Raw genomic sequence first — 64,958 nt, 5'->3', positions numbered from 1 at the left:
GAAACCCCATCTCTACTAAAAATACAAAAATTAGCCAGGCGTGGTGGCAGGTGACTATAATCCCAGATACTCGGGAGGCTGAGATAGGAGAACTGCTTGAACCCAGGAGGTAGAGGTTGCAGTGAGTAGAGATCATGCCACTGCACTCCAGCCTGAGCAACAGACTAAGACTCCATCTCAAAAAAAAAAAAAAAGACTGGGCGCAGTGGCTCGTGCCTGTAATCCCAGCATTTTGGGAGGCCAAGGCGGGTGGATCACTTGAGGTTAGGAGTTCAAGATCAGCCTGGACAACATGGTGAAGCACCATCTCTACTAAAAATCCAAAAAATTAGCCAGGCATGGTGGTGCTCGCCTATAATCCCAGTTACTTGGGAGGCTGAGGCAGGATAATCATTTGAACCCCAAAGGCGGAGGTTGCAGTAAGCCAAAATCGTGCCACTGCACTCTAGCCCTGGTGACAGAGCGAGATTCTGTCTCAAAAAAAAAAAAAAAAAAAAAAAAATTAGTTGGGCATGGTGGTGCGCACCTATAGTCCCAGCTACTGGGGAGGCTGTGCCAAGAGAATTGCCTGAACTCGGGAGGTGGAGGTTGCAGTGAGCCGAGGTTGCACCACCACACTCCAGCCTGGGTGACAGAATGAGACTCAAAAAAAACAAAAAACAAAAAAAAACAAGGCCTCCAGATTTTTTTCTATGTTTGTGACAGAATTTCTCAACCTCTGGACTGACATTTGAGGTTGGATAATTCTTTGATGTGGGGAGATGTCCTGTGCATGGATGGATGGGCAGCATCTCCCTATTATATAATAGTTGCAGCCCCCAAGCCCCACCCCACCCCCAAAGTTATGACACTGCCAAATGTCATCTAGGGAGAAATTCCACCCTCTCTCAAAGCCCTCATGTTCATGAAATAGGAACCATTGGGTCAAGCTGTGGGTAAACTGCCCCCACCCCCTGACCGCCACCCTTCTCACAAGGGGAGATGGAAGAGAAAGAGGTGAATTGGTGGGAAGAGGACTGGGGCCTGTGAACAGAGTAATGACACAGTTCCTTGCTGCCATTATTGCCATCTTCATTTTGGAAGAAATCCATCGGCCCCACGGTATCCTTCTCCAGGGCATTTGACTCAGGAGGCTGGCTAGCCATTCTGACTGAAAGAACATAAATTGGCAGCTCTCCCTGTCATCACCAAGACCCAGGAGAACTGCCGAGTGCCAGAAGCTGCTATATATAGTTTACAACTGCTTGAAAAGTGCTAGAGGTATCTCCCGTCCACCCGGCAGCAAGTTCCATCAGGTCCATCAGCAAAACATGCCGGCACCTGGTTCCCCAACTCCCCTCTGCCACTCCAACCTGCACCCCCACCTCCCTGGATCACTGCTGGAGTCTGGTAACTGGCCTCCCTGTATCCACATTAACCTATTTCTCCCACAGCAGAGGAAACTGTCTGTTTAAAAGCCAAGTTAGATTTTATTTTTTCCTTGCCTAAAACCAAACGGCAACTGGAATAAAATCCAAGCCTCAAGCGCTGACTCTGAGCACATCGTGTCCCCTGCGCTTCCCCACCTGTCATGCCTTGCTATCACTAATCTCTATTCCTCGTCTCTATTCCTGAGCATCTTTCCACCCAGGCCACTTGTGGCTGGCTCACTTCCATTATTCAGGGCTTAAAAAAAATGCCCCCTCTTTTGAGAAGCCTTCCCTGACCACTCTTACTAAGGGACTCCCTGCCATCTCTTTCGCCACCACCTCCCCATTGCAAGTCCTCATTTTATTTGCATCGTGGTACTTAGCATGCTACAAACTTCCCGCCTGCCTGATGTCTTCAGCTTCCCTGACTAGGAGGAAGGTCTGGGGAGCTTCTTGGATGCTTGTCTGCTCTTCCACTGATCAGCCTAGAAGCCTGGATGCCCTAAAACAAGCCCTTGCCAAGTGATTATTAATGAAAACTTAGGCCGGGCGCGGTGGCTCAAGCCTGTAATCCCAGCACTTTGGGAGGCCGAGACGGGCGGATCACGAGGTCAGGAGATCGAGACCATCCTGGCTAACACGGTGAAACCCCGTCTCTACTAAAAAAAATACAAAAAACTAGCCGGGCGAGGTGGCGGGCGCCTGTAGTCCCAGCTACTCGGGAGGCTGAGGCAGGAGAATGGCGTAAACCCGGGAGGTGGAGCTTGCAGTGAGCTGAGATCCGGCCACTGCACTCCAGCCCGGGCGACAGAGCAAGACTCCATCTCAAAAAAAAAAAAAAAAAAACAAGAAAACTTAATGAAGGCTTAGAAGGTGAGTCCTAGATCTGAAACCTTAGCACCTACAGGATCCTTCAATTGGGCATCAATTTGGTCTTGTAAAAGACTCTGTAAGTTCTAAGTTTTCTGTAAAATAACGGCCTCCGACCATGTCATTACAGGGCTGAGGGAGGCAGGGGGAACTCGCAGTCTGGAGCTGATCCCAGTGCATCAGAGTAAACTGCAGCTATGGGTAGAGAGGATGCTGGTGAGGTCCCCTAACTCAGGACAGACGCTGGAGGGGTGGGCAGGGCATTGGCACTAAATAAGAGCAAGGCCAGCTCTCAGCCCAGCTGCCAGTTTCCTGAGCCATTTAAGGCACAAAATTTCCCCTGACGCCTTGCAAATCCTTCTGGCAAGAGAGGGGTTAATAATTCTAGCAGCTGCTATGTGCACAGCACCCACCAGCAACTGGCCAGATGCTGCAAGCTCTGTAGCCACCACCATCTCATCTGCTGTCCCAACATCCTCACAGGGGGATGACTAAGATCCTCAGTTTAGACAGGAGGCAATTGGCTCAGAAAAGTGAAGAAACTTGCCTGAGGTCACACAGCCAGGAAGTGACTGAGTCCCACCTCAACCAGCCAGCCCAGCTGCCTGGAGAGGCCGATGAGCTCTCAACCTCATCCCTCAAACTCAGCCTTGTCTGACTTGGGAATGTTCAAGATCCTAAGTCCCTTTGCATCTGTAAGCTTTTGCATTTGCACCTAAAATGGGACTCACATTTCCTATGATGCTCAAATTTCATTTATTCTTGCAACTGTTTTACTAATTACTTAACAACCGCTATCTGCCAAGTAGTGCTCCAGGCCAGGGGCCAGAAAACTTGATCCGCCACCTGTCTGTGGATGAGACTGTGCGAGTTATTTTCACAGCACACTCTACAGAGATTCAAATATCCCCCCATCCCCACCAAAAATGTTTTTAACCTGTGATCTCACCATGGGGCAGGTTTTTTATTGTCTCATTAACCAGTAGTAACTCAGGGCAGGGGTTAGCAAACCTCATTTGGCCCATCACCTGTTTTTGCACAGCTCGCAAGCTGAGAATGGTTTTTACTCTTGTTTTGTCCTTTTTTTAAAAGTCAGGGTCTCACTTTGTTGCTCAGGCTGGAGTGCAGTGGCATGATCATAGTTTACTCCAGCCTCACACTCCTCAGCTCAAGTGATCCTTCCTCCTCAGCCTCCAAAGTAGCTGAGACTATAGGCATGCACCACTATATCCAGCTTATTTTGTTTATTTTTTTGTAGATGAGGTCTTACTATGTTGCCCAGGCTGGTCTCGACCTCCTGGGTTCAAGTGATCGTCCTACTTTGGCCTCTCAAAGTGCTGGGATTTAAAGGTGTGATACATTTTTTAATGGGTGAAAAAACATTGAAAGAATATTTTATGACAAGTGAAAATTATGTGAAATTTACATTCTTAGCATCTGTGGATAAAGTTTTACTGGACATGGTCATGCCATTTTTTTGTACATGGTCTGAGGTTGCACTAGACCACCTGGCCTCTAAAGGCTGCATGTGTGTGTGTGTGTGTGTGTGTGTGTGTGTGTGTGTGTGTGTATGTATATATATATATTTTTGTTGTTGTTGTTGTTGTTGTTGTTGTTGTTGAGACAGACTCTCACTCTGTCACCCAGGCTGGAGTACAATGGTGCGACCTCAGCTTACTGCAACCTCCACCTCCTGGGTTCAAGAAATTCTCCTGCCTCAGCCTCCTGAGTAGCTGGGGTTACTGGTGCCTGCCACCATACCTGGCTAATTTTTATATTTTTAGTAGAGACAGGGTTTCACCATGTTGGCCAGGATGGTCTCAAACTTCTTACCTCCAGTGATCCGCCTGCCTCGGCCTCCCAAAGTGTTGGGATTACAGGCATGAGACACCATCCCCAGCTACATATATACATTTTTCAGACAGCTTTGTCACCCAGGCTAAAGTTCAGTGGTGTGATCACAGTTCACTGTAACCTCCTCATTCCAATCCTCCCACTTCAGCCTCCAAAGTAGCTAGGACTACAGGCATACACCACCGCACTCAACTAATTTTTTTTTTTTTTTTTTTTGGAGAGATGGGGTCTCATCATGTTGCCCAGGCTGGTCTTGAACTCCTAGGCTTAAGCATTCCTTCTGCCTCGGCCTCCCAAAGTGCTGGAATTACAAGCGTGAGCCACCACACCCGCCCCAAAGTCTCAAATATTTACCATCTGGCCCTTTACAAGAATAGCTTGCCACCCTTGATTCTGGATCTTGTTGACATGCTGGTGACACAGGGCACCCCACATGGAGCTTACACTCTAGTCCAGGAACAGCCCTTGCAAACATCAAAAACTGAGGCAGACCATTCCAGATTCCGGTCTCTGCAGTGAAGATAGGAGAGAGTGACTTGGGAGCTGCTGTAGCCTGCAGGGTCTCTGAGGGGGTGTGTTCAGCTCAGAGCTGTGTGAGGAGTTAGGCACAGGGACTTCCAGAAGGAATCTTTGAGGCAGGGGGACAACAGATGCAAGATTCGGAGATAGGACCAGGCGTGATTCCACAATCGGCAGCAAGATGCACGGCTGGCATGGAATGGACAGGGGACCACTTGTAAGTAGGCCAGGTAAGGCGACTGGAACTTTCTTCCAAGCAGAATGAGACACGATTGCATAGTGCTAGGCAGTGGTGTGACAAATCCTGGTTCCATTTCAACAGGATCCCTCAGGCTGCCTGATGGGAAAGGCCGCATACACTCAGGGGATATGGCCAGACGGGAGATGCCAGTGACGTAGAGGAAGACGATGAGTGTGTGTGGGGAGCAGGAGACAGCTGCACTCAGTGTGGTCTGGTTGTGGGGCCAGCAGCACAGGCTGATGCCTCCAATCCAGGCTCTCCAGAGGTCCAAATGAGGGAGCCACAGACTGATGGCGACTGAAAGCCACACACAGAGGCCACCTGATATTCAAGTGTGCTGGGCCCTTTCGCCTTCTCCATCTCACTCTCATGAGCCCCCCAAGGACCAGCAGGTGGTCCTCGCAGACCCGAGTGATAGAAAATGGCAGACCTGCCTAAGTTTCCAAGGGTGCCAAGGGCGATGCAGATTGTGACCCACCTCTCCATCAACCAAGGAGCAATTCTTATCGTTGCCTAAAACAAATCCTTCTGCTTTTATTCGACTCCTTTTGTTTTCTTCCTCAGATGCCACACCGTCTCCCCTTTCTGCCCTCTTATTATTTGATCCTCTCAATAATTTTGCAAGGGGCCAGGTGCGGTAATGCCAGCACTTTGGGAGGCCAAGGCAGACGGATCACTGAGGTCGGGAGTTTGAGACTGGCCTGACCAACATGGTGAAATCCCCTTCTCTACTAAAAATACAAAATTAGCTGGGCATGGTGGCAGGTGCCTGTAGTCCCAGCTACTCAGGAGGCTGAGGCATGAGAATCACTTGAACCCAGAAGATGGAGATTGCAGTGAGCTGAGATCGCACCACTGAACTTCCGAGATTGCGCCACTACACCCTAGCCTGGGTGACAGAGAGAGATTCTGTCTCAAAACAAACAAACAAAAAAAACTTTGCAAGGTAGGTAGGTACCACGTTATTTATAAACTCAGAAAAAAAAATAAGCAGAGATAAATGTGCAGCAGTGAGAGGTGCAGACTCACCTAGTCATGAAGCTGTCAAGTGACAGAGCCAGGACTTAACCCCAAGCTGGGTTTTCTTTGATGCCAAAGTGAAAGTTGATTCTCATCAACCTCAACCTGGCAAGGGGTGAGAAGAGAAGGAACAAGAAAAAGGGAGAGGCTGGTTCCCAAGATCCAGTACCACATCAAAATCCCCAACGTAACAAGATGATTTTCAGACCGTGGGGAAAGACGGTAACCCTTTTAATTTTAATTCCTTTTCTATTTCCCCATCCACAACCCAAGCTCCCTGGGTGGAAAAAAAAGGCGGGAGATAAAAATGCCAACCACAGAACATTTGACTCAGACATCCCACTCTGAGGTATTTCCCCAGAAGAGAGGAAAGAATGCCGGGCATGGTGGCTTACTCCTGTAATCCCAGTGCTTTGGGAGGCTGAGTCAGAAGGATCACTTGAGACCAGGAGTTCAAGACCAGCCTGGGCAACATAGCGAGACCCAGTCTCTATACAAATAAAAATAAAAAATTAGCCAGGCATGGTGGTGCGCACCTGTAGTCCCAGCTACTTGGGAGCTGAGGTGGGAGGATTGCTTGAGCCCAGGAGGGAGAGGATGCAGTGAGCCATGATCACATCACTGCATTCCAGCCTGGGTGGCAAAGGGAAACCCTGTCTCAAAAAGAAAAAAAAAAAGGCTGGGAGTGGTGGCTCACACCTGTAATCCCAGCACTTTGGGAGGCTAAGGCAGGCGGATCACTTGAGGTCAGGAGTTCAAGGCCAGCCTGGTCAACCTGGTGAAACCCCATCTCTAAGAAAAATACAAAACTTAGCCAGGTGTGGTGGTGGGAACCTGTAATCCCAGCTACTCAGGAGGTTGAGGCAGGAGAATCACTTGGACCTAGGAGGTGGAGGTTGCAGTGAGCCAAGATGGCACCACTGCACTCCAGCCTGGGCGACAGAGCGAGACTCCTTAAAAAAAAAAAAAAAAAAAAAAAGGGCCAGTCACGGCGGTTCACGCCTGTAATTCCAGCACTTTGGGAAGCCGAGGCAAGTGGATCACCTGAGGTCAGGAGTTTCAGAACAGCCTGGCCAACATGGTGAAACCCCGTCTCTACTAAAAATACAGAAATTAGCCAGGTGTGGTGGTGCGTGCCTGTAATCCCAGCTACTCAGGAGGCTGAGGCAGGAGACTCGCTGAGGCGGAAGTTGCAGTGAGCCAAGATGCTGCCATTGCACTCCAGCCTGGGCAACAGAGCAAGACTCTGTCTCAAAAAAAGAAAAAAAAAAGGCCGGGCAAAGTGGCTCATGCCTGTAATCCCAGCACTTTGGGAGGCCGAGGCAGGTAGATCACGAGGTCGGGAGATCAAGACCATCCTGGCTAACACAGTGAAACCCCGTCTCTACTAAAAAAAAAAAAAAAAAAATACAAAAAATTAGCTGGGTGTGGTGGCAGGCACCCGTAGTCCCAGCTACTCGAGAGGTTGAGGCGGGAGAATGGCGTGAACCCAGGAGGCAGAGTGTGCAGTGAGCCAAGACCGCGCCATTGCACTCCAGCCTGGGCGGCAGAGCGAGACTCCATCTCAAAAAAAAAAAAGAAGAAGAGGAAGAAGAAGAAGAAGAAGGAGGAGGAGGAGGAGGAGGAGGAGGAGGAGGAGGAGGAGGAGGAGGAGAAAGCACATGTCTACACAGAGATGCACACAGGAATTCTCAGCAGCTGTATTTGTAAAAGACAACAACTGGAGAACTGGAGACAACCCAAATGTCCCTCAACTGGGGATTAGATAAACAAATTGTGGCATAGCTGCATAGCTGTACAACGGGGTAGTGCTTGCCAATAAAAAGAACAAACTTCAGATACAAGCAACAACATGGAGATCTCAACTGCATTGTGCTGAATGAAAGCAGCCAGACAAATAAAAATAATGCATTGTCTCTTTTTCTGTATGCTTCTATTTATGTACAATTCTACGAAGGCAAATGAATCTGGAGTGGCAGGAAGCAGGTCAGTAGTTGGCTGGGGGCAGAGTTGTGAGGAGGGGTGGAAGGAAGGATGATAAAAGAACACAAGGGAACTATATTTCGGGGCAACGGGGGTGTCCATTATGTTGACTATGGTGATGGTTTCACAAAACACTAAATTGTGGTGGATGTGATTGCTCACACCTGTAATGCCAGCACTTGGGGAGGCCGGGGCAGGAACATTCCTTGAGCTCAAGAGTTTGAAACCAACCTGGGCAACACAGGGAGACACCACCTCTACAAAAAATCACTTAGTGGGTGTAACAGTGCACACCTGTAGTTCCAGGTGCTCAGGAGGCTGAGGCAGGAAGATTACTTGAGCCCAAGAGGTCAAGGCTGCAGTGAGCTGTGATCACATCACAAAATGCCAGCCTGGATGCCACAGTGAGACTCTGTCTCAAAACAAAACAAGACAAAAACACAAAATTGTGTATTTATTCTTGTTTTACCAGTCTCTTTTTTTCTTTTTTCTTTTCTGTTTTTGACAGTCTTGCTGTTGTCGCCCAGGAGTACAGTGGCACAATCTCGGCTGACTGTGCAACCTCCACCTCCTGGTTCAAGTGATTCTCCTGCCTCAGCTTCTTAAGTAGCTAAGATTACAGGTGTGTGCCACCATGCCCGACTAATTTGTTGGGCTTTTTTGTTTGTTTGTTTTTTGAGACAGAATCCCGCTCTGTTACCCAGGCTGGAGTACAGTGGCACAATCTCTGGTCACTGCAACCTCTGCCTCCCAGGTTCAAGCAGCTCTTCTGCCTCAGCCTCCTGAGTAGCTAGGATTACAGGAGCGCGTCACCACACCCAGCTAATTTTTGTATTTGTAGTAGAGATGGGGTTTCACCATGTTGGTCAGGCTGGTCTCAAATTCCTGACCTCACGATTTGCCCACCTTAGCCTCCCAAAGTGCTGAGATTACAAGCATGAGCCACCATGCCAGACCAGACCAGCTAATTTTTTTGTATTTTTAGTAGAGATGGGTTTCACCATGTTGGCCAGGCTGGTCTCGAACTCTTGACCTCAGGTGATCCACCTACCTTGGCCTCTCAAAGTGCTGGGATTACAGGCATCATGGCACCAGACCTCTTTTTCCTTTTATTTATTTTTAATTTTTATTTAGAGATAGTCTTGCTCTGTTGCCCAGGCTGGAATATAGGGCAGTGATCATAACTCACTGTAGCCTCCAACTCTTGGGCTCAAGTGATCCTCCCACCTCAGCCTCCTGAGTAGCTGGTGCTATAGTAGTCATGCCCCACTACACCCAGCTCATTTTTTTTTCTTTTTTTCTTTTTTCTTTTTTTTTTGAGACAGGGTCTCGCTTTGTCACCCAGGCTGGAGTCCAGGGGCACCATCTCGGCTCACTGCAACCTTCGCCTCCTGGGTTCAAGCAATCTTCCTGCCTCAGCCTCCTGAGTAGCTGGGATTACAGGTGCTCACCACCATGCCCAGCTAATTTTTGTATTTTTGGTAGAGACGGGGTTTTGCCATGTGGCTTGGGCTGGTCTTGAACTCCTGGCTCAAGTGATCCACCTGCCTCAGCCTCCCAAAGTGCTGTGATTACAGGCGTGAGCAACCGTACCCACACGGCTAATTTTTGAAAATATTTTTCTTAGGGATGGGTCTTGTGTAGGAAGAGTGGATGGAAGAGCAAGGAATTGACAATGGGCCAACTAGATGGAAGAACGCCCATAGAGGGTACAGCAGTCAGTTAAGCACCTGATAAACAAAACTATCTACTATATGTCATGTTTACAGTGGATATCACATACATGACATCTATCACTGTATGCATACACAGTACATCACATGTGTCACTATATGACCTATATAGTACATATCACTGTATGTCACTATAGATCATGTTTACAACATACTTCACTATTTAAAGTGGCACAATGCCTAGCAGATAGTAAACTCTCAATAAATAAAACCTATTATTACTGGGTTTTTTGGGGCTTTCTTTGAGACACAGTCTCACTCTTTTGCTCAGGCTGGAGGGCAGTGGTGTGATTTTGGCTCACTGCAACCTCCACCTTCCGGGTTCAAGCGATTCTCCTGCCTCAGCCTCCCAAGTAGCTGGGACTACAGGCACCTGCCACCACGCCTGGCTAACTTTTTGTATTTTAGTAGAGACGGGATTTCTCCTCGTTGCCCTGGCTGGTCTCAAATTCCCGAGCTCAGGCAATGTGCCCGCCTCCACCTCCCAACGTGCTATAATTACAGGTGTGAGCCACCGCAACTGGCCATTACTGACTTTTTTAAAACTCCTAAAATGACTTTTAAAAATACATTAAGTAAAAAAGCACGGTGGGCCGGGCGCGGTGGCTCAAGCCTGTAATCCCAGCACTTTGGGAGGCCGAGACGGGTGGATCACGAGGTCAGGAGATCGAGACCATCCTGGCTAACATGGTGAAACACCGTCTCTACTAAAAAAATACAAAAAACTAGCCGGGCGAGGTGGCGGGTGCCTGTAGTCCCAGCTACTCGGGAGGCTGAGGCAGGAGAATGGCGTAAACCTGGGAGGCGGAGCTTGCAGTGAGCTGAGATCCGGCCACTGCACTCCAGCCCGGGCGACAGAGCGAGACTCCGTCTCAAAAAAAAAAAAAAAAAAAAAAAAAGCACGGTGTAGGCTGAGTGCGCAGTGGTTCATGCCTTTAATCCCAGCACTTTGGAAGGCCATGAGCTCAGGAGTTCAAGAACAGCCCGGGCAACATGGAGAAACCCCATCTCTACAAAACATAAAATAGTTAGCTGGGCATGGTGGCACCTGCCTGTAGTCCCAGCTTCTCGGGAGGCTGAGGTCAGAGGATGGTTTAAGCCTGGCAGCAGAGGTTGCAGTGACCAGAGACTGCACCACTGCATGCCAGCCTGGGTGACAGAGTGAGAGACCCTGTCCCCTCCAAAAAACAGCATAGTGTAAAATATATACCATATGCTACCATTTGTGGAAAAAGAAAAAAAAAGAAAAAATACGTATGTTGTTATATTTTCATAAAATGTCTCTGAGAGGAGACACAAGGAACCAGAAACAGTGGTTGCCTCTGGAGAATGGAGCTAGGATGCTGGAGCAGTGGCTAGAGGGACTTTTCACTGGTTCCTTGTGAATGTGGAGCCCTGAGAACATAATACCCAGAATTTTTAATTTTTATTTCATTTATTTATTTTAGAGACAGGGTCAATCTCAGTCACACAAGCTGGAACGCAGGGGCACGATCACAACTCACTGTAGCGTCAACTCCTGGGCTCAAGCCATCCTCCCACCTCAGCCACTGAAGTAGCTGGGGCTACAGGCAGGTGCCACCATGCCCAGCTAATTTTTTATTTCTTGTAGAGATGGGGTCTTGTTATGTTGCCCAGGTTGGTCTTGACCTCCTAGGCTCAAGCGAGGAGGCCTGAACTCCACCTCAGCTTCCCAACTGAGATTACAGGTGTGAGCCACCATGTCCAGTCAATAATACCTACAATTTTGTTTTTCTTTTCTTTTTTTTTTTTTTTTTTGAGATGGAGTCTCGCTCTGTCGCCCAGGCTGGAGTGCAGTGGTGCGATCTCTGCTCACAGCAAGCTCTGCCTCCCGGATTCATGCCATTCTCCTACCTCAGCCTCCGGAGTAGCTGGGATTACAGGCGCCCGCCACTATGCCCCGCTGATTTTTTGCATTTTTAGTAGAGACGGGGTTTCACCGTGTCAGCCAGGATGGTCTCGACCTACTGACCTCGTCATGATCCGCCCGCCTTGGCCTCCCAAAGTGCTGGGATTACAGGCCTGAGCCACTGTACCCGGCCCTACAATTTTTTTTTTCAAAAAAACAAAACTCTTGACACATAGTAAATTCTCTGTTGATGGAAGCTATTATGGTATGATGATGATAACGATGATTATCATTACTGTTCTATCAAATCCTCATCTTCCTTAAGGAAGCAGTTTCCTTGGGGACCACTAGCCACAAGTAGTGTGAGTCCTGAGGTGCAGCCGGACCTACTCTAGCAGCTGATCCCCACGTCACAAGGGCCACAGGCATCCCATCGCATCGAATACGGAGGGGAAGACTTGTCCCTGGGAGAGAACTAGCAAAGACAGCACAGGAAGATGGTAAGAAATAGCTCTCATTCCTTCCCTGTGGCAGCCAGAGGTACCAGAACATGGAATACCCACTTCCTTCTTTTTTTTTTTTTTTTTTTTGAGACGGAGTCTCGCTCTGTCGCCCAGGCTGGAGTGCAGTGGCCAGATCTCAGCTCACTGCAAGCTCCGCCTCCCGGGTTCACGCCATTCTCCTGCCTCAGCCTCCTGGAGTAGCTGGGACTACAGGCGCCCGCCACCTCGCCCGGCTAGTTTTTGTATTTTTTTAGTAGAGACCGGGTTTCACCGTGTTAGCCATGATGGTCTCGATCTCCTGACCTCGTGATCCGCCCGTCTTGGCCTCCCAAAGTGCTGGGATTACAAGCTTGAGCCACCGCGCCCGGCCCCCACTTCCTTCTTTTCGCATCACTTTCTACAAAAAGTTTTAAAAACCTAATGGAGTTGGGTGCAGTACCTCATGCCTGTAATCTCAACATTTTGGGAGGTCAAGGTGGGAGGATGATTTGAGCCCAGGAGGTGAAGACCAGCCTGGGAAACCTAGTGAGATCTCATCTATAAAAAATAAGCAAAATTAGCCCAGATGTAGCGGTATATGCCTGTAGTCCCAGCTACTCAGGAGGATGAGGCAGGACGATCACTTGTGCCCAGGAGGTCGAGGCTGCAGTGAGCCAAGATTGCACCATGGCACTCCAGTCTCAGCGACAAGCAAGCACCTGTCAGCAAGACCCTGTCTCAAGAAACCAAAACCAACATCGGCTCCATGTCACTGACCTAGGCAGGATTTAACATATGGGATCTTCTAACACGGTCTCATAACTGCCTCAAAGGTGTTAGGTCCAGGTGTCACACAGCCTCAATTCCCTCTTGCCTTCCTGGGTACTAGCATGCCTTGGACAGGGTAAGTGAAACTGTAGCTGTTCCAACAGGAGGGCTGCGGTAACCCCTGAGGTTTAGATGTATAATCTTCATAGGTCAATGGGAACTTGACTAAAAAGCACACACAGTAGGTTCAGGCAGACCTTTGTATCAGTCAAGGCTCAGCTCAGATGTCACCTCTTCCATGAAGCTGCCATGACTGCACCTGCCTGAAATGAGCTGGCCCAGTCACTACCTGTTTTATTTTCTTCCAAGCGCTACTGCTCTCTAAAATACTCTTTGGGGGCCGGGCAAAGTGGCTCATGTCTGTAATCCCAGCACTTTGGGAGGCCAAGGCGGGTGGATCACCTGACGTACAGAGTTCGAGACCCAGCCTGGCCAACATGGTGAAACTCCGTCTCTACCAAAAATACAAAAAATTAGCTGGGCGTGGTGGCAGACGCCTTTAATCTCAGCTACTCGGGAAGCTGAGGCAGGAGAATCACTTGAACCCGGGAGGCAGAGGTTGCAGTGAGCAGAGATCAGCCATTACACGCTAGCTTGGGCAACAGAGACCCCGTCTCAATAAATAAAATAAAATAACATGCTCTTTGTTTATTATCTGGCTCCACCACTAGACCGAGCTCCCTGCCAGCAGGGCCAGACTCTACCCAGTTCACATCTATGCCCCCCATGCTTAGAACAGAGCCCAGCATCGAGGAGGTATTCAATAAACATTTGTTGAATACGTGGAAACACAACCAGCAAGACTTCACCCCTCCTTGCCCCTCCAAAGAAGTACAGAGAAAGGAAGGTGTGCTCAGTGCTTGAGAGAAATGAACGGAGCTGGAATTACACACATACAACCCAGTCTATTCAGCACCCAGCGGCTGAGTGCTCCTTTCAAAACACAAGATTCAGAAGTTTCTGTGGCCCAAACCCTACTGGCTTCCCCAGGTCCCTGGCAGTAAGATCCGGAGTCTGGGTGCTCCCCACATCTGCTGTTCACCCTACCCTCCCCACTCCAGTCACAGAGTCCTCTGCTCTCCCATGAAAATATCCAGCACACCCCACCCCAGGGCCTTTGCACATGCTGCTCCCGCTCTGGGATTCCCTCCTCAAGGATCTGCACACCATGCCCTCCCACGTTCTGGCTTTGGCTCAAGTGTGTGTGTGTGTGTGTGTGGTGTGTTCCCACCTGGAATGTTTATTTTTACTTTCTCCAAAAGAGGAACACATTCCAGTAACCAAGGAACAGAGGGACTCACTGAAAGACCTGGAGATCCTAAGTTTGGAAAAGATGGAAGATTTGAAGGAAGCAGGATAGAAGCCTAAAAATACATGAAAGGGCAGGGTGCGGGGGTTAAGGCCTGTAATAATCCCAGCACTCTGGGAGGCCGAGGTGAAATTCCTTCCGATGGGTCAGCCCCAGATCCACACATAGCCCTGAGCCCTGAAGAGGCTCTGGAAAAGGAACTGCCCACAGACCCCACCCCATAGCCCCAGCTCAGCCATATGATTCAATGTGGGTGTTTACTGGGCATTGAGCCAGTTAGTGCATGCAGAGACCCTAAAGCACCATCAGACATGGTCCCGGCCCTCATGAGCTGAGGGTCTACCGAAGAAGCCAGGCTGTTTTTGAGATAGGGTCTCGCTCTGTTACCCAGGCTGGAGTACAGTGGCACCGTCACAGCTCACTGCAGCCTCAGCCTCCTAGGCTCAAGGGATCCTTTCACCTCAGCCTCCTAAGTGGCTAGAGCTACAGGCAAGCACCACCAAGCCTAATGTTTTTTATTTTTATTTTTTTGTAGAGACAGTCTCCCCATCTTCCCCAGGCTGGCCTTGAACCACAGAGTGTCCCAACTCCTTGGTGTCCGGTGGGTGCCGTAGGAGCCCAAGAGTAGCAGGACATCCCCTGGAGAAGATGCTGGGGACACAGAGCAAGTTACACCCCTCTCCAGAATGGATTTGACTCAATAGCATTTTTTTTTTTTTGAGACAGAGTCTCGCTCTGTCGCCCAGGCTGGAGTGCAGTGGCGCAATCTCGGCTCACTGCAAGCTCTGCCTCCCGGGTTTACGCCATTCTCCTGCCTCAGCCTCCCGAGTAGCTGGGACTACAGGCGCCCGCCATCTCGCCCGGCTAGTTTTTTGTATTTTTTAATAGAGACGGGGTTTCACCGTGTAGGCCAGGATGGTCTCGATCTCCTGACCTCGTGATCCACCCGTCTCGGCCTCCCAAAGTGCTGGGATTACAGGCTTGAGCCACTGCGCCCGGCCTCAATAGCATTTTTAAACTAGAAGATGGAGGGCAGTGGTCCCTAAACTCAGCTCCCGGTCAAGATCACCAAGTCTGTCTTTAATAAAATACAGATTCCTAGATCCTAAACCGAGTTCCTGATTCAGTAAGTCAAAGGCCACACAAGGGCATCAATATTAATCCTTCCACACACTTCTGACGACCCGACAGGTCTAGCAGTCACTGTTTAGAGGGGACACCTTGAAGAACCCATTTAAAAGAAACAAGCAGACTGGGCGTGGTGGCTCACACCTGTAATCCCAGAACTTTGGGAGGCAGAGGCAGGTGGAACACTTGAGCCCAGGAGTTCAAAACCAGCCTGAGCAATATGGAGAAATGCTACCTGTACACAAAATTTTAAAATTAACCAGGCATGGTGGTGCGCACTTGTGGTCCCAGCTACTTGGGAGGCTGAAGTGGGAGGATCCCTTCAGCCTGGGAGGTTGAGGCTATAGTGAGCTAGGATTATACTTTTGTACTCCAGCCGGGGTGACAGAGCAAGACCCTGTCTCATTAAAAAAACAGATACAGATTTATTGATTTATTGTTTATACAGATTTATTGTCTCACAGCTCTACAGACTAGAAATCCAAAATCCAAATCTCAGCAGGGCTGTGTTCCTTCTAAAATCTGGAGGAGAGAATCCTTCCTTGCTTCTTCCAGCTTCTGGTGGTAGCCGGCAATCCTTAATGTTCCCTAGTTTTTAGCTGCATCCCTCCAATCTCCACCTCCCCTGTCACACAGCATTATCCCATCTGTGTCGTCTCTTCTTCTGTTTTTTTTTTTTTTGAGTTGGAGTCTCTGTCGCCCACTCTGTCGCCCAGGCTAGAGTGCAGTGGCCTAATCTCAGCTCACTGCAAGCTCCGCCTCCCGGATTCACGCCATTCTCCTGCCTCAGTCTCCCAAGCAGCTGGGACTACAGGCGTCCGCCACCTCTCCCAGCTAATTTTTTGTATTTTTAGTAGAGACGGGGTTTCACCGCATTAGCCACGATGGTCTCGATCTCCTGACCTCATGATTCCCGCGTGCCTCAGCCTCCCAAAGTGCTGGGATTACAGGAGTGAGCCACCGTGCCCAGCTTTTTCTTTCTTTTTTTTTTTTTTTTTGAGTTGGAATTTCACTCTTGTTGCCCAGGCTGGAGTGCAATAGCACAATCTTGGCACAACCTCCACCTCCTGAGTTCAAGCAATTCTCCCGCCTCAACCTCCTGAGTAGCTGGGATTACAGGCATGTGCCACCATGCCTAGCTAATTTTGTATTTTTAGTAGAGACAGTGTTTCTCCACGTTGGTCAGGCTGTCTCGAACTCCCAACCTCAGGTGATCCGCCCACCTCGGCCTCCCAAAGTGCTGGGATTAAAGGCGTGAGCCACCACGCCCAGCATCTTCTGATGGAGTTTCACTCTATCACCCAGGCTGGAGTGCAATGGCATGATCTCAGCTCACTGCAACCTCCACCTCCCAGGTTCAAGCGATTCTCCCACCTCAGCCTCCCAAGTAGCTAGGATTAGGCACTCACCACCATGCCCAGCTAATTTTTTATTTTGAGTAGAGACAGGGTTTCACCATGTTAGCCGGGCTGGTGTTGTTGAACTCCTGACCTCAGGTAATCTGCCCACCTCGGCCTCCCAAATTGCTGGGATTACAGGCATGAGCCAACACACCCAGCCTCTTATTCTCTTCTTATATGAACATGTCTTATTGGATTAAGGCCTACCCTACTCTAGCATGACCTTGGCTTAAATTACCTGCACCAACCCTATTTCCAAATAAGGTCACATCTGAGGTACTGGGAATTAGAACTTGGACACATCTTTCGGGGGCAGCATTCAACCCACAACAACTACGAAGCCCCAAATGCTTTCCAGCCTCAGCAAAGGCCAGACACGCCAAGGTGTCCTCTTCAACTCACCCACATTCACATTCTCTTTGTCAAGCCTGAAGGCCAAGATCTTCCTGGAAAATGTTGAGAAGCCATAGTAACACTACATGTGTCTTAAAATACACACACAACACAGATTTGATCTCGTAAACATTCCTTGGACAGGCCCCTGGAATTATGCCTTTCAATTCTATTTGGTTTCCGTGCTTTTCTCCTACCCATTTCCCCCATCTAGATGTTATCCAAAAGAAGCCAGGAAATTACAGCGTTTATGTCTGTGCCAAAAATAATTGAGCGTTCCACGCAACTATGGGCTCTAACGTAAGAGTTACTTTTTGTAAAGCCTAAGGTCAGTTTGTTTCTGCAGAAGATCATGTTCCATGCTACTAGTGGACAGAGACTTTCAAGGTATGATCTGCCTTGCATCAATATGGACCGTGCGCATGATAGCAGTCTGTATTGGCACACCTGGGAGGGGTGAGGTTTTGATGACGCCAGGCATCATCAAGCCTCCCAGGGTCGTGACCTGCAGATTTCAGAAAAGCGACTGAGGACTACTGTCAACTGGAAGAGAAACCCAGGGTATACTGAGATCTGAAAAAGGTAAGTCAACAATTACCATTATCAGCTGGACGCAGTGGCTCACGTCTGTAATCCCGACACTTTGGGAGGCGAAAAAAGGGCAGATCATCTGAGGTCAGGAGTTCAAAACCAGCCTCACCAACATGGTAAAACCCTGTCTCTACTAAAAATACAAAAATTAGCTGGGCATGGTGGCGGGTGCCTGTAATCCCAGCTACTTGGGAGGCTGAGGCAGAAGAACTGCTTGAACCCAGGAGGCAGAGGTTGCAGTGAGCCGAGACTGCGCCACTGCACTCCAGCCTGGGCAACGGGGGTGAAACTCCGCCTCGGGGGAAAAAAAAAATTACCATTGTCATCCAAGGGCAAGATCTACTCCTGGGAAGAGTAGTATCCACGCGTTGCAACATCAGAATGCCAAAAGCAAACCCTTTATCTCCAACCAGAGGGAAAACCCGTACTGCCCACTGAGCTCAGCTGGCTAGGGAGGACTCTGCTTAGCATCCCGACTTCACTCCATCACCTGTCAAACACAAGCAAAAGAATCTCAGGGCTGTTCTTCCCCTTTGTGGCATCAGCAGCTGTTTCCAAGTTCTTCACCTGCTTGTTAAGGAAGGCAAATTAAACTGCCACTCCATGACACCCCCTACCAACTTGCAAAAGGAAAAGACTGGAAAACACTCAGAAGTCCTCGGAAGTAACAGCAACCTCCTTAGTAATGCACAGCAGCCAACGTTTCCCCAGGGAATCTCGACGGGCTCCAGAAACCCAACCGCTGCCATGTCATCAGAGAAGTTTCTCTTTGGTTCTCACCTACCCATGACCCTACCTTGTTTTGTTTTTTAACATTCAAATATAGGAACCTTAGGTCTCAGAGCTTACCCTGACACTAGACCCCCAAAAAGAAAAGAATGACGGCCATTGTATGGAATCATTTCAGTGAAAAACAGACCAGTCATCCCTCTTCTAACCCACAACTTAAATTGTGCACACGTGGAAGGTAAAACCACCGAGAACTGCTATTGAAAACACTCTCTCTGCCCTTTCAGGAAATCTATAGGTGGCCCTATCTGCAGGGCCCGGGACACCTTCCAAGTGCCAGGTACCGGGATGGCCAAGTACCCAGTCAACAAATGGGCAATCCCACTGACAGAGTCTCTCACATAAGTGGAATTCTAGGCAGCATGTACCTTCAGACAACTGATGGAGTTTCTTTCAGTGCAACCAGGGGAAAAAAGGAAGCGTATCTTCATTTCTTTTTTTTGTTGTTGTTGTTGTTGAGACAGAGTCTCGCTCTGTCACCCAGGCTGGAGTGCAGTGGCCGGATCTCAGCTCACTGCAAGCTCCGCCTCCCGGGTTCCCGCCATTCTCCTGCCTCAGCCTCCCGGGTAGCTGGGACTACAGGCACCCGCCACCTCGCCCGGCTAGATTTTTGTATTTTTTTAGTAGAGACGGGGTTTCACCGTGTTAGCCAGGATGGTCTCGATCTCCTGACCTCGTGATCCGCCCGTCTCGGCATCCCAAAGTGCTGGGATTACAGGCTTGAGCCACCGCGCCCGGCCGCGTATCTTCATTTCTTCTGCCAGAGGGCCAAGACGTCAGTGATACCGTGCGCCTCCACAGCCCGTGTGCCACACCAGCACAGGGAAGAGGGAAAAGGGAAGGTGATCCTCACTTACATGGGGCTTGAAACAAAACCCACCCTGGGCCATGAGAAGCAAGGGTCCACCAACCTAATGCCAAAGGGCACTGTACCCTTCTTTCACAAGTAAGCAAGAGTTTCCAGGAAAATCTGCAAGGGAGCTAATGTTTCAGTAGGATCCTCTTGAGGGGGCCTGGTTTTGAGCCACAGCGTCAGCTCAGGTGTTGGGAAGAAAAACTCATTATCGTGCATCAGACCCAAGAGCTCAGTGGCAGCGCCCAGACTTCCAGTGGGGATGCGGAGAAAGAACCAGGCAAGTAAGAAGCCCGGCTTATGATTCACTTCAATCCCTCGTTGACTTTGGGGCATTTCCAGAACACCGTCTGCATTGCAATTTGGCACAGCTCCTAAAAGCCAGACTCTGGTCCAAAAGCAAGTCAAGATGCTGATAACAGAATAGCCCTTTTTCCTTCAGCCCTTTACCCTCACAACTTCCTCTTAACACTCAACATTTCAAGCCTTGATTGAGAAATAACTGCCAACCTAAGGTCTTTTTTCCCTGCTCCAAAGCAAAGCAATTGTGATCTTGTCATATCAACCAGATAAATCCAACTTAATGGGAATGTTTGGTGGCCAAGAATGAGGTGCCAAGAGCAAAGTATTGGGTTGTCAGAGTTTAAGTTACTTAAAAACATCCAATGCCAACATTAAGTCAGGAATCGCTGGGCATTTGGTAGAGAATTATGAATTAAGGATTATAAAACTGGCATTGAAGCAATGGCCTTATCCAATGGGGAAAATCCTATGGCTCCCAGTTCCCTTTGAAGCCAGGTCACACATGGCAAACTCTAAACACATCACTTCCTGGAGGAGATGCCAGGCCGCTTCAACTCGAGATCAAGTACCCGCAGTGTGCATCACAAACACCCAGCAAGCACATTACCCCTGCCAGACTCCTCTGCTCCCAGAGTAGCAGCACAAAGACCCAATCTCTGGTTTACCCTGCAGGCAGACGAAATGAAGAGGATGTCCTGGGTGGATGAGCACGATCTCATTTCCAAAGAGAACTTAGATGAATGGAAAACACTGACATGCTACACTTCCGCTGCTTGCATTCGACTGAATGCCAAGTCCTCCTAAGAAACACCTGCCTAGCCGGGCGTGGTGGCTCACACCTGTAATCCCAGCACTTTGGGAGGCCAAGGGGAGTGGATCACCTGAGGTCAGGAGTTCGAGATCACCCTGGCCAACATGGTGAAACCCTGTCTCTACTTAAAATACAAAAATTAGCCAGGCGTGGTGGTACGCACCTGTAATCCCAGCTACTCAGGAGGCTGAGGCAGGAGAATCACTTGAACCGGGGAGGCAGAAGTTGCAGTGAGCCGAGAACGTGCCATTGCACTCTAGCATGGGGGAGAAGAGCGAGACTTCATCTTAAAAAAAAAAAAAACACAAACACCTACCCAAAGAACACCCATAATCATTTCACTTCCATTCTTGACCAGCGTACAGTATACTAAGTACGGTATGTCAGTGTACCTGTTCTCAATAGAGTAACCTTCCATGAGACATTGTTCCCAAAACACTAACCCCTCTTAGAGTCAATAAACTGTCCCTCAGACATTTCCCAACACTTCCGGGGTGGGGAAGATGATTCTATCCACCTGCAGTTGAGAGACACTGATGAGAGCGTCTAAGACCTGGGGTAGCTGAACAGTCTCACTAGAGAGAGAAAATGAAACTTCAGGTTCCTCCCCAACAGCACACAAAACTTGCCTGCTCAGGGTATTAACTAAGCCACAGTCAAGCCATAAATCAGCTCTGCCCTAATTCCATTCACCCGAAAGACTAAAAAAAAAAAAAACCTATAGCCAGACTTTCCGATTCTAACAAGAATACTTTTATTATACACTTATCATACACACAACAATTATTTGGGGAACATTTACAGGCAGAGAGTTCAATTCCAAATCTCCATTTCACCCACACACACTGTACTGCACACTCACCTTAGGGTTCAACCCAACAGGAACGAGACAAGTTATTGCTTTCTGAACAGAGAGCTTCAATTAAATAGAATCTTCCAAGCCAAGAACAGAGCCAGCATCCTCTTAATTCTTAATACCCTGTATATATATGAATAAAACCTTATGATGTGTTATAGATTACCCCATCACCATTAAAAGTTAATATTAAAATTGGATCCCATGTCTCAAAAAAGTTGTAAGAAGTGCACCAGTATTTACAGACCCCATTAAATTATGCATAAATAAAATCTGTACACTCAACGCACTGTTTCTTAAAATACAGAACCTCCACGGGGACTTGGGGGTGACAAGCAGCAGCAAATTGCTTCATGCCTACCCTTTTCAAGTTTACTCGAAACATCTGAAATAAATATGCAAATAAAGCTTCAGTACCTTAAAGGAACATGTCATTTCAAAGAGTCTTCCATTTGAAGAGTTAACTTTCAAAGTTAAAAAAAAAAAAGGGAGGAAAAAAATCATCAGCAGGCTTCGTTTTCTACAAGTTTCCTAAAACCAGAAGGCCTCCTTTGAACACAGGGTTTAGAGTGTGTCAAATACCACCTATTAACTAGTTGCTAAGCAGATACAACCTTTGCCTCCTACCGGAGGACTTGATCTCTGAAGAAGCTAGATACACACTTTTCTTTTTTTCAAGGTAAATATTTAGCGGACACAAAAACCAGCCATTACCTTAACACTGAAAAAAAAAAAGGAATTGTTCATCTGTTGATCTAGAACACATCAATGTGACATTTCAATGGCTAAGTGTGTGGGTCTGTTAGCCCAGGGAATGTATTTAAAAGATTCTAAAACTCGTAGCACCACTTTCAGAGAAGGAAAGAATGGGGTTCAAAAAAAATAATAATAAAAGCTAACGAATAAAGAGCCAGTACTTGTCACCTTCTGATAATAGGTCCAAAGTTAGGAGACAGCTCAGCGCTAGAGAAACAACTAAGGAATCCAGGAGCGGGTGATCGCTGCGATCCAGAACCAGTGAAGACCCCTTAAAGAGTAAGGTAGGTAAGAAACTCTTCCCCCAGGCCAAGAGGGGTTCCCAGTCTGTGCGGTGGAGAAGGATTTTTGCAGTCCTGTTCCTTCCCGACTCTCCGAACCTTTCTTCGTCCCAATTTTATTTCCTGTGCTTCTCCATTTTCTCCAGGGTTTTGTTAGAATCAGCTGGACTCTGGTCTCCGGGGTTCATGTAGGATTTCTCTATGACAATCAGAGCTTCTTTGATGTAGTTCTGCAGGGCAGACACCGCGGCACAGATGGCCTGGCTGCCAAAACCGTGGGTAATCAGGCTGAAATGAGACAAGCAGTTCTGTATGTTCGTCTCCAAGACTGGGGCGAGCCTGCTTGTCCCGTGGGGTGTCCGGTCTTGGCTGAGAAGTTCTGTGAATTCTTTACACAGTTGCCTGTGAAGACAGTCAGTTGACTCCGTGAGTTCCATCTAGCTCCTTACAGGTCAAGAGCATAGAACCAACTACCCTGAGGATGACGCCTGGGAGGCAAGCAGAACCGCCCCAACCAAGGAAGGAGATTTTAATACTAATAGCCAACAGCGGCGCTTAGCACCTATTCTGCGCCAGGCTCTGAGTTAAGCTGTTTTAAAGCACTATCTTGTTTAATCCTCACGCAATTAGAAAAGATAATAGGATTAACTTAACCCCAGTTAACTGGCCAAGGTCACCAGGACTGGTAAAAGTAGTGGGGCCTGGATTCCAACCCAGAGCTTAAAGGACAGTTTACCTTGGTACAAGTTGGTTCCAATAAACAAATTCCCTGAGGAACCCGGAGAAGGAAGCATCCCCCTGAAACTCTCACTCCTGACACAGCTTGGTTCACTGCGCGCTCTTTTACCCCATTTCCTGGCTTGACTAGTTCTGCTTCATTTACCATGATTTTAAAATCAACTTACTGTTGGTTTCTATGAGAAAATCCACAGCTGCATTAAGTCGTTTTTGAGACAGTTAATTTGCCCACATCTCCTACAAACCCACCCTGATCTTTACATTTGAAAGACAAAAGTCTGGCTATCAGGAGGTAGAAGGCACACAATCTCTCTTTACTGGTTGTGACAAAACAAATCGGGTTTTCAACACATTTTTGTAAGTATGCAAACACAATAATGAAAGGGCAGCTCAACTATTTTGAGCTGAATAACTAAGCAGCTCAAAAGTACTCATGGCTGAGTCATGCACTCTTCTAAATCAGACAAAAAGTTAATGTATTTGACTTTGTAAAAGAAGCTTCCTTGCCATTTTCTTTTGCTCCGCCCTATTTTATTTCAAGAATATTTCTTTGTTGAGCCATCGGGACTATGGAGGGGGAATCTTCTCAACCTCAAGGTCTGGAGCATTGAGTCATCATCAAATTCAAGTTCAGAAACTTACTGGGCCGCCAATAGCATGTTCTTCCTAGCTGCCATCTCATTTCGTCCTCCGAGATGAGGTCTGGTTAAATATTCTGCCACTGGTTTACTAGGAAATTCGGCTTCACAGACGTAGGCGAAGTCCCTAGCCAAATGAACAGCTTCACCTAGAATAATCAGCAACAGGTTTTAAGGTGGCTGTGGTCACTGACACCAAACTGCCCTTTTCCTCTTTTTTTTTTTTTTTTTTTTTTGAGATGGAGTCTCGCTCTGTTGCCTAGGCTAGAGTGCAGTGGCCCAATCTCAGCTCACTGCAACCTCCACCTCCGGGACTCAAGCAATTCTCGTGCCTCAGCCCCCCGAATAGCTGGGATTACAGGCATGCACCACCATACCCAGCTACTTTTTGTATTTTTAGTAGATACAGAGTTTTGCCACATTGGCCAGGCTGGTCTTGAACTCCTGGGTCTCAACCTAATGGCTCATGCCAGGGATTACAGACATGAGCCACCGCACCAGGCCCCCATTTTCTCTCTTTCTAGTATTCACTGTGTACCAGTCACACGTTGCATGCAAGAATGAAATCACAGCCAGGCGCGGTGGCTCAAGCCTGCAATCCCAGCACTTTGGGAGGCCGAGACGGGTGGATCACGAGGTCAGGAGATCGAGACCATCCTGGCTAATGTGGTGAAACCCCGTCTCTACTAAAAAATACAAAAAAACCAGCCGGGCGAGGTGGTGGGCACCTGTAATCCCAGCTACTCGGGAGGCTGAAGCAGGAGAATGGCGTAAACCCAGGAGGCGGAACTTGCAGTGAGCTGAGATCCGGTCACTGCACTCCAGCCTGGGCGACAGAGCGAGACTCTGTCTCAAAAAAAAAAAAAAAAGAATGAAATCATATACAGGGCAGACAACTCAGCTGGTAGGTAGAACTTTCTAGGGATTCTCAGTAGGTGCCTCTATCCCAGGAATAGAGGGTGTAGATCCCACAATGTGAGCAGAAAAGACTTTGACACTTTTAACTGCACAGTCAAGTCAGCCCTCTGTATCCATGGGTTCCAAATCTATATTCATCCAACTTCAGATTGAAAATATTCAGAGGGGAAATAATGAATGGTTGTGTCTGTACTAAACACAGACTTCTGCCATTATTCCCTGAGCAATACAATGTAACAACTATTTACATAGCATTTACATAGTATTAGGTATATATAAGTAATTGATGTAGAGATGATTTAAACTATAAGGAGGGATGTGCGTAGGTTATATAACAAATATAACATTTTGAACATCTTCAGGTTTTGGTATGGGATCTGGAACCACAGCCCCATGGATACTGATATGAGTCAACTTGAAAAATGTTTACCAGTCCTCTGCTCAACAGATAATCAAACATACCCATGTTTTCTCTTTACATTAAGTAGTATCATTTTGGGGAAGTAGAAACATTTAAGGGCTATAAACATGTTTGACAAAAGCAAACTAGTCACTTCTCTGTAAAACGGCGACGTCTGACACCTTACTGTTTTTTTTTTTTTTAACAGCGCCTTCTTACTGAAGCGGCAGATCTCTCGAGTGTTTCTTTTAAAAAGGATGGGAGGGGTGTGTTTCCTAAAAACCAACTTGGAGCACCCTTTTCCCTGTCCGAGTCAGTGGAAGAACTGAGGGAGACAACCAAGGGAGTGATCTCCCACCCAAGAGGTACCTTCCCTGGCTCCAGGGTGCAGGACTGGTGAGTTTTTCAAAAACCCAGATGGTGGAGGGGCCCCTTGGGTTGACTGAAGCAGCCTTCAAGAGCCATTGTTCTGGAACACACTTTCTTATTCAATCACCCTGCCTGGCTCGCAAGAAACCCCAGCAGAACCGCCGATTCTACAGGCAGGACAGCTGTTCTCAGGCAGGCAGCTCCTTTCTCCTCTTGCCCTGACCTCCAAAGGCACTCGTAAAAGGTAGAGCAGGGACTCTGCCAAGTCTCTTTGAGCACCACAGTCACGCCATCAGAGCAAGGAAAGAAAGTAAGTCTTCAAAAGAGGGTACTGCCACGGGGAGCCCATTTCTCCTTGGCTTCCCCTGCCCATAGTGAGAGCCCTAAGCCTCTCTCAGCGTCCAACTCTTCCTGGGACCAGTAACAACGTGCTTTGTTTTGTTTTTAAAAAATTATTTTACTTTCCCTTCAGCTTCTTTTAAAGGTTGTGTTGCATTCTTGGCTACTGTCCAGGTTGGGGTAAAAGGGCCCCCCATTCAAGAAACTGAAATGCTATGTCCTACTATCTTAGCACTGGCGAGAAGAACTTGTGCATGGGCCAGGGGTTCGATTAGTTTCTTTGGATGGGAGGAAAGAAAAGAATTGTGAATCGGGCCCAGTCATATTGTATACAAGAGGTTCTCTTCACTGACCACAATCCTCAGCTACAAAATAACCCACAGCTACAAAAACCAGAAGCAGTACTTCTGCTCACCAGTAAGTAACTAGCTTTTATTCAAGGCGTACCAAATGATCAGCTGTTATCTTTCAAAAAAAAACTGGTTCATTTAACAGGAAATGCTGACACCCCTAGAGTGTGGTTTCTTAGGTTAGGAAAACCAGTTTCTTTCCAACATTGATTCTCTGGGGAATACAGAAGGGCCTACCTGAGCAGCCAGATACTTAAATGTTAACTTATTCGATAAGATTAACTGTGATTCATTGCAGTAAATGGAGAGGACAATTCCAGTTGCTTTCATCTGTACTTGCAACCAAGTTTTAAGAGTTGTTTTCTAGTTTTTCTGCAAGAAGTATTAAAGACACGGGCACAAATTAAAAACATCACAAACCAAAAACAAAACCCCACTGACCTTCTACTAAGGATGTCAGGAGAGTCACGTGAGCAGCTTTCCGTCTCCCAGCAGGAAGATTCAGCCCAATCTTGTCCAACTTCTCCCGCAAGGACCGGCCTCCATTTTTTGACTTGGCTCTAAGAAAAAAAAATTGACTGGTTACTCTCAAAAAAAAAAAAAAAAAAAAAAAACCACACACACACTTTAAAAATTCTAAACTCCTAAAGTGCTGCTGTCAAAGCTGAAATCCATCAAAGACTATCTACATCATGTGTACCATAATGAAAAGTGATAGCAGGGTCCTCTTTTAATTAGTCCCGTAAGATACAAAATCGGTCTTTCCTAGCATCAAACTTTGCAGCACAGAATATTTCAAATTTTATGGGAGCAGATAAATTTTCACTTGTGAAACTACAACAGCCCCACAAAAACTCCCTGGGGAACAAACCCGGGGGTGCTCCCCACCTCCCCTCAATACAGATGCTATCACTTCATACATGGGATCAAATTCTAACCAAATGAGAATTTGTGAGCGCTGTTTTAGCACTTCCTCCCACATTTGGCACTCTCTAAAAGAGAAGAAATGTACTAAAAACTCTAACCTGATTAGAATTCAGTGTTAGGCATAAAGTCACATAAACGTTAAAAATACCTCCTGGGCCTCCGATACACTCACCTTCAACTACCCAACCACCATGCCCAGAATTGTTTCCCAAGTACCTTCTGAGAACACCTCCCAGTAATGAGGCATTTAAGCATTCAGGTGGGGACAGTCGCCTCTGTACTTCAGCCACTGTCACTTTGTATTTAGACGTAGAGCTGAGGAGGGACAGTCTTCCAGGGACTGAGCAGAAGACCTCGCTGGGGTTCATTACGGCCCCCACCAGCTCCTTCTGACACGGGAGGCTCAGAGGGTTCTTGGTCATGGAAATGGGACCTGTGAATGAAGGTCAGAGCTGGCAGTCACAAGAGCTCTCTCTGAGCAAAAGAGACCTTTTCAAAAGCACTAAGAAAAGCGGAAAGTGATCTTCAGACAGGCATCACTGCACACTCCACGATCAACTGCAGGCCGACTTTTTTTTAGACACAGTCTCACTCTGTGGCCCAGGCTGGAGTGCAGTGGTCTGATGTCTGCTCACTGCAGCCTCAGCCTGCGGGCTCAAGTGATTCTCCAGCAGGCGCCCACCACTACATCCAGCTAATTTTTTGTATTTTTAGTAGAGATGGGGTTTCATCATTTTAGCTAGGCTGGTCTCAAACTTCTGACCTCAAGTGATCTGCCTGCCTTGGCCTCCCCAAAATTACAGGCGTCAGCCACTGCACCTGGCCATGGCTGACTTTTTAAAAAAGTTCCCTACTTCAGAGACAAATCTAATCTGAAATTCACAAGTTAACACCTTGGGAAGTTAATTAGTGAAGATCCCAAGCTTGGAGGGTTTCTTTCTTTCTTTTTTTTTTCCTAGCAGCTGCTGAAAACTATTTAATTAGAACATTTGTTTTCAGAAGACTGCTTCAATACTAAATAAACGGTGAGTTTTTTCCCCACCCAAGAACAACCAAACTCATAGGACACATTAAGATTCTTTGCCAAAATTTTTCAGTGCAATTGATCACAGTAAATTTAATCATCCAAACTAATACGTTCTAAGTTTACTGAAAATTTTTAGTCTTTTCTGAGTTTTTCTTCAAAATCAATTTTTCCTCCATCTTCAATCTATTTAGGCAGTTCGAGTAACAGACTGTAGCTACCTTCAATTTAGGCCTACTCTATTTCCCAAAATGGTAATCCTGTCAGTTAAGTAACTTAATTTCATAAACCACTCACTCACCAAGTAATCCAGTTTTCCAAATCCCCTCCTCCCCCATCCTGCAAAACCCTCCCTCTGACAGATCATTCCAAGCTCTCCTTTTAGAGGTATTCATTTGGTAGGCCAAATTGCTTAAAAACTTTTCTTGCAGGTCAGATTTAAGGAGGTTTTACATACACGTGTTTGAAATCAAAAATAAAATCGCAACTTATTCAACAATTAAAATTGGTTACAGAACCAACCACTCAACGAAGGTGTGATGTGACTTGCTTGTTGTTGTTTTTCAAATTAAATCAGTGTTCACTCGCTCTGGAAGACTTTCTCTCACATTGTGAAACACCCAGTGGAACTCAAGGAGTAACATTTTTCCAAGAAAAAAAAACTAGGCAGTAACAAATCCGGAGATTAAGAGACAGCGCCTAGAAGGTCGGAGGGAAATCCCCTTCTCTCACCCCTAAAATCTAGCTTCCACGAATCCCCTTCAGTCCCTTCTACCACAAATGTCCCACGTTAATACCCCCAACCTTGCCAGTCAACTTCACAAGCCCAGATCGTGTAACCAGAGGAACACGATGCCACCTTGCTAGTTACCTTTGCGAATGACTGTCTGATCGTGCAGCAGCAGGTGCTGGTCGTCGACATTCTGGGGGAGAGAGAACAAAATTCCCTTAGGTTTGGGGGAGCCTAGAGGGGTGCAGGATGGGGGCAGAAGGCCTTAGGGCGAACAGGTCCGGACAGGAGCCGCGGCGCCGCTCACCTGCACCTCGTCCATCTGGTGAGCCATGTCGTGGAGTCCCAGGTTCTCGGCCAGGCCCGCGGCATCCAGGGCATGTGCGTGGGGCAGCAGCAGGTCGGAGCGGCGGTAGGCATCCCTGCGGGCGCTCACCGCACCCGCCTCCAGCCCGGAGAGGTGGGGCAGCAGGCTAGCCGGGCGCCCGTGGTGCGAGGGCAGCCCCGCTCCCTCCTGGCTCTGGCGGCCGGGCCAGGCCTGCTGCTGGCTGCCTGTGGGCGCCGGCTGGTGCAGGGGGTTGATGGCAGCGGCATACGCTTCCCCCAGATGCGAGTAGGGGTCGGCAGACTGGGAGTAGGCCAGCTGCTGGTAGGGAGGGGGAAAGTAGGGTGGCGGCTGATATTCGGCGACTCCAGTGTGGGAGAGGGGTGGCGCGGGGCTGTAGAGGTGCTGCCCGGCGGAGGAGAGGTGGGGGACTCGCGGATTCCCATTGCTGCTCCCGTCGTGGCGATCCTGGAGGAGAAAAAAAAAAAAGAGACCCCGCTAGTGCGAAACCCCGCTAGTGCGAACTGGCCGGCGTCGCCGGGCTGCGCGGAGGGCCCCAGGGAACCAACCCCACCCGACCCCGCGGGGCTTGCCCAGGGTCGGAAGGTACCCGGGGGCAATGTGCCCCGAGGATTTCGTTGTAAGCAAAGAGTGCGCGGAGGGAGGAGAGTCTGGTGAAAGACCTGGGGGAACGAGTTCTCAAAGCCCGGCGGCGAAGGTCTGGGCGCTGCTCCGAAGCCCGAGGCCCTCGGAGGCGCCAAGTCCGAACCCTGCGTCTTGGGCCAGAAAAGGACAGGGCCGGAGCCCGGGGCGAAAAAGCCGGAGCCTGGGGCGAAGGAGCTGGACGCCCGGTGCAGAGCGATCTCGTGGAGCCCGCCCATGGCGCAGGGACTGCTGGAGGTGGCAGCGCGGCAGGCGCGGACTGAGCGCGCGGCGCGGGACATGCGCACCTCTCCCGCCCCCGGGACCCTCCCTTCCACGCCCTCGGGACAAAGACCTCCGGGCCGGCGGCGCTCGCAAAGCAGGGCCCGCCACCCTGCCCCGCCCCAGGGAGTGAAGAGGGAGCGCGCGCACAGAGCGTCCCTCCATGCTGGCCGGGCTCAGCCGAGGGGAGTAGTAAGTGGGGGTGCCCTGCACGGCCAAGTTCTCGCACATCGGGGCGCAGAGGAGGCATGAAGGACCCTGGAAACTGGGCAGCCTTGTCCGCGCACTTCCCTCGTCCCTGGGCGGCCCCACTTAGTTTCAAAAGGATGCCGGACCCCATCTGCCCAGGGGTCACGGGGCGCCGGGAACCTGGAGGAACATGGCGCTGTCGCCTCCTGGCGGAAGCGCCCGGGCTTGCGGGCAGGGGCAGCCTCTCCAGGGCCCGGAGGCGCAATGAGCTCCCGCGAGTCCGTGGCCCGAGCTCCGCGCTCCCAGCGCGCCGCAGCTCGCCTAGCGCTGCCTGAGTCTTCTTCCTCTTCCCGCTCGCCGCCTCCCTCCCTCCCACTCTCCGAAACTCTAGCTCAACCTGTCCGACAGGCTGGAGCACTCGCGAGCGCTTACGGCCCCATCTGGCCTCGGGCACCCCCCCACACACACACTCCCCAGCCCCCACTTCTCTTGAAAGCCAAACTTCTGTTGTTTTCGTGCTTCCCCGAAGAGGTAGCGGGGCAGGTGACAAGCCGGCCTTGGAGGAGTGTCCGCCAAGGTGTCGCTGGCAGGTAGCCTCCTCTGACCCCTTGGGACGGAGACTTCGTGCGTAAAAGCCACGTCTGAGGGTTGCAGACGGGACACTTTTCCGAGAAAACGGGAAGCAGGGCTGTTTGCCGCTTAGGAAAGCGCCCGGTAAGCTGTGTGGGTGGGATTTGCCATTCTCTTTCCAGGCCTCGTTCCCGAGGGCAAGCCATTTAGGAAAAGGCCCTATACAGGAAAGGGACCCTGCAGAAATGGACTAAGGGGTGTCCGGAGAAGTGAATCCCGTCCCACCGAGAGGCCAGGGCTCCTGTGCCCTCGTCCCCGACCTCGGTCCAGTGGCCCCTGCCTCCCGGACTGTCCTCGGCGGGGCGGGGCTGCACCCCGGAGCCCCAGCTCACCTCGCAGTCCTCTTCGTACTTGACATTATCGGTTATTTTCCACAACATGGCGTCCGGCGTCCCCCAAAACAATCGCCAGTTAAATCCAGGCTCCCCCCAACCCCCAAGCGGTAAATCCAAAATCGGGGTCACGGTGACCAGGCGTCTGCCGACGCCCCCGCCTCGCGCGGGCCTTCCTGTACGGGTCACTGGACGAGCATCGGCGGCTCTGCGAGCGTAGATGCTGCCGCCGCGGGTGTAAAGGCCGCTGCCGTGGACCGGGAAAGCCGCGCCCGAACTGTGTGCCCTGGCGATAGCCGGGGGACCGGTGCGCCTTAATGAGAAAGAAATTATCATAACTCCTCCCCGGGGGCCGGCGCGGAGGCCCAGGCGCCGGGCGGGGCGGCCCCCAGCCAGTCCCAGTCTAGCTCCGCCCCGCACCCGGGCCCGGCGCCGCGCCGAGCCCCACGCTGTGAGGGACTAAGAGCGGAGTCAGTGGGCGGTGCCTCGTTGACAGCCGAAGACCTGCGAGGCCTGGGTCCCCCGACGCGCCTTCCTTCTGTCACCTCCACCGTAAGCACACCTGAGATTGGCAGGGCTGGAGGAAGGGATCCAAATACTGAAACCCACCCCTCTTTCGCCTAAACGGCCTTCACTCGGTCCTCCAAAAGACGGATGTCACCTGGAGTTAAGAATCTGCGCATTCGGGGAGCGACTCAACAACCGGGGTCTCCTCATCTCCTAAAAACACATCCCATCCCACCTACTTCCCACTGAGGCTTAAGGTCTGAGCTGGGATCATGCAACTGGAGCCCCAATCCACCAGAGACGCCCAGTTCCCTCCGTGGGCACAGCGCGGTCCTGGGCTTGGGACGGGAGGAGAGAGGAAAGGACTCCTGGGGAGTCTGCCCCAAGGGCCGCAGAGGCAGCAGACTGTCCTACCCGCCCAGGAGTTGCGGAGAGCGGCGTCTCGCCGCTGTCGCCCGAAGCGCATCTCCCGCGGCTGGCTGAGGCGGGGGGGGGGGGGGGGGGGGGGGGCGGAGGGGAACCCGCGCGCACTGGACCAGCCCAGCGGCCCTGCCCTGCCCTGCCCTGCGGAAGGCCGGCTCGGCAGCTACCTCCGGCGGGCCGGTCACTCAGAAGCCTCTACTCACCCTGGGAAAGAAGCGCGGGGCAGGAATAAAACCCGAGCGCTACGAGTAAGGTAGGGGTGAGGAGGTGCAGAAGTAGGGAGCGAGCGTGCAGAGAGCCCTCGACTGGAGAGGCAGACACCCAGGTCCCACATGTTGAGGCAGAAAACGAAACTTCCTTCCACACAAACGCTGCTTCCCTCTCCCCTTCGGTACTTGCCACCCAAACTTGAAAGCAAAGTGCAATATTAATTTTTAAAATTTAAACTAACGAAATTCTTTGGCTCAGTTATTACGCAGCAATTGACTTTCATTGTAAGGGGAACATCGCTAATTCTCGAGGTCGTTTTGTTGGGACGCCCCAACTGGCTCCCTGGGCTGGATTTAAACATTCTGAGGGGATTCGAGGAGAAGACTATTTCTATTTGATACTGAATACTTAATTCTGCAATAATCAATGCCTATCAGGACGGTGCCCGCACCTGGAGTAGACTTGACTCTCCCATCCACAGAATGGTGGCATCCACTGCCTCACTGTTCCTTCTCAGGTTCGCTTGACTTTCAGCATTTATTTAGACCCAGGTGGGCCTAAAAGAAAATAATAATAATAACAGGCGTCGTCCAAGGGAAACTTTCCCCCGGCCTTAGACAGCAGCCAAATCCGAGTGATTTTCCGACCAGATGCGAGAACAAAATCTGGAAGTTGAAACCACTGAGGCTTTTCGGCCAAGCATGTCTGCGGGGCTTTGCACTAAGGAGAACAGTGCATAAAAGACACACAGGACCCTGACACTTCGGTCCCAAAACAGGCGTCTGGGGGTAAAATAAGTTACCGCAGAAGCACCGCTCCTGGTATTAGCGGCGGGGGAGGGGGACACCTGCCAGAAGCAGAAATTAGACCTAGGCCCGCAGGCACTCCAGAGCCCAGGTTCGGGAACATGGGGTCCTAGACTCGCCAGAGGAAGGGTGCTGCGCCTCGTTCGGGTGCCTGAACTCCCTGACGGGTGCCGCTGGGCGGTCCGACATTCTGGGCCTTCTAGCCTTCGGTTTTATTCCCTGACCCGGCCTGCGGTGCAGCTTGAACAAGTTGTCTCGTCTGTGCTGGCAACTTTACCTCCAGCACGCTGGGGCCCGGAATGGGCAAGGTGCGCATCCCCCATCCCAAGGCCCTGGCTCTCCTTTCCCGCAGCAACACTAGCCAAAGCCGCCCGGAGGAACGGAGATGCCTCCCCGCCTGGGCGCGTCTACGCAGGAGGAGAAGGGAGTCGATGGGCACTGAGGGCTTGCGCAGCGCTGTTCTCTGAGCCCAAAGGACCCAGAGGATCCGGAACCGCTTGGCAAAGGCCATTCTTTCCCAAGGAGCTTCCCTGGACCCCGGCGCTGCCCCCTTTGCAATGGGTAAGCGCTCGAACTGGAGCGCAACCTACGAGCCCTCTTTAAGGAAGGCGGCTAGAACAAATCCTGTCTTCTTGGCACGGGAGACCCTTCCCGAATACGCACACTCTCGGCTTCTGGGCCGGCACCCAGGCACGCGCGCGCCCTTGTGAGGAAGCCTCAACCCTTCCTTGACTTCAACTTTCCTGCTCAGCAGACAGCCGGGAAACGAAGCCTCCAGCATCCAAGACAGCCTCCCTCCAACGTCCCCGCCCCTTGCCCACGTGAAGACGCGGACTGCGTGGCCGCGCTCTAGACAGCCGGCGCCCGCGGAAGCGGACCCTTCTGGAGCCGGGAGGCCTCGCAGCCGCCTGGAAAAGAGGCTGGAAGGTTGTCGGGAGTTCCCCTCTACCGCCCCCTAGGGAGCCTAAACTCACATACTCCCTGGAAGCCCTGGACCCACGCCCCTATGAAACCACAGACCAGGCCTCTGCAACAACAGGAGCGCCCCAACAGCGCGCCACTTCCAAAGAGGCGCGAGCTGGTGCCTTTGGAAACAGGGCTCCGGACCCCAGGCCTGAGTCATCCGCCGCCCCTGTCCCCACCCCAGACCGAAGAAGGCAGCCAGGCGGGTAGAGCAAGATTCGGGCAGATCTGCGACTCCTCTTCCCGCCCCAGGGAGGGGCGCCCGAGCAGAAGATGGAGGCCCCCGAGCGCTTTCGCAGACTCCGCGCCACGCGCCAGGCGTTTGTCCCGCCTCTCGGTAAAACGTGAGCGCCGGTAGGGACCTCAGGAAGTGGCAAACCCGTCAGGATCAAGCAGGGTGGAAAGGCCGGGGCCTGCGGCAAACCCAGGAGGAGTGGGCATTCACGCCCGCCACGCTCCCTTCGCGGCACTGGCAGCCACTGGACCGACACTGGCATCAAAGGGCACCCTGGGCACCCTGAACTATGTCCAGTAAGGGCACGCCCTGGGGCACCACAGACATCAAGTCACAGCCACTCCAAAATAATTACAAAAATGATCATCGTAAAGAACAGACTGCTTTAATGGGGCGCGAAGCGGCCGCCGCATCCAGACGCCTCTGGTCTCGGTCCGACCAGACTCAGTTCACTGCTCGCTTCTTTGCGCTCCGCGTCAGGCCGCGTGCTCTTCCTTTAGAACCTTTTGAGCCTTTACCTCTTCCTCGCAAACAACTCCTTTTTTCAAACAGGCAAAGTGAGGCGAGGAGTTGAGGGGCCCACAGGTTCCCAAGCTTTCGAGGAGGGCCTGGGTCCACGTCAGTCCCGGCCCGCCAAACGAGACTTGGTGGGCACAGTCTCTAACCTGACAACCACCTGTCCCATTTCACAGCAGGCAAAAGTGAATTTTTAGTCGCCCAACTACCTGAAAGCCGCAAAGGTGCCTAGGGTTGAAGGCCACCTTCCTAGCGGTTCTAGGGAGCCCGTTAGAGACATGCCTGACTCCCCACCCTGCCCAGCCTCGGGGGACCCCCGCCCGCCTGAGGCCTCGCACGCTTGGCCGCGGGATGGTAGACTCCTGTCACCTCTCCACTAACATCCCGGAGCCCAACCGTACGCACCCTAACCGCTCGGAGCGCAGGCCCGAGGACTAAGGCGGGAGCCTCGTGTCCCCTGAGGCCTTCTCCGCTCCGTGTCCTGGGTCACCACACACTTCCAGGCCAACTAAGCCCGGCGGCTTTAACTCAGATCTTGGTCGCCGCCAGGCGTGGAGCAGGCCACTGTTGCCAGACGCTGCGCGGACCCGTCCTCCTGCACCAGTACTGGGCGACAGGCAGCCCGGGCAGCACCCAGGAGCGACCCTGCACGCCCCCAGGCGCCCGTCCCACCCAGCGCCACCCCTCGCCCTTCGCAGCGAGTCCTCCCGCAGCCTCTCCTCTCTGCCAGCCTCCGGGGCCGCATCTGCCCTCCACCCAGACACCTCTTTTCTCACCCGTAGGAACTGGAAGCTCATGGTGCCAGCTCTCCAACCCTCGGTGAGTTGAGGATTTTAAGAGTAGGAGCGACGTAGAAAACGTGTTCCCCAAGGGCCGAGTCGTGTGCGGTAAACACACGCTTCCAGCGTTTATTTAATTAACGGGAGGGGGAGGGGAAGGGGGGAAATTCACAGCCAAAACGAGCTATCGCGATTGGAAGACAGGCAGGAAAGGTCCCTGTTACTCCTCCCCTGCCCTCCTCCCCTGGGAAACTATAAACTCTACATTTGAAAAGGGTATACCCTAGGGTTTTAAATTATCTTTACATATGTATACGACAAGCGGTACGTAGGATTCCTTCAGTCAGAAATTATTTTAAATGTAGCCTACGTCTTACTGGCAAGAGAATATTTTTTTACTTAGTTAGCTTCTAAGACCAGAACTATTAACATTTCTGGGAATTCTCAGCCCTCATGTCACATCACAGGTTTCCGGGTTCAGCTAAAATTGAACCAGGGGTAGTGAATTCTTGGAGTAGGGGAAGAAAGGGAGTGGGGTTTGGGGTCTTCCTTAAGTGCCAGAGAGATTTGTTTGCACATTACATGCTAATTTGCCTTAAGGAAAGGGGCAAAGTACATAGAAGGAAGGAAAGAAGGAAGGAAGGTAGGAAGGAAGGAGGGAAGGAAGGAGGGAGGGAGGGAGGAAGGAAGGAAGGAAGGAAGGAAGGAAGGAAGGAAGGAAGGAAGGAAGGAAAGAAAGAAAGAAAAAGCAAAAACTAAGAGCCCAGTAAAACAGAAGAAGAAGACTGTAAACACAGAACTAAATGCTGATGGTTGACTGCACCATCAGTTTAAACATCCCGGGGCCCACTGTGATGACCCAGGCCAGGCTGGAGAAACCAGACTTGTACAGAAGCTGCTTCTCATCATCTGAGTTCTTGCTGGTTTTCACACAAAACCTGCTCAGGCAACCCAAACAGCTTCCTTCCAAGAGAGGTGAGTTGAAAACTTACCAAAGATTCCTCTACATATGCCTTAGAAGAAACAAAAAAACAGCAGCAGGCAAGCAGATTTCCACCCACCTGCTGGTAACCCCTCCCAGAGTTTCCCAGAGCCCCAGTAGCCTTCAAAGGCAGTGTTTTAAATGCACAAAGAGGCTGGGCGCATGGCTCACGCCTGTAACCCTAACACTTTGGGAGGCCGCGGCAGGCGGATTATCTAAGGTCGGGAGTTCAAGACCAGCCTGGCCAACTGGTGAAATGTCTCTACTCTCTCTACTAAAAACACAAAAAATTAGTCGGGTGCAATGGCTTGCACCTGTAATCCCAGCTACTCTGCAGTGGCACGTGCCTGTAATCCCAGCTACTCGGGAGGCTGAGGCAGGAGAATCCCTTGAACCTAGGAGGCAGAGGTTGCAATGAGCCAAGATCATGCCTTTGCACTCCAGCCTGGGCGATAGAGCTAGACTTGGTCTCAAAAAACAACAAAAAAAAAGGAATGGAATGTGCATTCTTACACTGCACAAAACAAAAAGTGACTTCCAGCAACAATTTCATGGAAAGGGGTTTAAACATTCACCTCTGGCTACTTCTTAGGCCAAAAAATAGGCAGAATACAAAAATGCAGGGAAAATAAGTCTTCATTGGAGGCGTGACTAGGATTTTGATCACTAATAGTCTAACAGCGACACATGCCATACTGTGTGTCCCTGCTACAGGAGTAACTGAAAGGACACCCAGGCAGGAGGATGGGGTGGGGGGAGGGGAGGTGTAGAGAGAAAGCCAACTTTTTACTTATTTATTGTTGGGTTTGGGTTTTTGTTTTTTCTTATTGCGGGGGTTGCAATTAATATATCCTGTTATAATTATTTCTCAAAATAAGCACAGTGATCACTGTTAACATCCTGATTTCATTTACAAATTAAATTTTTGGCCGGGCGCGGTGGCTCAAGCCTGTAATCCCAGCACTTTGGGAGGCCGAGACGGGCGGATCACGAGGTCAGGAGATCGAGACCATCCTGGCTAACACGGTGAAACCCTGTCTCTACTAAAAAATACAAAAAACTAGCCAAGCGAGGTGGCGGGCGCCTATAGTCCCAGCTACTCGGGAGGCTGAGGCAGGAGAATGGCGTGAACCCGGGAGACGGAGCTTGCAGTGAGCTGAGATCCGGCCACTGCACTCCAGCCCGGGCGACAGAGCAAGACTCCGTCTCAAAAAAAAAAAAAAAAAATTAAATTTTTGCTGTTGTTATAGTTACATGCGATACAATCACAGCAGCAGCTCCTGGGTTCAAGCAGTTCTCCACCCTCAGCCTCCTGAGTAGCTGGGACTATAGGAGCCCGCCGCCACAACCGGCTAGTTTTTGTGTTGTTAGTAGAGATGGGGTTTCACCATGTTGGCCAGGCTAGTCTTAAACTCCTGACCTCAAGGTGATTCACCCACCTTGGCTTCCCAAAGTGCTGGGATTACAGGCATGAGCCACCGCGCCTGGCCAATATCTACTTTTATAATTTAAAAAAAACAAAGGATGCCATAACCATTGTTAATGCCCAAATCTATTACTTGTCTTCAGAAACTGGAGCACCTTGTCCTGTCATGATACATGAGGATGAAAAATTGGCCCTTGGACAAGGTTGCAACCTCCCCAGGGTCCCTTTCCTCTAGACAACACCCACTGGCAGTGTCTGCAGGTAAGCTGGAGCAACACCCTTTTGGGACAGTTCTTTCTCCTTTGTCCACTTTTTTAAGTCCCACGAGCCAGACTGTAGTATCTTAATTTTCTCTCCCTCATCTTCCTCACGTGGCACACAAACGTGGGCTTCCCTAGACCCAGTGCCAAGCTCCTGAGTCCTGCATGTAAGAACTCATTTCAGTGGAGCTGCAGGCCCAACAACAACAGCAACGTGACAAAGGCCAAAATGTCACCATGGCAACCCAGAGATCCGGAGGGGAACTCTAGCCAGCAAAAATCAGCACCAAATTAAAACCAGAACCTCAAAAAAAGAAAAAATATTATTCTTTAGATCTACTCTGTATACTCTGTAGTATAAAATAAATATCAGTCTCCAAGCCCTTTTCGGTACCAGGCACACCAATCAAAAATTTTTAGAGACCTAATATATATATATATATATGTATATATTTATTTTCCCCTCCACTGAATAAAATCTTTTTTAAATTGTTTTTATTTTTTAGATGGAGTTTCACTCTTGTTGCCCAGGCTGAAGTGTGGTGGCCCTATCTTGTCTCACTGCATCCTTCGCCTCCCAGGTTCAAGTGATTCTCCTGCCTTAGCCTCCTGAGTAGCTGGAACTACAGGCGTGTGTCACCACACTTGGCTAATTTTTTGTATTTTTAGTAGAGGCGGGATTTCACTGTGTTAGCCAGGATGGTCTCAATCTCTTGACCTTGTGATCTGCCCATCTCAACCTTCCAAAGTGCTGGGATCACAGGCGTGAGCCAACATTTCCTTTCCTTAAGAAACTTAGATATGCGGCTGGGCGTGGTGGCTCACACCTGTAATCCCAGCACTTTGGGAGGCCAAGGCAGGCAGATCACGAGGTCAGGAGATCGAGACCATCCTGGCTAACACGGTGAAACCCCATTTCTACTAAAAATACAAAAAAATTAGCTGGGTGTGGTGGCAGGTGCCTGTAGTCCCAGCTATTCGGGAGGCTGAGGCAGGAGAATGGCTTGAAACTGGGAGGCGGAGTTTGCAGTGAGCCAAGATCTTGCCACTGCAATCCAGCCTGGGCGACAGAGTAAGACTCTCTCAAAAAAAAAAAAAAGGGAAACTTAGATATGCTTGGCTGTGCGCGGTGGTTCATGCCTGTAATCCCAGCACTTTGGGAGGCTGAGGTGGGCCGATCACAAGGTCAAGAGATCAAGACCATCCTGGTCAACATGGTGAAACCCCATCTCTACTAAAAATACAAAAATTAGCCAGGCGTGGTGGTGGGCACCTGTAGTCCTAGCTACTTGGGAGGCTGAGGCAGAATTGCTTGAACCCAGGAGGCAGAGATTGCAGTGAGCTGAGATCACGCCACTGCACTCTAGCCTAGCGACAGAGCGAGAATCCGTCTCCAAAAAAAAAAAAAAAAGAAAGAAACTTAGATATGCTCAAAGGAGATTCATACTTCCCTACCCTAATTTATCCTATGAGACAATAATGCACTTTCATTTTGGTTAAAGATGTCCTACTACTGAGTAAACAGATCTGTTACGCCCTCGTCCAATGTCATTTATTTGCCAGTTGGAAAGTTCTTATCCATTAAAATCCTGCACTTAGCCTGGGTAATGTGGCAAAATCCCATCTCTACAAAAAATACAAAAATGAGCTGGGTGTGGTGGTATATGCCTGTCGTCCCAGCTACACAGGAGGCTGAGGTGGGAGGATCACTTGACCCCAGGAGACTGAGGCTGCAGTGAGCCATGACTCCAGCCTGGGTGACAGTGAGACCCTGTCTCAAAACAAAACAAAAAAATCCTGCACTTAGCACAAAGCAGTGGCTCTCAAATAATGTCCCAGACGAAGAGCATCCCATGGGAACTTGTTAGAACTCCCCATTCTCAGGCCCCACCTCAGTCCCCTTGGAATCAGAAGATCTGTGGGTGGAGCCTGGCAGCTTGTGCCTTGACCAGCTCTCCAGTTGATTCTGGAACACACTGAAGTTTTGAGACCCACTGGCATCAATGATTGCTATGAAAACAAGGGCAATATTATTTATTATCTTATTCATATGTGAGACTTTGACATTGTGTACACCGAATCAAACCTGCGTGTTCCAAAACCATAACTGTACAGAACAGGGATTTCTTTATCCTTTACTGTGGTTCAGATCTGTGAACCCTTTTTGTACTGAAGGTTGTACTTTAATCTTATCACAAATTAGGCTTTTAAACAATAACTTTACCTTACTCAACACCACTCATTAAGACCTTGACTTTGTTTTAAATAAATAGTTTTTGGCTGGGTGCGGTGGTTCATGCCTGTAATCCCAGCACTTTGGGAGGCCAGGGAAGGTGGATCACTTGAGGTCAGGAGTTCGAGACCAGCCTGGCCAACATGGTAAAACCCCATCTCCACTAAAAATACAAAACTTAGCGGGGTGTGGTGGTACGCGCCTGTAGTCGCAGCTACTGGTAAGACTGGGGCAGAAGAATTGCTTGAACCTGGGAGGCGGAGGTTGCAGTGAGCCGAGAATCCACCACTGCTCTCCAGCCTGGGCTAAAGAGCAAGACTCTGTCTCAAAAAAAAAAAAAAAAAGGTCGTTGTTTGTTTCACTGTCCTGTATTATTGTGCAATGGAAATGGTTATTTCCTTTTATTTCCCCCTCCGCCCCAATTATTTCCAAACAGCTCAAAGTTCCAAGCCCTTCTTTGTCCCCTACCCTTGCTGTCACAGGAGTTGACAATGGTAAGCAAACAGATTGGGCAAGAAGGGGCTTTATCCAGAGTCATGCTTTTAAAAAATTAATAATAATAATAATATTTATTTATATTTTTGAGACGGAATTTCACTCTTGCTGCCCAGCCTGGAATGCAATGGTGCAATCTGGGCTCACCGCAACCGCAACCTCCCAGGTTCAAGCGATTCTCCTGCCTCAGCCTCCCAAGTACCTGGGATTATAGGCATGCACCACCACGCCTGGCTAATTTTGTATTTTTAATAGAAACGGGGCTTCTCCACTTTGGTCAGGCTGGTCTCGAACTCCTGACTTCGGGTGATCTGCCCGCCTGAACATCCCAAAATGTTAGGATTACAAGCCTGAGCCATTGTGCCCAGCCCCCCCCCCCTTTTTTTTTTTAATAGAGATGAGGCTGGGCACAGTGTCTCACTTCTGTAATCCCAGCATTTTGGGAGGCCGAAGCAGGTGGATCACAAAAGTCAAGAGATTGAGAACATCCTGGCCAACATGGTGAAACCCTGTCTCTACTAAAAATACAAAAATTAGCCAGGCATGGTGGGGTGGGAGGCTGAGACAGGAGAATTGCTTGAACCCGGGAGATGGAGGTTGCGGTGAGCTGAGATCGCACCACTGTGCTCCAGCCTGGGCAACACAGTGAGACTCCATCTCAAAAAAATAAAAAATAAATAAATAAACAACCAAATAAATAGAGATAAGTCTCACTATGTTGCCCAAGCTGGTCTCAAAATCCTGGGCTCAAGCAATCTTCCCACCTTGGCCTCCTAAAAGTATTGGGATTTACAGGTGTGAGCCACCATGCCCGGCAGAGTTATTTTGTTGTTGTTGTTGTTGAGCTTTTATTAACTGTTTCCACCTGGGAGGTTACTTCGATAAATTCGTATGGAGGTACACGTTTTTCTTTGCCTCGGACTCTACTAGGCACAGGCAGCTACAGCCTGCTCTAGTGGGAGGCTGAAGACAGAGAGCAAAGGTAGGGGCCATGCTTTATGGCACTCAGCATTAGAAAATAGGGGACTCAACTGCCTTAAATGTCATATTTTACTGAGAGTTGCCCATGGAGCTGGAAGGCAGGTGGTGTCTGTCTTTCCCAGAATGTACCTCATTCTTGTCCCTGAAGCTCGTGGTTAAGACCACAGGTTGGAAGCCAGGTCTAGTCCAAACTTTGACTCTGCCATATCTTAATCAAAGTTCTTCAACAGCATGGAGGCAGCAATAGTGCCAGCCGGGCGCGGTGGCTCACGCCTGGAATCCCACCACTTTGGGAGGCCGAGGCGGGTGGATTACCTGAAGTCAGTAGTTTGAGACCAGCCTGGCCAACATGGTGAAACCCTGTCTCTACAAACAAATACAAAAATTAGCTGGGCATGGTGGCGTGCGCCTGTAGTCTCAGCTACTTGGGAACTGAGGCAGGAGAATCGCTTGAACCTAGAAGGTGGAGGTTACAGTGAGCCAAGATTATGCCACTGCACTCCAGTCTGGGTGACAAAGCCAGACTCTGTCTCAAAAAACAAAACAAAACAATGGTGCCTATCTCATAGGGTTTAGGATTAAAGGAGAAAATGTAGGTAGAGTGTTTAGACAGTAATAGCAAAAATAAGTGTTCCAGCATAACTGTTACTATTGTCATTGAGATTCTCTTCATTCTCATAGCATAGGGGCTCTCTGACCCAGACTGAATCCTATTTCTGAGGCTGACCATCCCCCACACCCCCAGGCCTCCAGGGTCAGGTGCCCCAGCCATACACTGAACCACCTCTCTGCACCCCTCATCAGCCAGGTCCACCTCCTAGGTCCATCTCCCAGGTCAGCAGTCCTCAGGCGAATCAGAAAATGAGAGGAGCTTAAGACATTCATTCCAGGCCGAGGGCAGTGGCTCATGCCTGTAATCTCAGCACTTTGGGAGGCCGAGGCGGGCGGATCATGAGGTCAGGAGATCGAGACCATCCTGACTAACACAGTGAAACCCTGTCTCTACTAAAAATACAAAAAATTAGCCAGGCATGGTGGTGGGCGCCTGTAGTCCCAGGTAATCGGGAGGCTGAGGCAGGATAATCACTTGAACCCAGGAAGCAGGGGTTGCAGTGAGCCAAGATCGCACCACTGCACTCCAGCCTGGGCGACAGAGCGACACTCCGTCTCAAAAAAAAAAAAAAAAAGGCAAAAACAAAGGAAGCAGATGAAATAGTCTCCAATTTCCCCACACTCCCATTCACAGAGATAAAACTACTAGAACACAGAAGTATGATTCTACACTTCTTCTAGTCATAATCTGTATGATTTATGATATAGAAAATATAACAAATGTTACATTAAAGCTATAACATTAAACATAATTTTTTTTTTCTTTTCGCTCTTGTTGCCCAGTCTGGAGTGCAATGGCATGATCTTGGCTCACTCCGCCTCCCAGGTTCAAGTGATTCTCCTGCCTCAGCTTCTCAGCTAGCTGGGATTACATGCACCAATATACCCCGCTAATTTTTGTATTTTTAGTAGAGATGGGGTTTCTCCATGTTGGTCAGGCTGATCTCAAACTCCCAACCTCAAGTGATCCTCCCGCCTCAGCCTCCCAAAGTGCTGGGATTACAGGCATGAACCACCGCACCTAGCCAAATTTTTAAAAAATTTGTTAAAAATAACAATAGTGGAGTCATCAGCCTGGGCAACATAGCAAGACCCCATCTCTATAAATTTTTTTTTTCTTTGAGATGGAGTTTTCCCTCTTGTTGCTTACGCTGGAGTGCAGTGTCTTAAAAAAAAGATAATAACTGCCATGTTAGTACGTTACGATTTTTTTGTTGTATTATTATTATTTTCAAAGACAAGTTTGCACTTTGTTGCCCAGGCTGGTTTTGAACCCCTGACACTCAAGCAATTCTCCCACTTTGGCCTCCCAAAGTGACGGGATTCCAGGTGGGAGCCACTGAGCCTGGCCTTTTTTTTTTTTGCTTTTGTTAGGCTTTTTTCATATGCCTCATGGCTAACAGGCCTAACAGGCCTACCGTATGTTCCCCACCAGCCTTCTGCATGTTCATTTAATCCTTGTATGGACTCCGTGAGGTAGGAAGGATTACGTGTTCATTTTGCATTTGAAGGAACCAGGGAACATAGTGGTTTAGTAACTCACCCTTCGGGGCCAGGCAGGTGGCAAAAACGTGTGAACAGTAGGTGCTGAGCACACACCCTAACAAGTTGAGTCAGGTTGTCTTTTAAAGTAACCTGTGGCACGAACAGACACATCCACAGGCTATTTAGGGCCTGGGGGCTGCCAGGGTAAGGCTGTAGGAGACTACAGTCTCTAAAACATCCCACTCCCTCATCTTCCCTACAGCAATGCAGGAAAAGTGCTAAATCCAGATGTTGTAGGGAGGAGAGTTACATTACCAGTCCTCAATTTTTGCCAACAAGATAATCCACTCCAAAAGAAAGTGCACATTTGATATGCATCTTTTCAAATATTTGTCGATCATTTGTATTACTTCTTCTCTTGGATTTATGTGACTTGCCCATTTTTCTGCTGTGTTATCTTTTCTTCAGTTTTTTCCCTCAACTACTTTATTTATTTATTTTTATGTATTTTATGTATCTTCCTCTGTTGTTCAGGCTGGAGTGCAGCAGCACAATCTTGACTCACTGCAACCTCCACCTCTCTGGTTCAAGCAATTCTCCTGCCTCAGCCTCCCGAGTAGCTGGGATTACAGGTGCACGACACCATGTCAAGCTAATTTTTGTATTTTCAGTAGAGACGGGGTCTCACCATGTTGGCCAGGCTGGTCTCGAACTCCTGACCTCAGGTGATCCACCTGCCTGGGCCTCCCAGAGCGCTGGGATTACAGGTGTGAGCCACCGCACCTGGCCTTCCCCAACTACTTTAATTAATTGTTGTTGATGTTGGGATCTTCAATGCATCTAGTATGGGTGACAGAGATGAGCAGGGGGAATATATTTACGGTCTAAAGTAGACCTAATTTGTATTCTTCCCAAATAGACATATAATAAATTGCCTTCACTGCATGGATGGGGCTGATGGAAATGTCATCTTTTTTTTTTTTTTTTTCTGAGATGGAGACTCACTCTGTCACCCAGGCTGGAGTGCAGTGGCGCAATCTTGGCTCACGGCAACCTCCACCTCCCGGGTTCAAGTGATTCTCCTGCCTCAGCCTCCTGAGTAGTTTGGAATGCAGGCACCCACCACCACACCCGGCTAATTTTTGTATTTTTAGTAGAGACAGGGTTTCACCATGTTGGTCAGGCTGGTCTCGAACTCCTGACCTCAGGTGATTCACCCACCTCAGCCTCCCAAAGTGCTAGGATTATAGGCATGAGCCATGGCACCTGGCCTGGAAATGTCACCTTTAATCATATAATGAGCTGACCTCTATCCATGTGCCTTCTTCTGCACCCTCTTAGGTGTTTAGTTGATTCTATTCCTATGATTCTGTTCCAGAGTCTATTCCTAGGTTGATGCCAGACTGTTTTGATTATTGTAGCTTTCAGCCTTGTTTCAATTTCTGCCTTATCTCCCTGGTTCAAGTCTTCCAGTAAAGTTATAGAACCAATGTGTCCTGTTCTTCCTCACCTTTCAACACATAAACAAATCTTGCTCTAATTTTGTGTGGAATTACTCAGAATGGGTAGATATAAAGACTGGATATCTTTCTACTAATGAGGCTGAGATTAGGTCTCTTTTCAGTCTAGAAAGGGCAAGCCCTGGGGCAGAACGCTTATATTAAAGCAGTAGCTCAATCAAGGTGATTTAGTGCCCCCAACCCCCCAGGGGACATTCAGCAAGGTTTGGGGATATTTTTGGTTATCATGACTAGGGAGGGTGCTCCTGGCATCTAGTGGGTAGAGGCCAGTGATGCTGCTCCACATCCTACAAGAGGGTGCTATGGGATGCTACAGGGTGGTCTGGTCCAGTCCAGGGGTGAGACAGCTTCGCAGCAATCCTGAAGGTCTTGAAGGATGGAGAAGATCCTTACAGGAAGCAGGGGGAGGGGAAGGGATAGCAAGGCCCTGGGGCATCCAGAGCCCAGCCAGAATTGGAGCACTAAGGGTGGGGTCAGCAGCTGGTTCTTTCAGTCCACAAACATCCATCCTCTTATCTACCTTGCTCAACAAAGCATTTGGACCACAGCCAGTGTTTAGTAAATAAGATGCTTTTCTTAAGCTGCAAGGGCGGTGGATAAGACTTTCTTGTTCCTGCAACAGATACACTCTGAGCACCTCCCGGATGCCAGGCCTGGCTTGGGGACCCTGGGGAACAAAAGCAACAAAGTCCCTGACCCCACAAAGCTTACCATGACTGGGGAGGATAAACCACCACAAACAGATACTTAGGACACTGTCAGGCATCACTCGGAAGGAAAGAGAAGAGGCATGGTGTCTTACAGGTCGCAGCAAGTCCTCTCTGTGAAGGTGACTCCCCACTGCACACTTGGGAACCCCAGAGGCAGATGTTTAGAGACGTCCCCTTTAGGGCCAGGCAGGCCGCTCAAGCGAGATTCTCACACCAGGTGCTAAACCACTTGCTTTAAGATTAAACTATTCCCCTGCTTGATTGAGATACATTTTAATATAGCCTGTGGCCCAAGCAAAAGCCCCCCACAGGCTGTTTAGGACCTAAGGGCTGTGAGCATTTAGGAAGTTCAATGCTACAAAATGTAATGGATCCATCCCCTATAGTATCTATAGGACGTACAGAATCATACAGGTACATGCTATAGGGTAAATGCAAGAAGGGAGGGTGTAGTGTCCAAGAGTTTGTAGCTAATGCTACATTTAGGTTCTCAAATGCTCCCACCAATTGAATTAGACCCCTGCTGACAACGAGGAGGAGAGCCTGTGTCCTGGCAAGTTCACCTGCAATGGGTGTTCCAGTTGGTACGCCATAACGAGTAGGAACTCCCTAGCTTCTCCACAGAAATAACCAGGATTAAGAGGCCTGTAGCCCTTGAGTCCTTTTTCTACATACTGTATTTAAGTACATATTTCTGCACACAGCATTTATAAAGAAGATCTTACTGCTCTTTTACATGAATTTGCCAAGCAACATTCTTGGCCATTCTTCGACATTATCTACAGGTATGTCTCATTCTCTGTTTGTCATTTTAGCATCTGCACACCCTGATGGTAGAAATGGTATGGTGATGACAACTTTTCTGGTATTTACTGTATTTACCGTATTTACCTGTATTCTTTCTTCAGTGAACTATCTGTTTAAGCTCTTTGCTCATGTTACCATTGCACTATATTTTTAGTGTTCTTTCTCTTTCTCTTCTTCTTCTTATTATCATTATTATTATTATTTTGAAAGAGTACAGTCATGCGATCTCTGTTCACTGCAACCTCTGTCTCCTGGGTCCGGTCCAAATGATTCTCCTGCTTCAGCCTCCTAGCAGCTGAGATTGCAGGCGTGCACTGCCACATCCGGCTAATTTTTGTATTTTTCTCTCTCTCTTTTTTTTGTTTTTTTTTGAGATGGAGTCTCACTCTGTCGCCCAGGCTGGAGTGCAGTGGTGCGATCTCGGCTCACTGCAACCTGCGCGTCCCAGGTTCAGGTAATTCTCCTGCCTCAGCCTCCTGAGTAGCTGGGATTACAGATATGCACCACCACACCTGGTTAATTTTTGTATTTTTAGTGGAGACGAGGTTTCACCATGTTGGCCAGGCTGGTCTCGGACTCCTGGCCTCAAGCGATCTGCCCACCTCGGCCTCGCAAAGTGCTGGGATTACAGGCGTGAGCCACCCCTCCCAGCCTTTTTATTGTTATGTTTAAATGGTGCCCTACATATTTAGAGAAACTTCTCTAGTAACCAGCTATAGAAATTATCCCTGAAAGTATAGTTTCTTTCTTTTTCTTTTTTGAGATGGGGTCGCACTCTGTCACCCAGGTTCACTCACTCAGTCGGGGCTCATTGCAGCCTCCATTTCCTGGGCTCAGGCGATCCTCCCACCTCAGCCTGCTGAGTAGCTGGGACCACAGGCGTGTGCCAGCACACCCAGCTAATTTTTATATTTTTTGTAGAGACAGGGGTCTCACCATGCTGCCCAGGCTGGTCTCAAACTCCTGGTCTTACGCGATCCTCCTGGCTAGGCCTCCCAAGGTGTTGGTGTCATGGGCGTGAGCCACCATGCCCGGCCCAGTCTTCTTTTTATTAGTCTTGTATCAAGCATTCTCATATGATTTGTTTTTTAGGTTTGGGTCTTGAGCCCGTGTGGAATTGTGGAATGTGTGTCTATGTTTGGGGTTTGAGGAGGAAGCCTCATGTCACTGTTTCCAAATGGATAGACTTCCAGTCGATTGGCCCAATAGCTTTTACTTAAAAGTCCCTCCCAGCCGGGCGTAGTGGTTCAATCCTGTAATCCCAGCACTTTGGGAGGCCGAGGCGGGTGGATCACAAGGTCAGGAGTTCCGGACCAGCCTGGCCAATATGGTGAAACCCTGTCTCTACTAAAAATACAAAAATTAGCCGGGAGTGGTGGCAGACGCCTATAGTCCCAGCTACTCGGGAGGCTGAGGCAGGAGAATCACTTGAACCCAGGAGGCGGAGGTTGTAGTGAGCCGAGATTGGGCTACTGCACTCCAGCCTGGAAGACAGAGCAAGACTCTGTCTCAAAAAAAAAAATCCCTCCCATGGCCGGGCGCAGTGGCTCACGCCTGTAATCCCAGCACTTTGGGAGGTTGAGGAGGATGGATTGCCTGAGGTCGGGAGTTCGAGACCAGCTTGGCCAGCATGGTGAAACCCTGTCTCTACTGAAAATACAAAAATTAGCCGGGCGTGGTGGCACATGCCTGTAATCCCAGCTACTCGGGAAGCTGAGGCAGAAGAATTGCTTGAACCTGGGAGGCAGAGGTTGCGGTGAGCGGATATCGCGCCATTGCACTCCAGCCTGGGCAACAGAGCAAGACTCCATCTCAAATTAAAAAAAAAAAAAAAAAAAAAAAACTCCCTCCCATTTGAAGTGCTGTCTTCATCATTTCCCTGATTCCCACATATTCTTGGATCCATGCTGGACTCTGCCATGCTGTGGGTGAAACTGTCTATTGGACACAGATACCAGATGGCGTGCAAAGGCCTTCACCTTGTTTCTCTGCCTCCTCTCACCAACTCCATCCTCCGCAAGAACTTTACAATCTATTGGATTTCTCCAACTCTACACGATTCCTGCCAAAAAAATGTTTTTCCTTTAATTTTGAGCAGAATTACTCTGAATTTGTATATCCCTTTTGAGAGATCTGAGATCTTTATATAAATGAGACTGAGATTAGGTCCCTTTTAGGTATAGCCCGAACAACAACAAAAAAAGTCAGTTCTTTGATGCAGAGCCCTTGGGCTAAAAAAAATAAAATTCCAGACTGGTGACTGAAGGATGGCCACAAGGGCATAGAGTCCCCAGATGACTCACCTGCCGCTCTGGCCAAAGGCTTCTTCCGGATTCTTCTGCTCAGGGGAAGGGTGTGGCAGCACCAGGCTCCCAGCCCTGAGGCGAGGTTGGAGCAGCACCCAGGATAGGGTGCAATTTATTTCCAGTGAAAGACTTGTAGCCTCATTCCGCATAGGAACTCTTGCCGTGGGTAGGAATCAGATGTACTAAAAAAACAATCACTAATCAGGTATTGATCACTATTAGGCACTCTCATTGTTTGAAAAATTATAGCAACTTTCATTCAACAAGTATTTCTCTTGCTCATTCTGTGTCCTAAGGGTGGGCATATGATAGTGTGTGTGTGATGATTACATCCTGGCCTGGGAGAAAAGCAATGAGCAAATAAGTAGTAAGATGCGTGGTCCAACATCTGGAGACAGGCCACAGGGCAAAGTAAAGCCAGAGGGGGCGGATGCCTTAGGCGCTGGAACGATTTTGTTTTTCTTGTTTTCTTTTTCTTTCTTTTTTTTTTTGAGACTGAGTCTTGCTTGCTCTATCACCCAGGCTAGAGCACAGTGGTGCGATCTGGGCTCACTGCAACCTCCACCTCCTGGGTTCAAGCAATTCCCGTGCCTCAGTCTCCCTAGTAGCTGAGATTACAGGCAGGTGCTACCACTCCCAGCTAATATTTGTACTTTTAGTAGAGACGGAGTTTCACCATGTTGGCCAGCTGGTCTCCAACTCCTGACCTTAGGTGATCCGCCCACCTCAGCCTCCCAAAATGCAGGGATTACAGGTGTGAGCCACCGCACCTGGCTCTGCTAGTGCAATTTCAGTAGGCTTGTTGGGGAGGCCTCACACAGCTCATAGGTAAACAATCACAACCTGAAATTGCTTTATTTCTTTATCAATTTATTAGCTTCTTGTCTGTATCTTGTGCTGGAATAGGAGCCTGTCAACGGCGGTGACCTCGTCTGTCCCCATAGGCCTGGTTGACGTTTAACGCATGGTGGGCTCTCACTGCTGGTGGGAGGACTCAGTGAAGCTGCTACCAACCCGCAAGATCCAGGCCTCAGAAAAAGTAGATTAATTCAGAGCAGACTGGCCACTGCCTTCCACACAGTGTAGACAGCCAACCTCAAACTTCAATGATCCGTTGGTTTTGGTCCAGCAGTCGTTCCGTTCCACTGGATCTGGGGCCCTGGGCCTGGGATTTTGCATTTCCAGCAAGCTCCAGGGTGGTTTGGTGGCCCCACCCAGGGATCACACTTTGAGCACAGCCCTTGAAGACATTCATTTAAGTGCTTCACAATGTTTGCCAAGTTTCCAAAGCTTTCCAGCTCTTCCTCTGGTCTCATTTAAAAGTACAGAATTGAAAAGGGGACCTGCTGTTAGATGGTAAGGAATTACTATTCATTTATGATTTATTTTTTTGAGATGGAGTCCCACTCACTCTGTTGCCCGGGCTGGAGTGCAGCGACATGATCTCTGCTCATGGCAACCTGCCCCTCTCAGGTTTGAGCAATTTTCCTGTCTCAGCCCCCCCAAGTGCTGTGATTACAAATGTGAATCACAAAATTAATAAATGCCTGGCTTATTTATTTATTTTGAGATAGGGTCTCACTCTGTCACTCAGGCTGGGGTGCAGTGGCACAATCATGGCTCACTGCAGCCTCAACCTCCTGGGCTCAAGCAGTCCTCCCACCTCAGCCTCCCAAGTAACTGAGACCACAGACTCCCACCACCACACCGCACTGATTTGTGTGTGTGTGTGTGTTTGTGTGGAGACGGGGGTCTCACTTTGTTGCCCAGGCTGGTCTCAAATTCCCTGCCTCAAGCCATCATCCTGTCTTGGCCTCCCAAAGTGCTAGGATTGCAGGTGCAAGCCACCGCACCCAGGCCAGAAATTTTTATTAACTTGTACTGGGCGTGATCATCACATTGGGGGTTAGTAAAACAAACAAGCAGGAATGCCTTTATCTGCTTAGATGCACATTGATGTATTTCTGGGTAAAATGATATGAGGTCGGTGTGTGTTTTACAATACTGAGAAAGGAGGGATGGGTGGAGGAGAGGGATGGATAAAATCCAAGCGGCAGAAAATGTGGCAGTTGAGACCACGATGGGTAGGCCAGGCACAGTGGCTTACGCCTGTAATGCAAGCGCTTTGGGAGGCTGAGGCAGGAGGATTGATCGAGCCCAAGAATTCCTGACCAGCCTAGGCTATTCTCTACAAGACCCTGTCTTTACAGGAAATTTAAAAATTAACCAGCCATGGTGACGTGTGCCTGTGGTCCCAGCTACACGAGAGGCTGAGGTAGGAGGATTGATCAAGCCCAGGAGGTTGAGACTGTAGCAAGCAGCATTTGTGCCACTGCACTCCAGCCTGAGTGACAGAGCAAGACCTATCTCAATTAATAAAAAAGAAAAAGGGCCAGGCATGGTGGCTTATGCCTGTAATCTCAGCACTTTGGGAGGCCCAGGTAGGTGAATCACTTGAGGTCAGGGGTTCAAGACCAGCGTGGCAAACATGGTGAAACCCTGTCTCCACTAAAACTACAAAAATTAGACAGGCATGATGAGGCATGCCTGTAATCCCAGCTAATCCAGAGGCTGAGGCAGGAGAATAACGTGAACCCAGGAGGCGGAGGTTGCAGTGAGCAGAGATCCTGCCACTGCACTCCAGCCTGGACAATAGAGGGAAACTCCGTCTCAAAAAAAAAAAAAAGGAAAAGAAAAGAAAGAAAGAAAAAGAAACAGGGTCAAACACAATAGCTGCTGCTCTTATTCTAATTAACATCATTATTATTCAAAAGGCAGGACTGGGTGCGGTAGCTCCCACTTGTAATCACAGCACTTTGGGAGGCCTAGGCAGGCAGGAAGAATGCTCGAACCCAGGAGTTCAACCTGGGCAACATAGTGAGACTCCATCTTTACATACAATTTTAAAATAATAAACATTGGCCAGGTGCAGTGGCTTATGTCTGTAATCCCAGCACTTTGGGAGGCCGAGGCAGGCGGATCACTTGAGGTCAGGAATTCGAGACCAGCCTGACCAACATGGAGAAACCCCGTCTCTATTAAAAATACAAAATTAGCCAGGCGTGGTGGCACATGCTTGAAATCCCAGCTACTCAGGAGGCTGAGGCAGGAGAATCGCTTGAACCTGGGAGGCAGAGATTGAGGTGAGCCGAGATTGTGCCATTGTACTCCAGCCTGGGCAACAAGAGCGAAACTCTGCCTTTAAAATAATAATAATAATAATAATAATTAAGGCCTGGTGGTGAACTGTTGTGCCTGTGCACTATGCGTGGAAGGGTTTCATATCAGACTCAGAGGCACTCATTTTGTGGGTCATTGTCTTCTTTTTCCTTTCTTCCTTTCTTTCCTTTTTTCTTCCCCCCATTGGAGGGATGGTTTAATTTCTTTCTTCTCCCATGACCACACCCAATGCATAGCCATCCAAATTTGCTGCAGAAAACCCTTGCTATTAGCATTTTCTCTTAACAACAACATTTACTTACAAAGGAACAATTCCAGATCTAAGGGAACATTGGTGGCTACCTGGAAGTGGGAAGGCAGGTGAGTGGTGGGTGGGTAAAGGCAGAGACTTGCATTTTTTTCCACTTTATAACTTTCTGTTAGCTTTTAGTATTAATATATTTTTAAAATCCAGGAAGGCATATGTATATTTTGGTTATAAAATACTCTTAAAATATGTATACGTGTATTTTATAAATATGTATTGCTATGGAACACATAAATATCCATCTTCCTGGCTTTTTCCCAGAATTGAACATTAGTCCTGAGGTTAATAGGATATTTCTCTCAGGCTCTGCCCTGGCAGGTGCTCTTCCCATACCAACAAGTAGGAATTGCTTCGCTTCTCCCCAGAAGGAAACGTGCATTATTGGTAAATATCCTTGGAGTCCCTGTTCTGTATATTTAAGTACATATCTCTGCATACAGCTTTTTTTTTTTTTTCTGAGGTGGAGTCTTGCTCTGTCACCCTGGCTGGAGTGCAGTGGCACCATCTCAGCTCACTGCAACCTCCACTTCCCGGGTTCAAGCGATTCTCCTGCTTCAGCCTGCACACGCCACCACACCCGGCTAATCTTTGTATTTTTTAGTAGAGATGGCGTTTCACCATGTTGGCCAGGCTGGTCTCGAACTCCTGACCTCAGGTGATCCACCCGCCTCAGCCTCCCAAAGTGCTGGGATTACAGGCGTGAGCCACTGCGCCTGGCCTTGCATGCAGCTTTTGTAATGAGGATCTTATTCTTTACTATTTTGCATAAATCTACCACCTGGCAAGATTCTTGTCCATTCTTCTGCATTATTATCTATGCCCAGATCTCATTTTATTCTCTACTAGCGTTTTCCTCCAATTTTATTAAGCTGAAACTGACAAATGAAAGTTATGTATATTAGGCCGGGCGCGGTGGCTCAAGCCTGTAATCCCAGCACTTTGGGAGGCCGAGACGGGCGGATCACGAGGTCAGGAGATAGAGACCATCCTGGTCTACACGGTGAAACCCCGTCTCTACTATAAAATACAAAAAACTAGCCGGGCGAGATGGCGGGCGCCTGTAGTCCCAGCTACTCGGGAGGCTGAGGCAGGAGAATGGTGTAAACCCGGGAGGCGGAGCTTGCAGTGAGCCGAGATCGCGCCACTGCACTCTAGCCTGGGCGACAGAGCGAGACTCCTCCGTCTCAAAAAAAAAAAAAAAAAAAAAAAAAAAAAAAAAAAAAAAAAAAAAAGAAAGTTATGTATATTTACAGGGTACAACATGTTTTGATATATGTGTAATACAATTGTGGAGGCTGGGCTCGGTGGCTCACATCTTCCTTTTCATTTGGGAAAAAAATATATACATATATACACACACACACATACATATATAAATATATATACACATACATATATAAATATATATACACACACACACATATATATAAATATATTTGAGGGATTCCTTTTGTGCCCACAAAGATTTTTCTCCATTTGCACAAACTTGTATTTGGCCTCCTCAGGTGTAACACGATGTACAACAAAGCGACCCTTGGTGTCACAGATCAGACGGAAATTCTCTCCCCACTTGTCAATGCTGCTGACATCCATGAATCCGGCAGGGTCGTTTATATCAATACGAACCCTGCCATCGATCTTCATGAACCGCTGCATGCAAATCTTCTTTACTTCATTTCCTGTGAGGGCATACTTAAGTCTGTTCCTTAGGAAAATGATGAGGGGGAGACACTCTCTCAACTTGTGGGGACTGGTGGATGGACGAGGAGCAAACACACCGCTCAATTTATTCAGCAGCCAAGCTTTGGAGCTGCTACCTGCTTCGGATGCTTCTTGGGACCACGAGCCATGGCTGCATTAGGCAAGGAAAGAGGACCTCCGTCTTCCGGTGTGCGTAGAAATTGGGGCCCTAATTTTTATATTTTGTAGACATGGGGTCTCCCTGTGTTGCCCAGGCCGGTCTTGAACTCCTGGGCTCAAGCTATCCTCCTACCTCGGCCTCCCAAAGTGCTGGGATGTGCCAACACAGGCATGAACCACCGTGACCAGTCTTTTCTCTTTTTTTGTAAATACAGACAAGGTTGTGCTCTGTTTCCCAGGCTGGAGTACAGTGGCACAATCATAGTTTGTTGCAGCCTCCAACTACTGGGCTCGAAGGATCTTCCCACCTCAGTCTCCCAAATAGCTGGAATTACAAGCTTGAGCCACCACACCCAGCATGCATTTTTTAACATCTGGGGAAAAGTCCACCTTATGGTGGAATGTAAGTTAGTTGATAGAAACAATAATTTTCTCTTGTGGTAGGAGACCAAGATTTGTAGGATTTGTTATTCTAGTAACCAAGAAAATATTCCAGGAGAATTTAGAATTTTCATTTTATCAGGTGGCAGCAAATCTATGAGACACTCCACTCCCCAAGTGTGGTGAGTAAGGGAAAGTCTTGTGAGCCTGCATAGCCCATCCAGGAGACAGGTAACAAAAGCACTGGCACATAAACCATGACCTAGAGAACCCAGGGCATGGGCATGATTTCTGCTCCCTGGGTCTAGCTTATTTTTATTTTTATTTTTTATTTTTATTTTTTGAGATGGAGTCTCGCTCTGTGGCCCAGGCTGGAGTGCAGTGGCCGGATCTCAGTTCACTGCAAGCTCTGCCTCCCGGGTTTACACCATTCTCCTGCCTCAGCCTCCTGAGTAGCTGGGACTACAGGCGCCCGCCACCTCGCCCGGCTAGTTTTTTGTATTTTTTTTAGTAGAGATGGGGTTTCACCGTGTTAGCCAGGATGGTCTCGATCTCCTGACCTCGTGATCCGCCCATCTCGGCCTCCCAAAGTGCTGGGATTACAGGCTTGAGCCACCGCGCCCGGCCTATTTTTATTTTTTGACATGGAACCTCTTGTCACCCAGGCTGGAGTGCAGTGGCACGATCTCGCTCACTGTAACCTCCACCTCCCGGATTCAAGCGATTCTCCTGCCTCAGCCTCCCGCATAGCTGGGACTACAGGTGCGCGCCCCCATGTCCGGCTAAGTTTTTTGTATTTCTAGTAAAGATGGGGTTTCACCATATTGGCCAGGCTGGTCTTGAGCTCCTGACCTCGTGATCTGCCTGCCTCAACCTTCCAAAGTGCTGGGATTCCAGGCGTGAGCCACCGCACTGGCCGGGTCTAGCTTATTGAAAGGTGACTTGGTACCAATGTTTAAATAAAAGCAGCCAAAATGATGAATGCTCTGTTACTCACAGGTTCTGGGTTACTCAGGCACAGGGTCATAGCACCTACACAGATAAGTGGTGGAAGCAGAGGCTTTTCTGTTACTGAAATGCATGCCATGTTGCTGGACTTTGAACATCTGTAGAGGATTCTGTACAGCCATTTGGAGACTGAGCCTGTCTGTGATCAAAAGCCTCTGGCACGTCTTTATTAGCATGTCTTTTTTTCTTTTTTTTTTTTTTTTTTTTTGAGACAGCGTCTTGCTCTGTCACCCAGGCTGGGGTACAATGGTGCAATCTCGACTCACTGCAACCTCCGCCTCCCAGGTTCAAGCAATTCTCCTGCCTTAGCTGGAGTAGCTGGGATTACAGGCGCGCGCCACCATGCCCGGGAAATTTTTATATTTTTAGTAGAGGCGGGGTTTTACTATGTTGGCCAGGCTGGTCTCAAACTCCTGACCTCAGGTGATCCGCCTGCCTCGGCCTCCCAAAGTGCTGAGATTACAGGCATGAGCCACTGCACCTGGCCTTTTTTTTTTTTTTCCTTTTGAAACCGAGCTTCCCTTTTGTCACCCAGGCTGGAGTGCAGTGACGCAATCTCGGCTCACTGCAACCTCCGCCTCCCAGGTTCATGCAATTCTCCTGCCTCAGCCTCCCAAGCAGCTGGAATTACAGGTGCCCACCACCATGCCCAGCTAATTTTTGTATTTTTAGTAGAGACAGGGTTTCACTGTGTTGGCCAGGCTTGTCTCGAACTCCTGATATCAGGTGATCCACCCATCTCAGCCTCCCAAAGAGCTGGGATTACAGGCGTGAGCCACCAGGCCCGGCCTTGTTAGCATGTCTTAACCCTTTCCTAGGCACCTAGGATAAGGGTTTTCCTGTCAATCCACAAACATCCATTGAGCACCTAGCATGCACTCTCACAATTACAGGCATTGGGCATAGAGCAGTGAACAAAATAGACTTAGTGCCCAACCCTGTGGAGTTTCTGGTCTACTGGGGACATAGCAATCAAATATCTACGTGGTATTGCATGCCTTAGTCATGGCTACTCAGGAGGCTGATGGGGGAGGATCACTTGAGCCCAGGAGGTTGAGGCTGCAGTGAGCCATGATTGGCCACTGCACTCCAGCCTAGGCGACAAAGTGAGGCCCTGACTCAAATATATATATATACACACACACACACACACACACACGATATATATAATATATAAAATAATTACATACATATATTTATATTATATATACACACACCAGATATATACATATATGTGCTACAACATGTGAAAGAGTGATGGAGGAGGGAAGATATTGCAAATAAAAGAAACAGCATGTGTCTTGCTGTGCAACTTTAACTTGAGGAATTTCACCTACTCCCTAGCAGTATGATTTTGGATTAGACAGCCGCTCATGACTGCATTTTTTTCATCAATAAAGTACTAACAATCACAGCACGTTGCTAGTCCCAAAGGTGCATCATTTCTAGCTAATGAATAGGGACCACCCAGAACGCTGGGGAAATGATTGCGACCTCCCTTCGCTGGTCCTAAGGCCCTGCATGCTCCCCAGCACCCCGGCTGGGCTCTGGCTCCCTAATCCTGCTGCGAACCCTAACCCAGAGCTTTATCTCTGGGAAGTGTGGTTAGGAGAGGTAGGAAATTAAACTCTCTTGGTGTTGTCTCAACATTATTTATTTACTAGAAGCACGTGTCCTCTTGATAATAATACCAATGTTAATTAAGTGACCTGGTACTGGTATAGGGTAATCAGAAAACTTAATAAAATAGAATAAGAAGGCATCTAGAATTCCATCCACATATATGTGGGGGTTTGGTAAATGGTAAAAGGTATTATTTCCCATTGGTGGAGAAATAACAAGTTATACAATAAATGACATTAAGGAGAAGCATTTTGGGGAAATTTTAAGTTCCTTATTCCAAAAAAGACTACAGTTGTCCCTCAGTATCCATGGGGCATTGGTTCCAGGACTCTTCTCAGGCACCAAAACCCATGGATGCTCAAGTCCCTTACATAAAAATGGTGTAGTATTTGCATGTAACCTACCACACATCCTTCTGTATACAGTTAATGTTCTTAGAAACTTTGACTTAAAGGGAAAGGATGTATAAACAAAACCATTTGTTTTCCCATCAATAATATAATGAAACAATGTTGAATGAAAGAATGTTGGTCAGGCACAGTGGCTCATGCCTACAATTCCAGCACTTTAAGAGGCTGAGGCGGGCAGATCACCTGAGGTCAGGAGTTCCAGACCAGCCTGCCCAACATGGTGAAATCCCATCTCTACTAAAAAATATAATAATTAGCCTGGCATAGTGGCAGACGCCTGTAATCTCAACTACTCAGGAGGCTGAGGCAGGAGAATTGCTTGAATCTGGCAGGCGGAGGTTGCAGTGAGCCAAGATAGCACCACAATGCACTCGAGCCTGGGTGACAGAGCAAGACTCTGTCTCAAAAAAGAAAAAAAAAGTGTTATTTGAGGACCTGCTGTGCAGTCGTTAGCTTTAATACCTAATACAATGTAAATGCTATGTAAATAATTGTTATACTGTATTGTTTAGAGAATAATAACAAAAAATGTCCATGTTCAGTACAAACACAACCATCCTTTTTTATTTCTAGTAACTTCCACCTGCAGTTGCTTGAATCCATGGATGAGGACCCCATGGATATGGAGGGCTCGCCGTTTAGATATAGCGAAGAGCTAAAGGTATAAAAATATATTAGGAAGAAAAAGTGTTTAAGGCCAGGTACAGTGGCTCACACCTGTAATCTCAGCGCTTTGGGCGGCCAAGGCAGGAGGATTGCTTGAGCTCAGGAGATTGAGACCAGCCTGGGCAACATGATGAGATCCTGTCTCTACAAGAAATAAAAATAATTAGCCAGGCATGGTGGCTCACACGTGTAGTCCCAGCTACTGGGGAGGCTAAGGTGGGAGAATTGCTTGAGCCCAAAATGTCAAAGCTGCACTGAGCTATGATCACACCACTGTACTCCAACCTGGGTGACAGGACGAGATCCTGCCTCTTAAATTAAAAAAAAAAAAAAGGTTTAGTAACACACATGATTTTAACACCAAGACTTGAAGAAAGAGGTTGACAAAATTTATTACGTAAACATTTAAAATACGAAATATTTCAGATACGAAAACATAGGAGAAATAATAGAATAACCACATGTGTACACCCTCCCATTACAGAAGTAAAACATTATAGCAAGTTACCACCCAGGCAAGCAGAATTTAGAATATTTCCTTCTGTGCATGTTTTTATTCTGCTTTTTCCCTGGTAGGAATCCATGAATCATAGGTAGGCACAAAACTCGATAGAGATTTCTTTTTAAAATTTTTTTATTTTTATATTTATTTCTTTATTTCTTTTTTTGAGACAAAGTCTTGCTCTGTCACCCAGGCTGGAGTGCAGTGGTGCGATCTTGGCTTACTGCAACCTCCACCTCCTGGGTTCAAGAGATTCTCCTGCCTCAGCCTCCCAAGTAATAGCTGGGATTACAGGCACCCACCACAACACCTGGCTAATTTTTTTGTTTGTTTGTGACAGAGGAGTCTCGCTGTGTCACCCATGCTGGAGTGGAGGATGGTCTCAATTTCCTGACCTCGTGATCCTCCTACCTTGGCCTCCCAAAGTGCTGGGATTACAGGCGTGAGCTACCGTGCCTGGCCTAGATTCTAGTACCTAAATTTTTCCACCCAAGGACACATCCTGGAGATCCTTCTAGGTTGAGACACGTAGCTCTACAACATGCAAATGCAAAACTGCGAGAGGAGCAGGCAATGATGGGGTATGAAGTGCCCACCTTGCTAAATTCTCTGCAGTGTCACCCTCAATTCTCACGTGGACCTGACCCTCTGGGGGGTTCAGGCTCTTCTCCCCATGACAGATGTGGTAATTGCAGCACAAGAGAATCCACTGGTGTGTCTAGACCATGGGCTCTGAAGAACCCACAGTGAGAGGGAAAAAAGCCGAGACTGGCCAGAATCTGGCAGCTCCCGAGGTAAGTGATTGAAAACCCAGATCCCCTGTAGAAATAACAAAGGGTAACATCAGCCCAGGAAATTCAGATCATGCCTCAGAAAAGGTCCTTCCCCTTTCCTGCTGGGAATTGGCCCATTTACCCCAATTGATGGTCTTCCTAAACTCTAGAACACTGGTTCTCACAGAGAGGTTCTCTTTGAGTGGTTCTCTTTGATGCAACATCAGCATCTCCTAGAAAAATAGTAGAAATGCAAATTGGGCCTTCTCTCTTGGGTTCTTCCCCAGTCAGGAAAAGCTGGGTATGGGGTTGGGCGGGGAAGAAAAGAACAACAAATAATTTTAAAAAGAAATGCAAATTACAGGGTCCCATTCTAGAACTCCTGAATTAGGAAGTCCTGCTGGGGGATAGGCACAACGGCTCATGCCTGTAATCCCAGCACTTTAGGAGGTGGAGGCAGGTGGACCACTTGCGGTCAGTTCAAGATCAGCCTGGCCAACATGGTGAAACCTCATTTCTACTAAAAATACAAAAATTAGCTGGGCGTGGTGGCAGGTGTCTGTAGTCCCAGCTACTCAGGAGGCCAACGAAGGAGAATCGCTTGAACTCAGAAGGCGGAGGTTGCAGTGAGCCAAGATCATGCCACTGCACCCCAGCCTGGACAACAAATTGAGACTCGGTCTCAAAAAAACAAAAACAAACAAACAAAAAAAAGAGGCCAGGCGCAGTGGTTTATGCTTGTAATTCCACCACTTTGGGAGGCTGGGGCTGGTGGATCACCTGAGGTGAGGAGTTCGAGACGAGCCTGGTCAACATGGCGAAACCCTGTCTCTACTAAAAATACAAAAATTAGCCAGGCCTGGTGGCACATGCCTGTAGTCCCAGGTACTCTGGAGGCTGAGGCAGGAGAATTGCTTGAACCTGGGAGGTGGAGGTTGCAGTGAGCTGAGATCACACCATTGCACTCCAGACTGGGAGACAGAGCGAGACTTAAGTCAAAAGGAAGGAAAGAAAGAAAAAAAAGAAGAAAGAAAGAAAGAAAGAAAGAAAGAAGAGCCAGGCGCGGTGGCTCATCCCTGTAATCCTAGCACTTTGGGAGGCCAAGGCAGGAGGATCACGAGGTGAGGAGTTCGAGACCAGCCTGGCCAACATAGTGAAACCCCGTCTCTACTAAAAATAAAAAAATTATCTGGGTGTGGTGGTGCATGCCTGTAATCCTAGTTACTCAGGAGGCTAAGGCAGGAGAACTGCTTGAACCATGACCCAGGAGGTGGAGGTTGCGGTAAGCTGAGATCATGCCACTGCACTCCAGTCTGGGCAACGAGAGTGAAACTCTGTCTCAGAAAAAAAAAAAAAAAAAGAAAGGAGAGAGAGAGAAGGAAGGAAGGAAGGGAGGAAGGGGAGGAAGGCAAGGAAGGGAAGGAAGGGAAGGAAAGGAAGGAAGAAAAAGAAAGAGAAAGAAAAAAGAAAAGAAAGAGAGGGAGGGAGGGAAGGAAGGAAGGAAGGAAGGAAGTTAGTTAGTTGCAATGGGGTCTGCCTTCCTCCAGGAAATTCAGATGGGAGCTCCAGCTGGCAACTGCCACGAATTTAAGATGCTCAAGGTCTTCTCTTTCTGCCAGCGTGCAGCAGTGTGCAGCAGATCATAACTGATAGGAACAAGCAGTAGGTGCTCAACAAATACTGTGAATAATTAAGTAAATATTTTCTAAATGCTCACCACGGGCTAGGTCTTTGCATGGTGTCCCAAGTCCTGGGCATCTGGAGGTAGAGGCCAGCGGGGGAAGCCTGTAGGGAAAGGAGGCCTTTCGGAAGCCAGTCTGATGCTGAGAACTTGACTCTAGCTGAGCTCAAAAGGGAACAAGGGGTGGGGTTGGATATGTACATGCGGAGAAGGAGATTTAGGTGCCATTTCTGCTGCTCTTCAGTGCCTGTGCTAATGTATTTGGACTTATGTATAATAAAATAACTAGTTTTGTTTTTCTTTCTGTTTTGAGACAGGGTCTCTGTTTGTCACATAGGCTAAAGGGCCGTGCTGGGATCACAGCTCACTGCAGCCTCGATCTCCCAGACTCAAGCAATCCTCCTGCCTCAGCCTCCCCAGTAGCTGGGACCACAGGTGTGCATTATCACACCTGGCTAATTTTTAAAATTTTTTGTAGAGACGGGATCTGGCTATGTTGCCCAGGCTGGTCTTGAACTCCTGTGCTCAAGCAATCCTCCTGCCTCAGCCTCCCTAAGTGCTGGGATTCCAGGTGTGAGCCACTGCACCCACCTAGTTTTTTTAATTATAAAAACAAGACATCTGCATGGCCCAGAATGCAAACAAAAACAGGGCAGAAGGACCAAAAATAGAAATTGATTTCTCCATTCCCCCAGCAATTCATCCTAATTTTTATTTATTTTTTATTTTTAAAATTTCTTTAATTTTTAATTTTTTTGAGACGGGAGACTCTGTCGCCCAGGCTGGAGTGCAGTGGCACAGTCTCCGCTCAGTGCAACCTCTGCCTCCCAGGTTCAAGCAATTCTCTTTTTGTATTTTTAATAGAAACAGTGTTTCACCATGTTGGCCAGGCTGGTCTCGAAGTCTTGACCTCAGGCGATCCATCCACCTCAGCCTCCCAAACAGCTGGGATTACAGGCATGAGCCACTGCGCCCGGTCCATCCTCATTTTTATACTATTATTTTTAAAATTTTGAAGTCTTACTGATTTGCAAAATAAATGGCCCCACATTGTGTAACATGCCTGGGGCTAGAAGGCCTTCTTTAGAAAGCAAGTTCATAGAGTTTCCTCACCCAAACATGCTTCAGTGGTGACTTAAGTACGGGAACGTTAAAATGGCCTTCTTTGGAACTTCACATAAAGGTAAGCCACAGAGCGTTGTTTGAGTAAAAGAAATCTAAGACAAGAAGGCCGGGTGCGTTGGCTCTCACCTGTAATCCCAGCACTTTGGGAGGCCAAGGTGGGAGGACTGCTTGATCCCAGAAGTTCGAGACAAGCCTGGGCGACATGGTGAAACCCCGTCTCTACCAAATCTACAAAAATTAGCTGGGCGTGGTGGTGTGTGCCAGCAATCCCAGCTACTCAGGAGGCTGAGGCAGGAGAATCGTTTGAACGCAGGAGGCGGAGGTTGCAGTGAGCCAAGACTGTGCCACTACACTCCAGCCTGAGTGACAGAGCGAGAGTCCATCTCCAAAAAAAAAAAAAAAAGAAAGAAAGAAAAAGAAAAAAGTTCTGGAAAAAGTTGCAGAAGGGTATATCATGCATCCACGAAGATGGCGACAACCAAAACTGCCAGGCCTCTGAGCCCAAGCTAAGCCATCTTATCCCCTGTGACCTGCACGTATACAAGACTCAGCCCACTGCACCCAGGTGATTAAAAAGTTTTATTGCTCACACAAAGCCTGTTCGATGGTCTTTTCACACAGACACGCGTGACAAAAACCACGAGAAGTGTTGATGAGAATGACAGACGTGGGGATTATGATGCCACAAGCATCGGTACATTTTTCTAGGGAAAAGGGGCCAGAGCCAGAATAACCACATGGTTTATCACATAAGGAAATGGGCGCAGTTAGTAATTTCCCCAGTTCATGAGACACCAACCAGGTGGATCCCAGGAAACCCTGACGTCGATCATCCTACTCCAGTGATTCTCAACCACTGGTGGGGATGGGGTGGGCAATTTGCACTTCAGGGGACGTCCGGGTCTGGAGACATTTTTGGTCGTCACAACGGGGAGGGGGTGATACAGGTATCTAATGGGTAGAGGCCAAGGAAACTTCTGTACACCCTGCAATGCACAGGACAGCCTCCCAGAACCAAGAATGACTCAGTCCCCAAAGTCAGCCGCGCAGAGGCTGAGAGATCTGGTAGTCAGTCCTGTCACCGGCTTCAGACCAGAGCTGAGGCTGAATTTTCAGGCTATTTTTTGGCAGGGGGATGTCGGAATGAAATTTTAAATTACTTCTCCTGTTGCCCAGCTCTGGCAAAACAATCTTAATGTGACCAAGGAAGCACTTGAGCTGTTAACACCGGCATTTACTTACAATGGATTTGTAACCTGCTTAAGGTTATTACCTTTTTGTTCAACTTTTGCTTGTTGTAATGCAGTAAGTGTGTGTTTTCTAAAATGACCTCAATATGATCTAAATACAATCTTTTTTAAATGCCAAAGAGGTAACAGATTTAAGTACTTTGCATTTCTAGGCCCTTGTCTAGGCAGTCCTATGAATATCTCTGTGCAAGCATGCATAATGTTAACGTTTGCTTTGTTCTCTAATGCGAGATCCTTGATACCATCTTCAGCTCAGCCTGCTTATTTTTGACACCTGAGCGGCATTCCATTGTATGGATAGACCCTGATGTATAAGTCAGCAACCCCTGTCTCCTCCACAGACCCTTAGGTTCTTCCAGTTTTTCCTGCTTTTACAAAGCGAGATAAAAGAAGTGTCCTCTACACACCTGCTGGTTGCGTGTTTTTAAAGATGAGGTTCCTGGAGTTCAAACTGCTGAGTCATGGGGTCTGTACAGATTTTAAATCTTGTTAAAAACTCTTCTATAGTGATTGAAGTTTTAATCCCAGGACCGCATATTCCCTTCATCTAAATACATAAATATGTGTGGGTTAATTTCCTCCTCGAACTAGGAGACCCACGGAGTGAAGACCAAGGCATAGCATTATAATATAGTAACTGTTAAGAGGAGGCACCATTTCATCATGTACAAAAAAATCCTATCTAATTCAAGGGAGATAATCTTGTGAGGACCAAGCCCAAAGTATGCTAATTACAAAAAAAGAAAGAAAGAAAGAGAGAAAGAGAGAGAGAGAGAGAAAGAGAAAGAGAGAGAGAAAGAGAGAAAGAAAGAAAGAAAGAAAGA

The 64,958-nt window shown here is 48.5% G+C and overlaps 1 protein-coding gene and 1 pseudogene across 2 annotated transcripts; both read right to left on the bottom strand.

The window, feature by feature from the left end:
• Nucleotides 1-21,121: 21,121 nt before the first annotated feature.
• On the bottom strand, nucleotides 21,122-31,425 carry TFAP2C (transcription factor AP-2 gamma). 2 transcript variants are annotated; one of them, XM_023231957.1, is made up of 7 exons: nucleotides 31,113-31,425; nucleotides 29,020-29,505; nucleotides 28,854-28,905; nucleotides 27,175-27,391; nucleotides 26,473-26,591; nucleotides 23,660-23,804; nucleotides 21,122-22,681 (listed from the first exon to the last, which is right to left on the bottom strand). In XM_023231957.1, exons 1-7 carry the CDS (start codon nucleotides 31,158-31,160, stop codon nucleotides 22,396-22,398), a joined length of 1,353 nt encoding a protein of 450 aa, XP_023087725.1. In that variant the 5' UTR covers nucleotides 31,161-31,425; the 3' UTR covers nucleotides 21,122-22,395. The 2 variants fall into 2 exon arrangements, with proteins under 2 accessions (XP_023087725.1, XP_023087726.2); XM_023231958.2 differs by lacking the exon at nucleotides 31,113-31,425 and adding an exon at nucleotides 29,721-29,975.
• Nucleotides 31,426-36,350: 4,925 nt separating this feature from the next.
• LOC111555655 lies at nucleotides 36,351-54,705 on the bottom strand (annotated as a pseudogene).
• Nucleotides 54,706-64,958: the final 10,253 nt, after the last annotated feature.

The sequence above is a fragment of the Piliocolobus tephrosceles genome, chromosome 20 (genome assembly GCF_002776525.5).
Source record: "Piliocolobus tephrosceles isolate RC106 chromosome 20, ASM277652v3, whole genome shotgun sequence".
Taxonomy (NCBI): Eukaryota; Metazoa; Chordata; class Mammalia; order Primates; family Cercopithecidae; genus Piliocolobus; species Piliocolobus tephrosceles.
Note: the sequence above shows the minus strand (reverse complement) of the source record. Positions and strands in the feature narration are given on the sequence as shown.

Excerpts from the sequence above, each read along its gene's own strand:
- TFAP2C (XM_023231958.2), bottom strand. The coding sequence starts at position 29,918 with ATGGGCGGGCTCCACGAGATCGCTCTGCACCGGGCGTCCAGCTCCTTC. Across the intron at positions 29,506-29,720 it reads TTGAGAACTCGTTCCCCCAG|GATCGCCACGACGGGAGCAG; the intron begins GTCTTTCACCAG and ends TTTCTCCTCCAG. Across the intron at positions 22,682-23,659 it reads AACATGCTATTGGCGGCCCA|GCAACTGTGTAAAGAATTCA; the intron begins GTAAGTTTCTGA and ends CTGTCTTCACAG.